The sequence below is a fragment of the Lampetra planeri genome, chromosome 45 (assembly GCF_965212315.1).
Source record: "Lampetra planeri chromosome 45, kcLamPlan1.2.h2, whole genome shotgun sequence".
NCBI classification, from domain to species: Eukaryota; Metazoa; Chordata; class Hyperoartia; order Petromyzontiformes; family Petromyzontidae; genus Lampetra; species Lampetra planeri.
Genome location: NC_136151.1, coordinates 5,113,209 through 5,185,297, shown reverse-complemented (window position 1 = coordinate 5,185,297; position 72,089 = coordinate 5,113,209). Strand labels below are relative to the sequence as shown.

At 48.2% G+C, this 72,089-nt stretch overlaps 2 protein-coding genes across 2 annotated transcripts; one reads left to right on the top strand and one right to left on the bottom strand.

The window, feature by feature from the left end:
* The first annotated feature begins 18,073 nt into the window (after positions 1-18,073).
* On the top strand, positions 18,074-19,541 carry LOC144733049 (E3 ubiquitin/ISG15 ligase TRIM25-like). The gene is made up of 2 exons (XM_078614785.1): positions 18,074-18,711; positions 18,855-19,541. The coding sequence occupies exons 1-2, from the start codon at positions 18,154-18,156 to the stop codon at positions 18,978-18,980; spliced, it is 684 nt and encodes a 227-aa protein (XP_078470911.1). The 5' UTR covers positions 18,074-18,153; the 3' UTR covers positions 18,981-19,541.
* Positions 19,542-42,028: 22,487 nt separating this feature from the next.
* LOC144733056 (E3 ubiquitin/ISG15 ligase TRIM25-like) lies at positions 42,029-64,189 on the bottom strand. Its single transcript, XM_078614794.1, has 6 exons — positions 63,347-64,189; positions 62,977-63,072; positions 50,303-50,536; positions 49,453-49,475; positions 48,123-48,226; positions 42,029-43,306 (listed from the first exon to the last, which is right to left on the bottom strand). Exons 1-6 carry the CDS (start codon positions 63,923-63,925, stop codon positions 42,759-42,761), a joined length of 1,584 nt encoding a protein of 527 aa, XP_078470920.1. The 5' UTR covers positions 63,926-64,189; the 3' UTR covers positions 42,029-42,758.
* Positions 64,190-72,089: the final 7,900 nt, after the last annotated feature.

The window sequence follows — 72,089 nt, the reverse complement described above, 5'->3', positions numbered from 1 at the left end:
GTTACATACCCTCACCATGTACTATAGCTGAGGTATATACAGTGCATAGTGTGCTGTATAGTGTGATGTGTAATGTTGTTACATACCCTCACCATGTACTATAGCTGAGTTATAGACAGTGCATAGTGTGCTGTATAGTGTGATGTGTAATGTTGTTACATACCCATACCTGTCAACCCATATGGGTTTACCCGTATTGTTTCTTGCCGTGGTTGTCCCACCTGATGACGGACGCTTGTGTTGCGCCCGAAACGTCGTGATTTAATTTATTTGATACCTACGTGACTTTACCGAAAGAACCAAAGAGTATTAAATTATTATTATTACTTGACGCTGACGCCAGTCGGTTCAGAGCACGGGGTCGGTAACCTGCAGTTCCGTAGCGGCGTGCGGCTCTTTGAGGGACGGCTGCTTCGTGAGACGTTTTTATTTATCACGGACTACCACCACCACGGTCTCTCGTACTCACACCACATTCTTATTTATCAACCACCACCATGTCTCGTACTCACACCACATTCTTATTTTTCAAGGACCACCACCACCGTCTTGTACCCACACCACGTTGCATTGCGGCTCTTGAAATAACGTGTTGGGTTTTTTTACTTACCGAATTGTAACAAAGAAAAAATGTCTCGTTATTTTGGTTTCTGAACCTCCTGGTTTAGGTGAATCGGTTTTTTAAACCCTGAATACGATCTGACAGCGGTGTAGTTTGCTGGGAAAAACGCACAGCCTCACCCTAGCCAGAATGTTTTGTTTACGTGACAAACCTTTCTCATTGATTTTGTCGGGCGGTGGCGGGTTTAACGACACGTTACATATTTACGCGATCTAACCCAAAAACACGTTTAATGAATAATATTGGTCGCGATTAGCCTACTTATATTTTTAAATCTGAAAAGACAGTACGAAGCGATAGAGGGACAGTACGGCTCCCCGGGACCATGGTTACTAATTGACGTGCTAATGATGATTGATGGGACGAGCGTTGACAGGATCACTTGAGGGGAAGCATGTGACCCAATGGCCGTGAAGTTTAACAAGGGCGGAGATTGAATAAGAGCCGGTGCGAACCGGACCTGGGAGCTGTTGTTGTGGGGAATCGCCGTCGTCTCCATCGTCTCTGAGTAGTCTTGAGGCTAGAATTACATTGTCTCAGAATAGAGTCGTCTAATTACCCAAGTGTATATCGTCACTCGTTACGTTGTCAGCAGACTTTATTCATAATAAATATACGTGAAGAATAAGACGGTGTCTCTGAGAGCTACATTACAAATGTAACGCCACGTCTACACAGGTGAGCACGGGCTGCCGCGGAGAACATTCCAGGGCGAGTCTAGTGGTGTTCATATTTTAACTGCAGGTGAAGTCAGATCGTTTCCTTGTTCGTCGTGGCTGCTCCATGCTTTTTACATATCGCTTCGGTGGCTAGGAGATGTTAACTACCTTGCCTGGTATACAGGAGGTCGTGGGTTCCATTCCAACCCTGACGCCTGCTGTATATTTGTAGTTTGCGTGTCCCTCTCGCCGTGGTCCCGTAGATTTTTTTCTGCTTCCTCTGGTTTCCCCTCGACATTTAGAATCAACATCACGCGTTTAAAGTTTTTGGCTGAAAAAATATCCACGCGAAAAGCCACTTTGTTGAGCTTTCAATCGTGGCCAGGTCGCTTAAAGAAAGAGCTACATAGCTCAGTGGATCTTACCTGGTAAAATATAAAGAAATATTTTAAATAGATATTCTTAGGTTTTTTCGGTAAAGTCACGCAGGTAAAACATCAAAATTAATAAAAATAAAATCAAATAAAGATCACGACGTTTCGGAGGCAACACAAGTCTCCGTCATCAGGTGGGACCGTCACAGCCAGATTAGCTGCATCAAGTGAGGCAATGATTCAAGATGTAATCCCTTAAAAGCGAGTTTAGGGGGGAGGAGAGGGGGGGGGAGCTCATCAGAATGTGGTAGCCAATGAATGGAACGTATCGGGAAGGAGGGGGGCGGGGCCAAAAGGGTGGGCGACGGCGTGGAAGCGATTGTGCGCAAGAGACAAACTGCTGCACACGCCAACGCATTGGACAGAGAGGGGGGCGGGGGAGGCCTGATACACATAATACAAAAGAACAGAAATGCCCATGTTTATACCAATGCTGGCTGAACAATGAAGAAATTACTGTTACCGAGTGTTTAACAGTAACCATTAATGTTGTACAACAACAACAGCAGCAGCAGCAGCTGCTGCTGTGCGTCAACGAGCAGCACCACCCGCACGCCGTTCGCCACAACGCGCTACAGACGCAGTCCATGGAGACACGGAGCCAAGGCGAAGTCGTCGCTGCACTCCGACAACAAAGAAAGCGGTGGATAAAGCAAAGCACTTTGTGGCAATCGCCCCGAATGTCAACAAGACGCAGGGAACTACTAACTTTTATATTTATATATATACTGTAGATGTACATAATGCAGGTTGTTTGGGTTAGATGGTTAACCCCCAATAAAACTGTGTAATGGTTATTGGTCGCGAAAGCTTTACGTGTTAAACTACTGTTAGGTGTTCTAGATTTGAAACTTTTGTGACTGCAAGGATTCATATTCTTAGGGTTTTTTTCGGTAAAGTCACGTAGGTAAAAAATTTTAATTAATAAAAGTAAAATAAAAAATAAAATAAAAATCACGACGTTTCAGAGGCAAGACGGAAGCTTGTGTTGCCTCCGAAACGTCGTGATTTTTATTTTATATTTTACTTTTATTAATTTTTACTTTTTAACCTACGTGACTTTACCGAAATAACCTAAGAATTAAAGTTATTAAGCGCCTGATGTATATCTAGAGTGAAGATTTACCTTACACTACAACACGACTAATATTGTCTCAACATGCATTAATAACACAGAGACACTGTGTGTTATTACAGGGATAGAGACAACGCAAACTCCAAATATACAGCAGCTTTCAGGGTCGTAATCCAACCCACGCCCTCCTGTATACCAGGCGAGGGAGTTAACATCTCCGAGCCACCGCAGCGCCCCTCCGTAACGTGAGACACCAATCTGGTGTGAATCCAACCTCGAGCCTCAGGCTGTTTAGCAACGCGTAGATGATTTGAGACACATTGATTATATCGTACCAGTTGTGTAATTATGTGAACGCTAATCGCATTGTGTTCTGGGCTGGGGGTGAGATTTCTACTTGCTTCATTGCTGGCATGATCTTGACTTCTTTTGTTTTTTTCATTTTTGTGACCCAGGTCACTCTTGTCAATGAGACTCATCCTTATCTCCTGAGTTCTCACCTCGTTAAATTTAAACTCAACTCGACTCGATCATCAGCATCAGCAGAAGTATCATCAGCAGAAAAAATAGTAACAGGAGCAACAGCATCAACAGCAGTATCTCCATCATTATCTTAATCAGCATCAGGAGTAGAACTAGCATCAATAATGATAGAATCATTATCAGCAGTAACAGAATCATCAACAGCAGCAGCATCATTATCATCACTCCGTGCAACCGAGACTCATCCTGGTTTCTTGAGTTCTCACATGGTTAAACAAATCGACTTTAACACGTAGGCTTTCGCGACAAATATTATCAATGATAATGGTTTATTGGGTTAGATCGCGTAAATTTACATAGACCTGATTGTGTTCTGGATTACCTGTGAATTGTAATCACATTGTATTGTGGGTCAAGGGTCAATGTGTTCTGGGTGAATAAAAAATAAAATCTGAAAATCTATTGTCAAGATTGTCATCCAGGCTGTGAATGTGACTCTCTCATAGCTGAGACTGATGTGTGTAAACATGTATTTTTTTGGGATGGTTACTGTTGTTTTGTTTAATGGATGTTATATTATCGGAGATTAAACCCGGGCACGGTTAGTAAATCTACAGCTTACTCATTCACAGTTAAGTGCTGTCTGTAGCCTTGGGCCACATTCCATAGCGCATCTCGTGTTATTTTTTGCAGCACTCTGTCAGTTTGCTTGTTCCTCGTCATCATGAGCTATGATGATGAATGGATCCTGACTAATGACCACCACCCACTCACCTGCACAAAACACTCTCCTACCCGACACCTGCCACTCCCTAACCTACTACCCCCTCAGCCGTCTACAGAGACCCTCCCTCCCACCTGCCCACACCTGTTCGGCCATACACCTGCCCATCCTGCCACCCTCCCACCTGTCCACCTCATGCTTATTCAAGCCGCCATTCCCGGCTGATTCCCCTCCCACCTGAACACCTGCAAACCCGTTTAATTACCAACCCGCCCAAAGACAAAGATCCCTCGTATAGCCTGAACAGACTGTTGGGCAAGTGCTGTTAGCGATCATCTATGAAATCCAGCACGGCACACGAGTGGGTGGGTGGCCAGCACCAAGCCCTGCCGCATTTGTCTCCCAAGTGGTGATAATTATACTCTACACCAAGTTCTCATTTGAGGCTGAATCGACCTAGGGGATGCCCATGACCGGTTCAGACAATCGTTAGTGGTGTTGGTGGCCGTGAGTGGGAGTCGAACTTGGGTGGGCAGGGACGTAGCACAGCGCACTAACCACTACAACACCAATCTCCACCAACACACACACAACTGCTCAACCACCCACACAATCACCCTCCTACCCTCCCACCTGATCACCCACTCATTTACACGTGAAGTTGGGAGATCATTTGTCAAATATATGCTTAGTTCTTTCGGTAAAGTCACGTAGGTAAAAAATGAAATTAAAATTAATGAAAAATAAAAACAATAAAATCACGACGTTTCAGAGGCAACACAAGCTTCCGTCTTCAGGTGAAACTGTCACAGCAAAATATCTGTATCAAGTGAAGAGAAGTCCCAAGAGGTACGACCTTATATACTGGTTAAGGGGGGAGGAGCCAGGAAGGGCAGCGGGAGAGGAGGAGTTGTGAGATGGTCAGTACTGCTGCTGGAACTGAGCCTTTGTAATGTAGATGGTATATGTAGATAAGCCAGCTAGGATTAAGCCGCCTTTTGTTATGCTGCTGGGTGGGTAAATTAATTAAATACGAAAAAGGAGAGTACTGTTAAACTCTGGGGATGTTAACACTCGGTAGAGTAAAAGTGTGCCTGTCAGATAAGATGGTCCAAAAATGTGTAGTTAAATCTTTTTTGCATGGTTGATAACATCTTTCCAATAATTACTCAGTTTGTACCCATCATCACGGTTGAAATTATGTCTGTGTTTGTAATACTGAATGGCTTCGTGTACAAACCTTTGATGGTAGCTAGAGGGTTTGCAGAGCACCTTAGTCTCGGAGAAAACAATATCATGAGAACCCACCGCGTTGTAGCAATGATCGGCAACGGCGGAAGACTCAATTTTTCCGTGTTTCAAATCTGACTTGTGCTCGCGGACACGATCATGAACATGACGTTTCGTTTCCCCAATGTAACAGTCACCACAGCTGCAACTCAGTTTATAGACTCCAGGGTATTGCAAGTCAGGGATGACATCCTTCACAGATGGATTTAGATCACGGATTTTATGTACTGTACTGCATCGGACTTGGATCTTATGTTTGTTTAGAATTTTGGAGATCTTTTTGGTCACGCCTGCTATGTATGGTAACGTGACAGTTTTGATCGGAGTTTCAAGTGGCTGTTTCTATATGGTGGGAGACACAGCTTGGCGGATGGTGCGTTCAGAGTATCCGTTCATCCTGAGGGCCCGATGTACGTGTCTTAATTCACTGGCCAGGTGGTGTTGGTCAAAAATGCCATTTCTGACAGAAAGAACTAAGAGTATGAATCCTTGCAGTCACGAAAGCTTCAAATCTACATTTGTCAAATAAAAAAAATATTAAGTTTAATATTTTTAAAAGACAATTTTTAACGATCATGCTCAAATAAATCCTGAACAAATAAATGGAAATGAGATGACATACTTGTTATAAAACCCTTTAATAAGATATTTTTACACGGTACGGTTTGGTGCAGAATCCCACAAAGCCTCACCATAGCCAACGACATCAATCCAAGGGACAAACCATCACCGTTTGCCTGGCCACTGTGGGTTTGTAAAAATCGCGAGCCGTAAACCCCAACACCGCGGTGTGAATGCAACGCTCCTGTCGACGCAGGTGAGAGTCGATTCGTGTCTTGGTTGGTCGCCGCCGTGTGCGCTCCAGGGACAGCGTCTCTCAGCCACAGCGAGCGGCTATCGGTGAGAAGCCACTGAGAGTCGTGGCGAGCGCAGCTCCCACTGAGAGCGTAGCGAGTGGACCTGGCTCCCGTCTGAAAGTGGTCAAAGCCGACCCTGTAACGTGTCTCATGGTGCGTCTAGACAGCTGCGTGCGATACGAAGCTCGTGTCTGTGACCTTGATTATCTGAAAACACATTTCCACGGAGTGTCTCGTGAGGTTTGTCACCTCGTGCTAAGTAATGTTGGCTTCCTTGTTCATCTCCGATGTTGTGAGCCCCCAGGATGTTGATGGTTAAAATATTATGATGGGAAAGTCGCTCGATTGAACTTCTCATTAGCAAGGGTGTCCAAGGTATCAAGTGATCATGCCTTTAAACTTCTATAAAACGATTTACTACGTGTGAATTTGCACGTAAAAATATTTGTGTGCATTTCGGTTTCTTCGCGTGTCTATGAGAGAGTAACTCACACCACTGAGTAGCTATGCCAGTGTGTTTATATTTACTACCCAAACCCAAGCGATGAGGTTGTCTCTAACATGACACATCACACTATCTACTGTGTAAAGCTCAGATATAGTACACGTGTGTGTAATGCTGTTACATACCCTCACCATGTACTATAGCTGAGTTATAGACAGTGCATAGTGTGCTGTATAGTGTGATGTGTAATGCTGTTACATACCCTCACCATGTACTATAGCTGAGTTACATACAGTGCATAGTGTGCTGTATAGTGTGATGTGTCATGTTGTTACATACCCTCACTATGTACTTTAGCTGAGTTATAGACAGTGCATAGTGTGCTGTATAGTGTGATGTGTAATGTTGTTACATACCCTCACCATGTACTATAGCTGAGTTACATACAGTGCATAGTGTGCTGTATAGTGTGATGTGTAATGTTGTTACATATGTAGTGGTGGTGTTGACGTGCGCCGACTGTGACAGTGATGGATCACGGGGCGGCGCGGGGTGCGGGGTTGGGCACGCGTTGTGGGCGTGGTGTGGACGCGCGCGCCGGGAGTGACAGATGACGGGGCGGCGCGGCGTGGGTGCTGAGGCACGCTGAGATGTGGGAAAACAGGATCGTAGCCAGCGCCCAGTGATTGGTCGAATAGGATGGGTGCTCGCAGCGACGTCCGCAGGTGGGGTATAAAGGGGGACGCGCGAGAGCACTCGGGGAGAGTTACCCAGTTGAAGACCAGAAGACGGAGCTGAAGACCTAGTGCCCCGAGACCCCTAGTCCCGCCGTCCTTGTGGGGACCGGGGCCCTGTGTGGCTCGGAGGCGAGACTGTGGGACCCGGGGTCCGACGCCCACGTGGGTCGGGCTGGGGACCCACAGTCAAGACGGACACCCCGGGCAGGGAGTGTCCCGAATAGCTCAGTGGGCGTTAGTCGCCAGGGTAGCTAAGAGGGCGTTAGTCGCCAGGGTAGCTAAGTGGGTGTTTGTCACCCGAATAGCTCAGTGGGCGTTAGTCGCCAGAATAGCTCAGTGGGCGTTAGTCGCCAGGGTAGCTAAGAGGGCGTTAGTCGCCAGGGTAGCTAAGAGGGTGTTTGTCACCCGAATAGCTCAGTGGGCGTTAGTCGCCAGAATAGCTCAGTGGGCGTTAGTCGCCAGGATAGCTCAGTGGGCGTTAGTCGCCAGGGTAGCTAAGAGGGCGTTAGTCGCCAGGGTAGCTAAGAGGGTGTTTGTCACCCGAATAGCTCAGTGGGCGTTAGTCGCCAGAATAGCTCAGTGGGCGTTAGTCGCCAGGGTAGCTAAGAGGGCGTTAGTCGCCAGGGTAGCTAAGAGGGTGTTAGTCACCCGAATAGCTCAGTGGGCGTTAGTCGCCAGGGTAGCTAAGAGGGCGTTAGTCGCCAGGGTAGCTAAGTGGGTGTTTGTCACCCGAGATACTAAGTGGGTGTTAGTCACCTGTGAACGAGTTTGGTAAAATAAAAGAGTGTGCTCCCCGTGAAGTCGTCTCCCGCCGAGTTACTACATTACAACTGGCGTCAGAAGTGAACCTGTCTTCAAGAAGAATGGACACGAGGAAGACTACCCATACCCACGAGCGAGGTCGGGAAGACGACGGCGTACCGGGGACACCAACCTCGGGAGGAGAGGACGAGGAGTTGCCGCCGATGCAGCACTTCGCGGTGATGGCCGACGCTCCGCTCGCCTCCGACACCAGCCTCCAAGACGCACACTCCAGGTTGGCGGAGTTGCTACTCGCCGCCGCCGCTGTCTTGGCGGACATCTCCGTTCCGGCGAGCGAAAAAACGGCTGCGGGGTTGGTGGAGAAAGCGAGGTTGGAGGGATCCCGCCAAAAGGCGCTTCGCGCCAAAAGTCTGGAAGTTGCCGCCGTTTTTGAGGGGCCGCCATCGATTGGCGGGAAGCACGGACACCACGTGGCCGGAGACCTCCGCTCAGCGCAGCCCACGTCATCAGCGCGCGCCGGAGCTCTCCATTTTGCGCCTGACAACCGAGCCGACATTTTACACAACTACAGCGGAGCGCGGGAAAATCTCTCCGACGTCGACGACGATCGGGTCCTCCAGCAAAGATTGCCCGCGCTGTCGGCGTTCAAGGCGGATGGGGGCGACTGGGGAGCCTTCCGCAGACTGACGGGATGGTTGGGCGTCTGAACAGGACGATTACGTCTATGCTGTGCCAACAGGTCTGCGACGATCAGGTTGATTGGGACTTACAGGTGCCGGGGGTACTCGCGGCCTATCGAATGGCCCCTCATGCGGCGACGGGGTTTTCCCCATTTTTTCTTATGTATGGGCGGGAGGCCGATCCGGCCATGGACGTCCAACTGGGGATTTCCCAGCCACGTGCAAAATCAAAATTGGCAGACCACATCAAATTTAATATCGCCAAATTGACTGAAGCGCGGGAGGCGGCGAGGTTGAATTCGCGGTCTCGGCAAATCGTGAACGAGAGATTGCATGGGCGGAGGGTGCATACGCATGATTGGAAACCAGGCGATAAGGCCTGGCTGCATTGTCCACATGCACCGTTGGCTACGTCCCCCAAATTGTTGAGACCTTGGAGGGGACCGGTGGAAATTGTGCGGGTTGCACGACCCCAGAGTATACAGATTAAATGGGAAAAACGCCGTTGGTACGTGCACCCCTCCCGACTGAAGCCCTATGCGGCACCGTGTGACCCCGTTCTGTGCCGTAACGACCGGGCGTGTGATGTGACCGTCGACTTGGGGAGGGAGGTGTCGCAGGCTGCTCCTCACGTGTCTCCACCTGACACACCCCCAGGTGCCTCGGGCTTGACGGCTGCTGACCGTCGGGAACCTGAACCCCGCGGCACGCACGGGTCCTCGATGCCTGGCCAATGTCTTCCTGAACTGCCGGCACCACCGGACGTTCAACCGCGTCTGGTGCCGTACGACGGACCGGCAAGGCGGACTCGGGCTAGGGCACAACAATTTTCATGAAGACATTTTTTTTCGACACCGAGCTCGCCCGGTGTTCCCCTCTGCCGGGGTAATGTCCCGTTGTAGGGACGCTCGGAAAGAATGGGACGCTGCACGAGTCGAGAGAGAAAAAAAAAAAAAAAAAATTTCAATTTATTTTTCTTTCTGCATACACATTGCTATTGTCACTCGCCGGATTGTATATATTGTTCTGTTGTCGCGGTGGCATTGGTTGATGGTTGCGGATGGTAGTGTTCGCGTTGTGTTGTGTTGTTACGTTAGTTGTTGTTCTTGTTGTTGTGTTGTGTTACGGGGCACACAGGGGGGTTTGTATATTTTTATAGCAGCCGGGTCGGCTGCGAGCTATGTGGTAGGGGGTGATGTAGTGGTGGTGTTGACGTGCGCCGACTGTGACAGTGATGGATCACGGGGCGGCGCGGGGTGCGGGGTTGGGCACGCGTTGTGGGCGTGGTGTGGACGCGCGCGCCGGGAGTGACAGATGACGGGGCGGCGCGGCGTGGGTGCTGAGGCACGCTGAGATGTGGGAAAACAGGATCGTAGCCAGCGCCCAGTGATTGGTCGAATAGGATGGGTGATCGCAGCGACGTCCGCAGGTGGGGTATAAAGGGGGACGCGCGAGAGCACTCGGGGAGAGTTACCCAGTTGAAGACCAGAAGACGGAGCTGAAGACCTAGTGCCCCGAGACCCCTAGTCCCGCCGTCCTTGTGGGGACCGGGGCCCTGTGTGGCTCGGAGGCGAGACTGTGGGACCCGGGGTCCGACGCCCACGTGGGTCGGGCTGGGGACCCACAGTCAAGACGGACACCCCGGGCAGGGAGTGTCCCGAATAGCTCAGTGGGCGTTAGTCGCCAGGGTAGCTAAGAGGGCGTTAGTCGCCAGGGTAGCTAAGTGGGTGTTTGTCACCCGAATAGCTCAGTGGGCGTTAGTCGCCAGAATAGCTCAGTGGGCGTTAGTCGCCAGGGTAGCTAAGAGGGCGTTAGTCGCCAGGGTAGCTAAGAGGGTGTTTGTCACCCGAATAGCTCAGTGGGCGTTAGTCGCCAGAATAGCTCAGTGGGCGTTAGTCGCCAGGATAGCTCAGTGGGCGTTAGTCGCCAGGGTAGCTAAGAGGGCGTTAGTCGCCAGGGTAGCTAAGAGGGTGTTTGTCACCCGAATAGCTCAGTGGGCGTTAGTCGCCAGAATAGCTCAGTGGGCGTTAGTCGCCAGGGTAGCTAAGAGGGCGTTAGTCGCCAGGGTAGCTAAGAGGGTGTTAGTCACCCGAATAGCTCAGTGGGCGTTAGTCGCCAGGGTAGCTAAGAGGGCGTTAGTCGCCAGGGTAGCTAAGTGGGTGTTTGTCACCCGAGATACTAAGTGGGTGTTAGTCACCTGTGAACGAGTTTGGTAAAATAAAAGAGTGTGCTCCCCGTGAAGTCGTCTCCCGCCGAGTTACTACATTACACATACCCTCACCATGTACTATAGCGGAGTTATAGACAGTGCATAGTGTGCTGTATAGTGTGATGTGTAATGTTGTTACATACCCTCACCATGTACTATAGCTGCGTTATCAAGGACCACCACCACCAGGTCACGTAATCACACCACATTCTTAGTTATCAACCACCACCATGTCTTCCTCACACCACATTCTTATTTTTCAAGGACCACCACCACCGTCTTGTACCCACACCACATTGAATTGCGGCTCTTGAAATAACGTGTTGGGTTTTTTTAACTTACCGAATTGTAACAAATAAGAAATGTCTCGATATTTTGGTTTCTGAACCCCCTGGTTTAGGGGAATCGGTTTTTTAAACCCTGAATACGATCTGACAGCGGTGTGGTTTGCTGGGAAAAACGCACAGCCTCACCCTAGCCAGTGTTTTGTTTACGTGACAAACCTTTCTCATTGATTTTGTCGGGTGGTGGCGGGTTTAACGACACGTTAAATATTTACGCGATCTAACCCAAAAACACGTTTAATGAATAATATTGGTCGCGATTAGCCTACTTATATTTTTAAATCTGAAAAGACAGTACGAAGCGATAGAGGGACAGTACGGCTCCCCGGGACCATGGTTACTAATTGAAGTGCTAATGATGATTGATGGGACGAGCGTTGACAGGATCACGTGAGGGGAAGCACGTGACCCAATGGCCGTGAAGTGTAACAAGGGTGTCGATTGAATAAGAGCCGGTGCGAACCGGACCTGGGAGCTGTTGTTGTGGGGAATCGCCGTCGTCTCCATCGTCTCTGAGTAGTCTTGAGGCTAGAATTACATTGTCTCAGAATAGAGTCGTCTAATTACCCAAGTGTATATCGTCACTCGTTACGTTGTCAGCAGACTTTATTCGTAATAAAAATATACGTGAAGAATAAGACGGTGTCTCTGAGAGCTACATTACAAATGTAACGCAACGTCTACACAGGTGAGCACGGGCTGCCGCGGGGAACATTCCAGGGCGAGTCTAGTGGTGTTCATAATTTAACTGCAGGTGAAGTCCGATCGTTTCCTTGTTCGTCGTGGCTGCTCCATGCTTTTTACATATCGCTTCGGTGGCTAGGAGATGTTAACTACCTTGCCTGGTATACAGGAGGTCGTGGGTTCCATTCCAACCCTGACGCCTGCTGTATATTTGTAGTTTGCGTGTCCCTCTCGTCGTGGTCCCGTGGATTTTTTTCTGCTTCCTCTGATTTCCCCTCGACATTTAGAATCAACGTCACGCGTTTAAAGTTTTTGGCTGAAAAAATATCCACGCGAAAAGCCACTTTGTTGAGCTTTCAATCGTGGCCAGGTCGCTTAAAGAAAGAGCTACATAGCTCAGTGGATCTTACCTGGTAAAATATAAAGAAATATTTTAAATAGAATTTGCCAAAATCAGCCAGAGTAAAGGATGTAAAATGTTGACATTGACAAGAATAGGTGATGAAGACTTCTTTTGTTTAGGTATTGACGATTTTAAACATTGAACAATATATTTTATATTCTTGGTTCTTTCGGTAAAATCACGTAGATTTTTTTTTACCGAAACAACCAAAGAGTATGGATTCTTGCATCCACAAAAGCTTCAAATCAAGAACGATGAGAAGCGTCTGCCGTCAAAGTAAAAAAGTCAAATCGGTGATAAATCGCGCGTAGTGAATTGAAAGAGACATTGATGAGGCGTCAACCATTAATGTTGTACAACAACAACAGCAGCAGCTGTTGTGCGTCAACGAGCTGCACCATCCGCACGCCGTTCGCCACAACGCGCTACAGACGCAGTCCATGGCGACACGGAGCCAAGGCGAAGTCGTCGCTGCACTCCGACAACAAAGAAAGCGGTGGATAAAGCAAAGCACTTTCTGGCAATCACCCGAATGTCAACAAGACGCAGGGAACTATTAACTTTTATATTTATATATATACTGTATATGTCCATAATGCAGGTTGATTGGGTTAGATGGTTAACCCCCGATAAAACTGTATAATGGCTTTTGGTCGCGAAAGCTTTACGTGTTAAACTACTGTTAGGTGTTCTAGATTTGAAGCTTTCGTGACTGCAAGGAATCATATTCTTAGGTTTTTTCGGTAAAGTCAAGTAGGTAAAAAATTAATAAAAGTAAGACGGATGCTTGTGTTGCCTCCGAAACGTCGTGATTTTTATTTTATTTTTACTTACTTTTATTAATTTTTATTTTTACTTTACCGAAATAACCTAAGAATACTGTTAGGTGTGTTATGGTGATGTGTTAACTTTCCTTGTACTTGCGCTACTATCATGTTTGTGTACTGTTTGTTGTAACGTTCTTACCCCGTGCTCCTACTGGACATCTGTTACAAAGAGCTTTTCAGGGCATCGGATTCCTCCTGCAGTATAAATATTCCGATTCTGGTGTACGTCAGTCCAAAGATACCAAATTAACGTCTGTGATAATAACAAATCGCGTTACCGGTATCTGCTTTGATCCACATTGCTCACCGTAGCTGTTGGGCTGTACGGAATGTACCACTCACTCAGCGGGTTGGGGGGGGATACAAACAATATCGCATTAACTTTTACTTTAAAACATAAAACAACAAAGCAAGACACAGCATGATAAAATACTGTAAGTGTTATTCTACAATCATTACGTAACAATTTGAATCGACGGAATAGGGTAAAGTTTTATTCGTGACTTTGTGAAATTATGGCATTCAATCACCCCTGTGGTTGGTAATGGTTTCTCTCTCCGTGGGTCATCGCGGACAAATTATTTTATTCAATTGTAATTCAACTTTAAAGTATGTTTTAAACATGTTGTTGTATTTAAACTTTAAAATACAGAAACACTTTTTTTTCGTGTAAATATCCCCGATTGTAAATGTTGTTTTGGCCAATCAACAGGCGGAAAATAACGAGCGTTAGCGTGACACACGCTGGTACTTGTTAAAGCCAAGGGCGCGAATCTACAGGTACATCTAGACAGGTTTGTATGTGTGTGTGATGCGGGGCTTGTTTTTACATTCCTTAAACATCTGAGCACATTCCATGGGGGTACCTCGTGAGGTTTGTAACCCCGTGTAAAGTAATTTTACATCCTTGTTTCTTGTCTGTTTGCGAGCCCTGATACAAATACTCACCACTCACCATCTACACACGACAAACCAGCCGATATCCACAAACATTACTCACCATCTCATATGCACACACACTACTCATCACTCACCATCCACACACATTACTCACCACTCAACATCCACACACTACTCACCACTGACCATCCACACACACTACTCACCACTCACCATCCACACACACTACTCACCACTCACCATCCAAACACACTACTCACCACTCACCATCCACACACATTACTCACCACTCACCATCCACACACACTATTCACCACTCACCATCCACACACCACTCACCATCCACACACCACTCACCATCTACTCACACTACTCACCATCTCATAAGCACACACACTACTCACCACTCAACATCCACACACTACTCACCATCCACACACACTACTCACCATCCACACACATTACTCACCACTCACCATACACACACATTACTCACCACTCACCATCCACACACACTACTCACCACTCACCATCCACACACTACTCACCATCCACACACACTACTCACCAGCCGCCATTAACCAGGGGGAACATCTCACCCAGGAATAAACCCGTTTAGCAGATATTCTGATGGAGATAATGAGACCAAGTAAGAACTGAAAAGTGTAAAAACAAATCCTTGCAGAAGAAAGAGGCAATGACACGAACGAGATAAAGGCAGCTCCAACCAACTCGCCTTCTCCTTAAATGGACTTGCTCCTCACTACATTCATGACCTCCTTCAGCCACGAATATTCCATCAAGATCGTCAAGATCCTCAGCTTGTGCATTGCTCACCGTCCCACGGTCTCCAGGCTACACAGGTGCCTTGGCAATTATGGCACCTACACTCTGGAACTCGTTGCCCTTCGAGGTCAAGGGGACTTCCGAGACACTGCTCATCTTCACATCTCCACTAAAGCCGTCTCTGTTTAAAATGTCTTTCTCCCTTTAGTGATGTTCAAATCTCCTTCTCACTTCTTTCCTTGGTTGATGTTCACTATTTTCTGCCTTACCATGCATAGCACCCCGAGAGCGATTGTTTAAGGGCGCTTTGTAAATGTTAATTATATTACCATTACTGAATGATTATGTAATCAGTAGAAATGCATTATTTAATTATTAAAATACTATTCTTTTATTATTAGCGTCAAAGTATAATAGTACGAGCATTTATTTATTATTTAATTATTATTTAGGTGTCATTATTTCACAGTTATTAAATTTTAATTAAGTTATAATACATACAAAATAGCTAAATCATTATTTTATTATTATCCATTTCCAATTAAGTAATAAATTCATTATAATAACATTATAATAATTACATTATTATTATTGGTTCAGGGCACGGGGTCGGCAACCTGCAGCTCCATAGCAACGTGCAGCTCTTTGAGGGACGCCTGCTTCGTGAGAAGTTTTTATTTATCACAGACCACCACCACCACCGTCTCACGTACTCACACCACGTTCTTATTTATCAAGGACCACCACCTCTATCTCTCGTACTCACACCACGTTGCATTGCGGCTCTTGAAATATTAACTTACCGAATTGTAAAAAATAAGAAAAAATCTCTCTCCTTGTTGTTTTGGTTTCTGAACCCCCTGGTTTCGGGGAATCTTTTTTTTGTTAAACCTTGAATACGAACTGACAGCCGTGTGGTTTGCTGGGCAAAACGCACAGCCTCACCCTAGCGGGAATGTTTTTATAATTATTACACGCTTTTATTGAACTCATTGTCTGTTGTTGTCGTATCCTCAAATTCTTTTAACTCAATTTTAACCCACTTCCCAATGTGGTATCGACTGCAAACTTGGTATACTTACGTCATACTGATAATACTATACTCTATATAAAAAGTATTTTTAAACTTTTTATGTTATGTTTTGGCTTGGGTCTAATTGTCCACGCTCAACTCTACGTTGGTTGTAAATCACCACGGCCCCTTACATTGTGGCAAGCTTCGGGGCCACTTCCTGGAGTCGTCGAGTTCTGCCATTACGAGAAGGGTACATTTCATTAAAGCGTGTTTAAAAAAAAATATTTTTCAATATTATTTTGTTTACGTGACAAACCTTACTCATTGGTTGTGTCGAGTGGTGGCGAGTTTTACGACACTTTTATATTTAAGCGATCTACCCCAAAAACACGTTTTATGGATAATTTTGGTCGCGATAGCCTACTTATAATTTTAAATCTTTAATAAAACTTTACACCGTGAGGTTTACAGTGGAAAAACACAGCCTCACCCAAGCCGGTGTAACCAGTCTATAGGACAAACCATCACTGTTTTCATGGTTACCGTGGGGTTTTTGTAAAAATATATCAATTGCGACTCTTTAACCTTGACACTGTGTGTGAATGTAACGCCACGTCTACACATGTGAGTAAGGGCTGCCGCGTGCAACATTCTAGGGCGCGTCTCGTGGTGTTTATAATTTAGCTGCAGGGGAAGTCAGCTCGTTTCCTTGTTCGTTGTTCTGCTGTGATTCTTTTTTACATCTCGCCGCGGTGGCTACGAGATGTTAACTACCTCGCACGGTATACAGGAGGTCGTCGGTTCGATCCAGACCCTGACACCTGTACATGTACTTGGAGTTCGCTTGTCTCTCTCCCTGTAGTCGCGTGAATTTGTCTCTTGGTACTCCAATTTTTCCCTCCACACTTAGAAACATGCACTTAGAGTGTTTGAATGCGAAAAATATCCACGTAATAAGCCACGTCGTTGAGCTATCAATTGTGGCCAGGTCGCTTCTGAAAAGAGCTATAAACCTCAGTGGGCCTTACCTGGTAAAATAAAAATAGGTTTAATAGAATCGTCCATACTCAGCGATTCCAGGATGTAAAATCTTAACATTAACAATAGGTGATGAATATATATTTTTTAGGTTATTAAGATTTAAATCCTCGATTTTTTAAAGCATAATAGGAAAATTTACGGTGAAAGTCATGTAGATAATGAGCTTAAATGAACCACGATGTTTGTTTAGCCAAGGGCTGTTCGCTGTGGAAATGCGTGAGGCCACCCACCCAGTGACCCAACCACTCAACCGCACGCCCTCCCAGCCACCCTTCCTCCAGCCCTCCCTCACCGCCTGCTCGCCCACCCCTCACGCCATCCTCCTGCCCATCTGTCTCCCCTCTCACCAAATAACCCCCCCACTTACTCACTCAACCACCACCACTCACTCGCACCTTCGATTAGCAGGAGTGGCTACGTACGCTGCGAAATAAGTTCAAGATACACTCACCCACCCACTCACATACCTCCGATTAGCACGGTTGACCGCGTATGGTGTGAAAGAAGTTCAACATACATACAACCACCATCCACCCAGAATAAAACGGTGTCGTAGGAATGAAAAACAAAAACATATTTGACACATGAACAGAGGACGCACAAAGCCAGTTGTTAAAATATTAGCTGATAACGATGTTAGACGATTACAGACTGCGAAGCTTAAACAAACACAGATGGGAAAAAAACAAGTTCACCTTTACATCAGAATGTTTGCACAAGGTGCGGTTCCATTGTGCAATACACACAGCCTGACCCTACCCGGTCAATCAGCCTGTGGGACAAACCATTATCGCTGTGTCCCGGGTTGCTGCTGCTGCATTTTGTTTGTACAAATATATCACTTGAGACCGGTCAAAGCTATGTATGTTGAACTTCTTCCACACCGTACGTAGCCAACAGTGCTAATTCGAAGTGCAGGGGAAGGACAACAAACTAAACACAAAAGTCAGTTTTAGCTATTACACAGTGCGTGACTGTAACGCCACGTCTACACAGGTGAGCCCAGCCGCCGTGTGGAACATTCCAAGGCGTGTCTCGAGGTATTAATAAGTTAACTGCAGGTGAAGTCAGTTAATTTCCTTGTTCGTCTCCGCGGTGTGAGCTGCTGCTGCTGCTGCTGCGATAGCTCCTCCGTGAGCCGCGGCGAGCGACTGAGTCCGTGTGAAGCCATGGGCCATGGCGAGCGCGTCTCCCAGTGATTGTGTCGACCGTGAGCTGAACTGCCCCATCTGCCTGCGCACGTTTGACTGCCCCTCCACGCTGAGCTGCGGCCACTCGTTCTGCCTCCGGTGTCTGGACGGTGTCTGGGAGAGAGCGAGCAGCTTCAGCTGCCCGCAGTGCCGAGCGGCCTTCCCTGAGCGACCCCAGCTGAAGAGGAACGTGGCGCTCGCCAACCTGGTGGAGCAGCTCAGAGTTCGGGAGAGGATGGCCGGATTTGTCTTCTGTGACGGCTGTGATGATGGGGAGACTCCTGCAGTGAAGACCTGCCTGAGGTGTGAGATGTCCCTGTGTGAATCCCACCTGAAGCCTCACCTTAAAAACCCCAAGTTTAAAGACCACGTCCTAGTGGCTCCCATTGTTAATGTGGTGGAACGGAGATGCAAGAAGCATGAAGATCCTTACCGGTTCTACTGCAAGCAGGACGGCGGCCTGGTCTGCACGGTATGCTCCATTACTTGTGCACACAAACGACATGATGTCATCGCACTGGAAGATGAGCAGAAGACACGGAAGGTGAGGTCCTTTATATGTGCATGGAATTATATTTTTCTAATGAGCATTTCAGGGCCACCACTGTGGAGGGCTCAGTGTGGCGTGGGGCAGAGTGGCAGCCGCTCAGGGATTGGAGTCTCCTCTGGTGACTTTGTCTCTTACAGAGTGGAGCCGGAGGGGAGACGCGAGCGGTGCAGGAGAAGAGGAAGAAGGCGGAGGCGTCTGTGGGACGGATGAAGGCCGCTTGCAAGGCTGTACAGGTACCACGCGTGGGCTTTGTTACCTTGTGACCTTTACCCTGTGTGGAGTCTGTGACTCTCTCCCTGTGAGGACAACTCTGTAGATTAAAGTGAACTTTGTTAGTATTGAGTCAGTGTTTAATAACTGTGCAGGATATGCATTATTATGGCTATGGGTGCTTGAAATATAAATTACAAAAAACATTCAACGTTCTCCCTTCTAGCGGGCCATACAGACTCAGGGCTATGCTCTCTCGGGTCCTCCGCTACGGGACCTAGGGGAGGCTAAGCTGACCCGACCTAGCCAAGGTACGGGTCTCACCACTGGTCCACAACAACCCGGCTCTTACAAGAGCCTCGGTTGAGGGTCCCAGGGTGCTGGCCTAGTCTTCAAGTCTTCAGACGTCTTCGGGTCTTGAGTGGACGAACACTGCCGGTCCCGTTGAGAGGACCGGCTTTTATACACCGGTTGGGGATACACCGCCCCTCGCGTCTCCTTCCCTCGAACCTTCCAGAGGGTTCTGGAAGGGTCGGGAATGGACCGTTGGACCCCAACCCCCAGCCCCCATCCCCATGGGGGTCTAGGATCTCTACCTCCGGTCACGGGGCACCCAGTGGGGGGGGGGGGGGTCGGGGGTTACCTTAGGTTAACCGCTACACCTCCCGCTCACTCTCTCGGCTGCCCCCTATCGGCCTGTGATAGTGGTGACAAGTAAGAAGACATACAGCGCCTTGGTATGGCACAACATATGTAAACAAAAAAAAGTTCATATCTCGTGAGACTGCACAGCACTTCGCAGGTTAACTCGAATGACTTGCAATGAGTGAGATAAATTAACGCAGTATGGAGCAACGACTACATTGAAAAAGAAACTAGAAATTAAACGAGTGAAGATGAAATTACAGGAAATCGGCTGTTAAATGCTAGAATAAACACAAGAGACACTACTTCAAGAGAGTACAGGGAATGCGGGAAAACAAGTTTGCTCTAAATACACGCACCCAACGCTCAATCAGATGTAAAACGAGGGTTCACCGACGGTCGCCGATCGGTGGGATAGGCTCCGCCGCTTCAGCCATCAGCTAATTAGATGGATGTGCCAAGTTCAAGGGCGGAGCTCAAGGGTTCTTGTGGGTAACCATCTAGAAGGTTCGTAAGGGGGCGTGGCTATAGGTGGGGCTTGGTGACGTATGTGAAGGGTTATAAGGGGAATCAGGAAGGAGCTCTGGGTCAGTGTGTGGAGTCTAGAGGTGAGACCACGTCTCGCACCTCCGACACGCCAGCGGCCACGTGGCGAGCCAGAGGCTGTCTCCTTGCGCGCCGTTTGCCAGCGGCGCGCAGAAGCAAGTGGGAGCATGAGAGCGCTGTGCGCAGAGCGACAACATCTAACGCGCCGAATGAGAGTGGAACGGTGTCAGTGTGAAGAGAATGCGGAGCTGTCCGGCCGACGAGAAATAAATAATAAAGAAGACATGAACTACAGATCGTCGGTGAAGTACTTTATTACACAGACATAAAATAGTCTAACAATTACAAACAGTTTAAATTGGATTTGCACGAATAATGATGTTAAAGTGATTAAATATTAGTGCTGAACATTTTATTGGATAGGATAATTACGTAACTGTCTACTTTTGATATGTCTTCAACGATATTGCTATGAGCCTGTTTGTGTTTTCGCATGCAAAAGTATCCATTGTAATGCAGGGCATCGGGTTAGCTGCTGATATTTATAATTTACAAAAAAAACGTGGATAATCTTAGTAACAAACAGATAAGCCGTCTCCATATATCTGTATAAAAATCATGAGAAAAAATGTACACATCCCATCAGCTCCACGACGTGGGAGTGCATCGTTTCAAAGTATTCGGTAAAAGCAAACTCTGGACTGACTTCCACACCCAGTGTTCGGTATCAGTCAAGCTTGCTTGAGCTAATGCTAATGTACTGCCCTTAGTTTATAGGAAAGGATCCTTTCGTAATGATATTGGTCCTAGTTAGATGCAAAATTTTATAATACAACACAAACAATCATTAGACTCGTTGTGGAGAATATAACTATAAAAATAAAATAAAAAGACAATTTCTTTACACATCTGTCTCTCCAACGAATACATAAATTCATAAACCTTACAAAAGCTCCACAGTCTTCTGGGAGTGCATCATTTTAGCAGTATTGATTCCATCGAGGAAACACTGGACTGGTTTATGCATCAAATATTTTTTTGTCTAAGATCCATATCAGAGGGTCCTTGTCTATAACACCTAGCAGTTCACCTGCGTTAATTCAAGCGAGCCTGGCTGCTCATGATACACTGCATGCCAAAACCGGTCCAGAGTTTGCTTGAACTGAATGAATACAGTTATGCTAGAATTATACAATCCCAAAAGGCCACCAGGCCAATATATTGCGTTCAAAATACCTTTATTGTTGATGTCGAGAGACAGATCTATGTGGATGGCGACTTTTGTGCTTATCTATTTTGTAAGTAATCTACAGATACTCACCAATACACTTCTGGACGAAGACTTCCCCACATTGTGTTGATCATTGAGGCTAGTTGGCCATACTTAGATGTGCGGGTCAGTGCGGGTTGCTGAAGGTAAAATCTAGAACTGGTTCACATCACAGTCATCACGCAGCTCTCTAATAAATTTGGAGGGTGGGGAGGAAGCCCAGCCGAGGCTGAGAGGCAAGGACATTCCAGTAACGTGAGTAGGAGCAGCCTGGAAGGACGTGTCACCAAACCTAGTTTTAATAATAGATTTTATTTTTAAGAATAGAGATATACTTTTGAAGCTGCGACTAGGAATTTGCGGAGTTAGGAGGTGCTTACATATGTAATGACTCCAGTGATCTTTCGATTTAAAGCTTTCGTGACTGCAGGGATTCATCTTCTTGGTTCTTTCGGTAAAGTCCCGTAGAAGGGAAGTAATAAAATAATAAAAATAAAACATAATAAAATCATTCTCACGACGTTTCGGCCACAACACAAGCAGCCGTCCTCAGGTGAAGAGGCGACGCTGTCGCCTCGACAGACCTGTTCTTCACCTGAGGACGGCTGCTTGTGTTGTGGCTGAAACGTCGTGAGAATTATTTTATTATGTTTTATTTTTATTATTTTATTACTTCTCTTCCAGTGATCTTGTGATTATCTTTATTAAAGACACGTTCACTTGACAGGCGAAGACCCCGACTCCAACAGCAGCCTCGAGCCTCCCCTCTCGACCCCTTTAATGCCCAGCATGGCCATCCCTTGACCCTTGGCCACGACCCTTCTCTAGAACCTTCTGAATTGCTCTCGGCCCCTGATTCGCACCTGCTCCCTTCTATCACTTGGCCACAGCCCCAATTCTTGTCGTAGACCCAGATCCTTCCCCTGCCCGTCACTGTACCTGTCATTATCCCCTGTGGTCCCTAGTCTCTTCCCATGCTAATTCCCCTGCCATTACCCCCTGTGACCGCTAGTCCCCTGTACTGTCTTTACTTCTTTAACATGTTTAACATGTTTAATCTCTCTCACTAGACTTTCACCATCTGACACTGTTTTAGCCCGATGTATGAGCGTCTTGATAAGAGAGGATTTCTGAGCTGGGTGATGATGTGAATCTGCATTCAGATAAGCATCAGTGTGCGTTTGCTTTCTGTAAACGCTGTGTGTTATTTTACCATTTAGGCCATGCCCAAGTAAAATATCCAGGAACGGGAGTGTGTTATTCACCTCCATTTCCATGGTGAACTGAATGGCCGGGTTTTGTGCATTGAGATCTACAACTCGCATCGTAACAATAGCCTGATTACTAATCTAGTATATAATTACAATCACTCCCCCCCTTGAATCTTTGCACCTGATGAGTTAATGAGTTAATGATGACGTCACCCTGCTGTTGCTCTATATAAGAACGGGAGACAGCAGAGCCTCACCATTCTGGCGAATTGCCCGATGATGCTGGATGCAATTACCAGCGAAACGTCGTACTCAAATTGTAAGTGTTGTGGCTTCAACACACCGGTGGGCTAAAGCAGTGAACTATTTGTCTTTTGTCAACGTGACACATTTTTTACTGATTGGCCATGTCGGGTGGTGGAGGGTTACGACACATTTATAAATAACGCGATCTAAACCCAAAAATCATAGATTATGAATAACATTGGTCGCGAAAGCCTACGTGTTAAAGATTTTCTCTGTTCTTCCTTGAGTCTGTATGTGGGGAGCGATACGACCTCTGTCCATGCGGGTTGCAGCCGAGACTTTCTCCGCGGTGAGGTGAGCGGCGGCGCTTGGTTGTACTTGGTAGCTGACGGCGCGCTCGTTCGGAAGACTTTGACTCTCTTTCTCCACGGCGGGATGACGAGTCGGTTTTGGTTGATGCTGGTCGATCTGGGTGTGTATTAGACACACGGCGTATTCAACAGCGCTGTCCTCCTCCTCACAGCCGTTTGATCAGGCTTTCTCCACTGCTTCGCGCTCTCTGCTTTGCTCGCTTGGCGATCTCCGCCTTTGCTGCGGGTTGTTCGCTGGTCGTCACTGACGAGGAGCGATGCTTCGTTCGTGGCCGAGTGGACGTTGGCGTCTTTGTTGGCTTCACTCGCAGCTCGGCGACTCAGGGTAGCGATTCTTCTCAGGTGGTGCAGACCTCGGCTTGTAGCGGCACGTTGCTACTCCGCGAACCTCGTCATTCTGGATGACGAAAACTTCTTCGTTGTCGGCGTTGAGATGAGATGGGGCCGACGCCCCGTGACGATCTCTGGTGGGGCCCGTGGCCCGGACGATTTGTGGTGGAGTCGAAGCCCTGGCGACGAGATGGGGCTCAGAGCCCTGGCGATCTGCTTTGGATGGATTTTCCTTCGACTTATATGGGAAAATTCCACTCAGTTTCCCGAGTTGTTCAAAGTCTGTCATAAAATTTTCCTGTGGGTGTGAACCATCTGCGTCCGTGTGTGTGTCGTGTGCGTGTCCGTCCGTGTGTTTCGCGTGCGTGTTTGTCCGTGTGTTTATTAGCTTTGAAGACACAGCTGTTTGTCGTTCTGAAAGGGGGGAGGTGGGGGCCTCGTGACGGCGCCACCGAAGTTATCCATTAGCTAGACGGATGATTCGCGTCGAGTTATATATATATATAAAAAAAATTCGAATCCATGTTTTGTTACTGAATAATATTTGTCGCGAAAACCTACGCGTTAAGCGAGCTTAATTATTCCCTCCCTTGCTCAGGGATCATATCTTTTGTCTCACACAGCTTAAGTTGTTTTGGTTTGGAAGTTGAAATGCGACTTATTTGCTGTCGGCAGTAGCAGAACATGCATGCCAACAGGGACACTCAATTGATTTTGACAACGTGGAAGTGTTGTGTAAAACTAGTTACTACTGGCAAAGACTAATTAGAGAATCGATTGAAATTGAGAGAAACTGAAATAACTTTAATCGCTCAGACAGCTACAGGCTTAGTGCGGCCTGGAAGCGTATTATTAAATAAGATACATTACAATTCCTTATAAGGGAAACAACCACTAACTGATTACTAATGTAGCATAATCACAATAAAACACATTCCAAATGATTACTAATCTACAACTCGCATCGTAACAATAGCCTGATTACTAATCTAGTATATAATTACAATCACTCCCCCCCTTGAATCTTTGCACCTGATGAGTTAATGAGTTAATGATGACGTCACCCTGCTGTTGCTCTATATAAGAACGGGAGACAGCAGAGCCTCACCATTCTGGCGAATTGCCCGATGATGCTGGATGCAATTACCAGCGAAACGTCGTACTCAAATTGTAAATGTTGTGGCTTCAACACACCGGTGGGCTAAAGCAGTGAACTATTTGTCTTTTGTCAACGTGACACATTTTTTACTGATTGGCCGTGTCGGGTGGTGGAGGGTTACGACACATTTATAAATAACGCGATCTAAACCCAAAAATCGTTGATTATAAAGAGAAAATCTTGTCAAACCAGTTTCCTTTGTCATAGAGTCTCGCCAAAGAATTAATTAAAACAGAGCCAAATTCGCTCTCCCATACACACGCCTCACCCACCATTGACTCAAACATTCCGTTAAAAGGATTTTACACTTGCCGATGAATCTATTGACATATACTTTCGCCTCCTGGGATACAATAAGTGCTTTTTATTACCGCAAAATGAAGTGTGTCATGCTTGTTTTCAAACTCGGCCAGTCGCCAATTGTGATCGATACAAAAACGAACTAATGAGATGCCTGGTGGGAAGGTAGAGGTTACGATTGTTAGGAGGGTTTTTAGTCATTCAGTTTGTTAAATGCACAATATCGCAAATGCATAAGAGTTTTGAGTTATTCAATTTAGTAAATGCATAGTCTCGCAAATGCATAAGTGTTTATTCATTCATTTTAGTCAAATGCATAATATCGTAATTGCATAAGAATTTTAGTTATTCATATTAGTCGAATGCATAATATCGCAAATGCATAAGAGTTTGGTTATTCAATTTAGTTAAATGCATAGTCTCGCAAATGCATAAGTGTTTATTCATTCATTTTAGTCAAATGCATAATCTCGTAATTGCATAAGAATTTTAGTTATTCATATTAGTTGAATGCATAATATCGCAAATGCATAAGAGTTTGGTTATTCAATTTAGTTAAATGCATAGTCTCGCGAATAAAGAAGTATTTTTAGTTATCCATTTTCGTTAATTGCATAGTCTCACAAATGAATTATTGACGCATGTTTGACCTGCATGATAGAATGTCACGTGTTTGTTTAGAATAAAATTGTTATCACAGAAGCATAACGAGTGTTCCTTCCAAGTCCATGCAAAACTGTCTTATTCTTGAGTACTGTATCCTGTGATGAGATCTGAAACTGGAGACCTAAAATATCATAAACACACTAAGATAATCGATAAACGTTTAATTGATGATAATCGTGTTATCCTGATTGAGATAACACTGGATAAACGAAGCTGAGCTTAATTATCACAACTGCACACATTAACATAGTCGCAAGCATCCGCATAAATTACTACGATTATCTCCGTGATTATCATAATTTATGCATATAATTACACGCATTATCATAATTTATGCATATCAATACACACATTAACATAATAAATGCGATTTGCGCATTTTTCGGAAAATTTTTAATTTTTATTATTTTCATCAAAAATTCATAACCCAACACATACAACAGTGCACCACTACAGGTGAGTGTACGTGACCCATACAATACTGCTACGCAGGTAAGTACACCTGTTGCGAGTAACAATGGCACTACACATTCACTCAAACAACGATCATCAGGGTAAAAACCGAAACACGCACGCACTCATTCAGAATCGCAGTCCTGCTTTAACTCTCAATTATGTCCTATGAATAGGTCCGTTGCCTGAAACGTCGTTTAATATATGTTACCTTTAAGGTCCATGCAGTGTTATTTGACAGACGCGTTGAGTTATTTTGTGACAGCGAGAGAACGTCCCACATGAACCGGCATTGTGCACTGCGCATTCGTGCATTTGACTGCCCTCTGATGCTCGTGGGTGCGATGCATTGCCTCTGTTCATGGCTCTGTATCAATGTGTTTCACGTTGTATATAAACGTAAGCCGTGTAAGATGTAGATTTTAACCTTTTTATTTGGAGTGATTAGATGTTAACTCCCTCGCCTGGTCTGCAGGAGGTCGTGGATTCGATCCCGACCCCGACGCCTGCTGCATATTAGGAGTTTGCGTGTCTCTCTTTCTCACCATGGTCGTTTTATCCCTCCACATTTAGAATCAACATCACGCGTTTAGAGTATTAAGCTACTACTATACATTTCCACATGATGATAAGCCACTTTGTTGAGCTGTGATGGCCACATAGCTTCTGAAAAAGAGCTACATTGCTCAGTGTGCCTTACCTGGTAAAATATAACAAAATATAGTCCATAGTAAATCGTTTATTGATGTTTTTACGCATGTGTAGTAAGGTTCCCGGAGACTTGACAACGTAGTTGGAGGCACACGCTTGTTTATTAACACCAGCGAGTAACAGGCAACTTACAGTATTTGAAGGGGTTTCGGCCCCTTCACCCGTCTACGCTACGGAACACAACAGCCTGACTCACAGCTAGCTTACAGCTAGGTTACGGCACCCGGAATACCCAGTCCGGCTCTTAGAAGAGCGTCGGTCCTGGGCTCTTAGGGCCACACCGCTGGCTTGCCTGGTCGGCCCTGAAAAGGGCAGCGATCCCAGGGAGTTCCAGGGCCTGTCCAGCTAGTCTTCTTTCTTCACTGGTTACAGCTTAAATTTCGATTTAAAGCTTTCGTGACTGCAGGGATTCATCTTCTTGGTTCTTTCGGTAAAGTCACGTAGAAGGGAAGTAATAAAATAATAAAAATAAAACATAATAAAACAATTCTCACGACGTTTCGGCCACAACGCAAGCCGAAACGTCGTGAGAATTGTTTTATTATGTTTTATTTTTATTATTTTATTACTTCCCTTCTACGTGACTTTACCGAAAGAACCAAGAAGATGGTTACAGCTTAACACTAGACCCCGAGCCGTCCGGCTCGCCACCTTAAATAGCCATCCCCCCTTGAGGGGTGGGGCTGTGGGGGATCCCAGCTCCGCAATAGCCCCCCAGGATAACAACGCGGACGTCGCAGTAAACACCGTCTTCGCGTCCCGATGTAGCCACGCCCATTGTGTTTGTTTGCCATCCGCGGCAAGTCTAAATCCGGCCGTCTACAACGGCTACAACGGCTCTACACATGTGTAACGTGACACCTTGGACACCCTTGCGAATGAGAAGTTCAATCGAGCGACTTTCAAGGTAAAATGTTTTAACCATCAACATCCTGGGGACTCACAACATCGGAGATGAACAAGGAAGCCAACATTTCTTAGCACGAGGTTACAAACCTCTTTTTTGTGTTGCAGTCGGCTCGATCGCATCTAAAGGGAGCAGCACTGAATTAATATTTGACGCGTGCAGATGGCATGTAGTCATGGTCGGATTTCGTGTAGCGCGTCAAACGAACTTGAATTGGCACATTGAGCCTTCCCAAGCGTTGGGAGCGGATGAAGGCCTAAATGCTGGTAAAGCAGGAAATCGGGATGGACTACTTCAATGAAAAGGTGAGACTATGCAAGCAACTACATTTTGGAGTTCCAAGATTTTTAAAAAAGCAACTGGCGATTGGTCTGTGGTGCAACTAGCTCCCATGAGAGCGGTGTGTAAACTACAATGCTGATGACCGGTTCAATGACTCCCTCTCCCCCTTTCAGTTTTTTTGTTTTGTTATTTATTTGTTGCGGTTGCACCTGATTTAAGAGCCGAATGGCTTACAGGGCTATACCAAACAAACTGAAACTGAAAGTTTTAAGAGCTCTTCAAAAGGTCGTGCCGATTGTATTATCAAAGGTGAACTGGGACACCGGAAGTAAGCAAAAAGAAGAGGCACTGTCCAAGGACGAGAAAGTCAGACCCAAAGAAAGGAGCACGAGCACTGCAGCAGCAGCTGGGCACCGCCGGCACAAGACCTGGCTGTATCATCAGCGGGGCGCCGGTGTTGTAGTTGCAACCATCTTGGGCACATCTCTGCCGACTGCCCATTACCACGTAAGCCCTCGCGTCTGTGGCATCTGTAAGCGGGAGGTACGTTAGTTCCTCAGCCTGCTCCGAATGGACACACCAGAGTGGACATTACGAATGTTACATTGCAAGTCAACACCGTGAGTGAACCGGCACTAAAGCTAATAATAATTTGGAAGCGACGATTGACCCAGAAAGCGGGGCATGTACGATCCGGGCGACTGCCACCTTACGCTGCAGGCAAGGATTGAAGATACAGATGCATTAGTATTCGGCTTCAGCAATACAGAGTCAGCTGCAACCACCGTACTTGGAAAGGTTGAATTGGAAATCGATGATGTAAAGTGAACAAAGGTAACCGTCCTTGTCGTGCCAGTCATGGAGAAACCAGTGGTTCTGTTGGTTGGACGTACATGTGTAGTGACTGGGATTGTCACTGAATGGTGCCGGGCCTGTAAGGCCACGGCGTGTGATGCATCGTCATTGTGTACACCAAAGAGAGGGGGTGTAGTACCAGCCCTAGTGGAGGCTGGCGGAGCGCTGTTAGCGCAATGGCACCACGCGCAGCGTGCGGTGCGGGCTTCCACCACAGGGAGTGAGAGGGTGTCAGCCAGCCAGGGTTACTTTGGGTAATGGCACTCTGGCTGACCCCGTGGACACGTGACCAGAGGTAACAGGAGGAGGCCCCCGGGTGGAGGGGGCTAACGGATGGTCACGTGGTCCGGGTAGAGCTCTGAAGAGCCTTGGAGTAAGTGCAAGAGAGATATCGAATGTGGGCGGGGCTAGAGGCGGAGCCGGCCCCAGCCCGGACAGATATAAGGCGGCTCCCGGGAAGGGATCGGGGTTCTTCTTCGTGATGCAGTGCTGGAAGATTCCCGTCAAGTACTGAAAAGGCTGCACCATGTGGTCCGGGACCCAGCTCGTGGTCCGGACAGGGATAGTATAGAGCTTAGGTGTTAATGTGTTACTGGAGTTAGTCGGGTAGTCATCACCCTAGACATACGTTGTGTTGGTGTTAATAAATGTGTTGCTCCAAAGAGAACATCTGCGACTCAGTTGGACTCACTACAACTGGTGTCAGAAGTGGCCAACTCGCTATTTTTACATAGCTAGCCATAGACAAGTATGTCGACACGTCGCAGAATTCGTACCAGGGCATCGGAAGATGAAGACGAAGAGGAGCTGATTCCGCCCACAGCTCCCGAGGAGGGAGCGGGGGCGCTGCCAGGCAAACGGGGATGGTTTGTCCCTTGGACTGATTTAGTCGGCTATGGTGAGGCTCTGTGGGTTTCTGCACCAAACAGTACTTTGTAAAATATTATTATTATTGAAGGTTTAAAAAAGAAAGTATATCGTCTCTATCATTGCCATTTATTTGTTCAGGATTTATTTTAGGATGATAGTTTAAATGGTCTTAAAAAATATTAAACTTAATATTGTTAATTATTTGACAAATGATCTCCCAACTTCACGTGTAAATGAGTGGGAGATCAGGTGGGAGGATAGGAGGGTGATCATGTGGGTGGTTGAGCAGGTGCGTGTGTGGGTGGAGATCGGTATTGTAGTGGTTAGTGCGCTGTTCTACGAACCTGCAGACCCAAGTTCGATTCCCACTCACGGCCACCAACATCAGTGACCATTGTCCAAACCGGTCATGGCCTCTCATAGGTCGACTCAGCCTCAAATTAGTACCTGGTGTGGAGTATAAATATCACCACTTGGGAGACAAAGGCGGCCGGGCTTGGTGCTGGCCAACCACCCACTAGTGTGCCGTGCCGGCTGTCGTAGGTGCTCGCTAACAGCACTTGTCCAACAGAAAGTTCAGGCTATAGGGGGGATCTTTGTCTTTGTGTGGGTAGATGAGTGAGCGGGTTTGCAGGTGATCAGGTGGGCGGGAGATCAGCCGGGAATGGTTTCTTGAATATGCATGAGGTGGACAGGTAAATGGGTGGGCAAGTGGGAGGGTCTCAGTAGATGGCTGGGTGGGTCGTGGGTTAGGAGTGGCAGGTGTCGGGTAGGAGAGTGTTGGGGGCAGGTGAGTGGGTGGTGGTCATCATTACCAAGTGTAGTCATTATTATTATCATCATCATCATTCTCTTCATCATCATCCATCAGTCAGGATCCAATTATCATAGCTCATGGTGACAAGGAACAAGCAAACCAATTAAGAGTGCAGCTATAAATACCACGAGACTCACCATGGAATGTGACCCAAGGCTACAGACAGCACTTACCTGTGTAGGCGTAAGCTGTAGATTTACAAACCGTGCCGGGTTTAGTCTTGGTTAATATAACACAAGGCAGTCAGGCTCAGCTCTGAGAGACACATTCACCGCCTGGATGACAATCTTGAATTTTTTTTTAGATTGTATGTTTTTATTCACCCAGAATACATTGACCCTTGACCCACAATACAATGTGATTCCAATTCACGGGTAACCCAGACCACAATCATGTCCATGTATATTTACACGATCTAACCCAAGAAACTTTTATTATTGATAATATTTTTCGCGAAAGCCTACGTGTTAAAGGCGATTTGTTTAACCTGTTAAGAACTCAAGATACCAGGAGTCTCGGTTGCAAGAGTGACGATAATGATGGTGCTTCTGCTGTTGCTACTGATGATGATGATTCCGTTGCTACTGATAATGCTTCTATTATTATTATTGATACTGTTGGTACTACTCATGATGCTGATTATGATGATGGAGATACTGGTGCTGTTGCTCCTGCTGTTGTTACTAATTCTGCTGCTAATGAAACTTCTGCTGATGCTGATGATTGAGTCTAGTTGAATTTGAATCTAACGAGGTGAGAACTCCGGAGATTATGATGAGTCTCATTGACAAGAGTGACCTGGGTCACAAAAATGAAAAAAAAACAAGTCAAACCCATGCTAGCAATGAAGCAAATATAAATATCACCCCCAGTCCAGAGCACAATGCGATTAGCATTCACATAATTACACAACTGGTACGATATAATAAATGCATCTGAAATCATCTACGCATTGCTAAACAGCCTGAGACTCGAGGTTGGGTTCACACCATATTGGTGTATTACTTTAAGGAGGGGCGCCGTGGTGGCTAGGAGATGTTAACTCCCTCGCCTAGTATGCAGGAGGTCGTGTGTTGGATTCGGACCCTGACGGCTGCTATTTTTTGGGGTTTGTGTTATCTCTATCCTTGTAATAACACACAGTGTCTTTGTGTTATTAATGCGTGTTGAGACAATATTAGTCGTGTTGTAGTGTAAGGTAGATCCTCACTCTAGATATATATCAGGCGCTTAATAACTTTAACCCACTTCAAAGTCAAAACACAGTTCCCATTGTTGTCAGCAGAAGCGTTATCCCATGATTCGAAGATTGTGGCTTCAGGTCCAAGTCTGAGAGCAGATCATTAAAATATTAATCAAAACAAACCTTTACGAAAAATATTGGTGGCGAAAGACCTCCTACTACTACTAGGTATTAAAATGGCTTATATCTCTCTCTATGCCCTGTAAAATAAAACTAGTTTGGGTGGGGGGGGGGTCACTCGACCCCAGGTTATAACAAATGTTTTAGCCCAGCGACGCTCAACATACACCAAGAGTAGTCCCCCCCTAGTGATGCCATCCCATTCCCACCCCGGGTTTATCGCCCAACGAGCGAGTGACCACGAGGGGGACGGCGCGCGTCACCCCGCAGCGTCACGTGACGCGTGTTCCCAGCACGCCCGCGGTGGAGCTCCGCCCTCTCGGCGTTGAGCGCCACGCGGCGCGCGGTGCGAGGGACAATGACGTCAGAGAGAACCTTGGCTCCCCCCGCCCTCCCCCACCAGTGCGCTAATCACTGCACCACCGCTCCACCCCACACTACGCACATGGCTATCTATACGCTAAAGACAAAGATACCCCGTGTAGCCTTAACAGACTGTCGGGGCAAGTGCTGTTTGTAGCGAGTAGCACCGATGAAGGCCGGCACTGTGACACAAAAGGGAGTGGGTAGGCAGCACCACGCCCAGAAATACACAAAGACAAAGACACGCACAGACACAGTAACAAAGACACAAACACAGTAACAAAGACACACAAAGGCACACACAGACACAGTAACAAAGACACAAACACAATAACAAAGACACGCAAAGACAAAGACACGCACATTAACAAAGACACAAAAACAATAACAAAGACACACAAAGGCATACACACCAACCCCATATAGCTTTAAAATACTGTTGAGTTAAGTGCTGTTAGTGAGTTTCACCTATGAAGGCCAGCCTGGGAGAGACCCGCCTTTGTATCCCCAGGGGTAATGTTTACTCATCGCACCAGGTAGTCATTTGAGGCTGAGTCGATCTTGGGGAGACCCAAGACCGATTCATATGATCGCTATCAATATTGTTTGTAAACCGGTCATGGGCCTCCCCTAGGTCGTCTCAGCCTCAAATAAGTACCTGGTACAATGTGTAAATATTGCCACTTGGGAAACAAAGGCGGCCAGGCGTGATGGTGGCTACCCACACCCTCGTGTGAAGTGCCGGCCTTTATAGGTGCTCACTAACAGCACTTGCCCGTACAGTCTGTTAAGGCTATATCGGGGATATTTGTCTTTGTATCTGTGTATGTATCTGTTTGTGAGTGTATTTGTGAGTATATGTGTGTGTATGTACATGTGTCTATCTGTCTGTGTGTTTGTATGTGTGTGAGTGTGTGTGTCTATCTGTGTGTGTCCATGGAGCCTTAACAGACTGTTGGGGAAAGGGCTGTTCGTAGCAAGTAGCGGAGCCTGTGAAGGCTGTCACTCTTGCACACGAGGGGGTGGGTGGCCAACACCAAAACAAAAATACACACAGACACACACACACAGACACAGTAACAAAGACACACACACAGACACAGTAACAAAGACACACACACAGTAACAAAGACACACACACACAGTAACAAAGACACACACACACAGACACAGTAACAAAGACACACACAGACACAAAGGCATACAGACCAACCCACTAACCAAAAGAAAATTATCCCCCGTGTAGCCTTAACAGACTGTTGGGGCAAATGCTGTTTGCTAGTAGCACCTATGAAGGCCGGCACTGTGGCACACGAGGGGGTCGGTGACCAGCACCACGCCCGACCCGCCTTTGTCTCCCCAGTAGCGATGTTTGCACATCGCAGCAGGTACTCATTTGAGGCTCAGTCGACCTAGGGGAGAGCCTGGACCGATTCCGAAAATCGTCACTGGTGTTGGTGAACCGGTCATGGGCCTCCCCTAGGTCGACTCAGCCTGAAAAAATTGTTCCTGGTACGGTGTGTAAACGTCACCACTGGGGAGACAAAGGCGGCCGGGCGTGGTGTTGGCCACCCACCCCCTAATGTGCTGTGCCGGCCTTCATAGGGGCCGTCCATAAATGACGTCACGCGATTTTTGATCCCCCCCCCCTTCGTCACACGGCGTCACAAAAAGTCAGACCCCCCTCAAATATGACGTCACCAAGCTCTGCCCCCCCCCCCAAAAAAATGCTTAAAATCGCTTCAAGCTATTGTCATTGTAGTGCATATTTAATGTGGCGCTGCACTTTGATGTTGTAGCAGAAAACATGTATTAAAAAGTCTATATAATTAAGTAGAACGTGTTGTCTATATTTATTTAAAGTTATTCATTTTGACGTGACGTCACATTTATCAACCCCTCCCCCCATCGTCACAAATATTTGCCCCCCCCCCCAGGTGCGTGACGTCATTTATGGACGGCCCCATAGGTGCTCGCTGACAGCACTTGCCCCAATAGCCTGTGAAGGCTACACGGGGGATCTGTGTTTTTGTGTGCGTGAGTCTGTGCGTTGTGCCCATTTCTCTGCGCTGCTCACACTCCGTGCTCTCAGAACGCACGACTCAGATCCAGAATCCTCACTGAGCTACCAACAACACCACCCACACGCAGTGTGGGGTAGAGCGGTTGACTAAACGAGTGGTGGACGGAGTGCAGCAGCTCTATGGAGTCGGCGCGGTAAAACGACAGCAGCCCCGCCTCCCAGTGTAGGTGACACCCGACTCTCCGGGGAGGATTCCTCACCGGCACTGAGGTCCAGACACCACCATGAATCACTGAGCAGCTGTTGTTATTTTTACGTAAAACCCAGGATGAGTCGTTCCTTCCCAGGCTGCACTCGTCACCACTCCCTTTCCGTGCGATCGTCCCGTACGCGACTCCAACCTCACAGTACCCCGTCACACCCCCCACGTCCACCTCCCAGTAGTGCTGACCCGATGAGAAGCTCTCGGAGCACAGGGCTTGTGACCACCAATCAAAGCGGTGTGGGTGATCGGGGCGACCCTGGGAGACAGCGGTCCGCGTCACCGTCCTGAGGTCCGAAGAAATCTGGAGGTTGTTGTGGGCCGAGTTTGGGTCCACAGTCGGTGAGCGTCCGTCTGCAGTAACGATAATCACAGTAGCCGTGTTAACAACAGCACCACTATAACAACAGCACTCGTGCACTAACACGCACGTACACTGCAATAGAGCAATTCATAATGAGCATTGTTATACAACGTTGTAATGATTATCTATCGGTGTGAGGACATGTAACGGGCACTTTGTCAATCCACTGCTGGATGAGGGCCTCCCTACACCGTGCGGGTCGCGGGGGATATTTGACCATACTTCACCACGCCGGTCACCGCGCGTTGGCGAAGTCAGGCGGCGCAGCTGGCGAGAGCACAGAAGTACAGTACAGCGGTGCGTTTGTCTGCCCCGCCATCTACATTTTTAAAAGTCGAGCTTCAGTTCAATATTCACTGTGTAATAGATGTAAAACATGTGATGATACCATCAAAATGTGAACTGCTCTATATATCTTAATGCAAGGCTGAAAACTTCAAATATATTAATTGCTTCCAACATTTATTTGTAAAAAATTTTAAATAGAACGATCAAACAAAGAGCAATTGTTAAGTTTTTTCGGTAAAGTCACGTAGGCAAAATAATTATAATAATATAAAATAATAATGACAATTTATTTTGGTGAAAATTTTTTTCCATAACTTTACACTTTTTAGGAAATTATTTTTTTAATTTAATTACCAATTGCTTAATGGTGGCAGGGAATCATCTGACCCATAGGTGGCAGCCATCTCAAGCCAGAGGACGAGAGGACTCTAGCCGCCACACATATAAAGGATTTATAGTGAAAAACTTTGTTTTTACGGGTTAATTTTTTCACCTCTTCCTGGCTCCGCCCCTCGTCGCACTAAGTCTCCACCAATCGTCACCTCTCACCCTCACCTGGCCTAACCGTCACACCTGACGCTCACCCACTCGCTCACCCACCCAATCACCCACCCACTCAACTACTCACCCACCCACTCACCTACTCAGGCACCCACCCGCTCTTTTCACCTCTTCCTGGCTCCGCCCCTCGTCGCACTAAGTCTCCACCATCTTATTGGTTCTTTGGGTAAAGTCACGTAGAAGGGAAATAATAAATAATAAATAAAAATAATAATAAAATTATTACGACGTTTCGGCCACAGTACAAGCAGCCGTCCTCAGGTGAAGACAGAGCTGTCTGAAATACAGTGTCGTAATGAACACTGCTAAGCTTGGCAGCGTATTTTAAGCTGGGCCCACTGTCTTTCAGACAGCTCTGTCTTCACCTGAGGACGGCTGCTTATGTTGTGGCCGAAACGTCTTGAGAATTTTATTGTTTTATTTGTATTATTTTATTCTTTCCCTTCTACGTGACTTTACCGAAAGAACCAAGAAGATGAATCCCTGCAGTCACGAAAGCTTTAAATCGAAATATTTACGTATTAATTTCAGTGTTCTTTGGTTATTTCGGTAAGGTCACGTAGATAGAAAAAAACAAATGCATTCATTTTACTTTATCAGCTTTCCGTGTAAAATACTGGAGAAAGAAATCCAATGTTACGTTAAACCGAGACGTGGTCTATCGAATGCCGTGTACGCACACCGAGTCTCTCCGGAGGATCGCCACCGTGTCGTGGTGGAGGAGTGTGCGTTGTTCCATTGATCCCGATAGCGAAGCCACCATTTCTGCTCACCTCCGCTTAGCACGGACAGCTACGTACAATTTTACGAATAAAACGTTACCATATTCCATCGATTCAAATTGTAATTTGCTGATCGTTGTACAATAACAGTTGCAGTGATTTTGTAATTCTGTGACTTGCTTTCTTTTATGTTTTAAAGTAAAATGCCATGCGAAATTGTTGATATTCCCCCCCCCACCCGCTGAGTGAGTGGCACATTCCGAACAGCCCAATAGCTACGGTGAGCAATGTGGATCAAAGCAGATGCCGTTAACGCGATTTGTTATTATCACAGATGTTAATTTGGCATATTTGTACTGACGCACATCATAATCGGAATATTTATACTGCAGCAGAAATCAGATGACCTGTAAAGCTCTTTTTAACAGATGTCCAGTAGGGACACGGGGTACGAACGTTACAACAACAAACAGTACACAAACATGATAGTAGCACACGTACATGGAAAGTTAACACATCACCATAATACATCTACAGTAGTTTAACACGTAAAGCCTTCGCGACCAATATCCATTATACAGTTTTATTGGGGGTTAACCATCTAACCTAAGCAACCTGCATTATAGACATCTGCAGTATATATAAATATAAAAGTTGGTAGTTCCCTGCGTATTGTTGACATTCGGGTGATTGCCACAAAGTGCTTTGCTTTATCCACCACTTTCTTTGTCGGAGTGCAGCGACGAATTCGCCTTGGCTCCGTGTCGCCATGGACTGCGTCTGTAGCGCGTTGTGGCGAACGCCGTTCGAGTGGTGCAGCTCGTTGATGCACAGCAGCTGCTGCTGCTGTTGTACTACAACATTAATGGTTGACGCCTCCATCGATGTCTCTTTCAATTCACTACGCACGATTTTATCACCGATGTGACTTTTTACTTTGACGACAGACACTCATCATCGTTCTTGATTTAAAGCTTTCGTGACTGCAGGAATCCATACTCTTTGGTTGTTTCGGTAAAAAAAAATATCTTCTTGACTTTACCGAAAGAACCAAGGAGTTTAATTCTCATCATTTTCTCGCAATAACCTCGCCGTTGACTGTTTACAGCTCAGATCTAGCACATGGTTTGGGTATGCAGAGCTGCCAACCCCTTATCAATGCCCTACTTTATTGCGGACAAGAAAGCGATCATTACTTAGCACGAGGTTACAAACCCACGAGACACTACGTGGAAATGTGCTCAGGTGGTCAAGGTCAGACACGAGCTTCGAATCGCACGCAGCTGTCTAGACACAACGTGAGACGCGTTACACGGTCGGCTGTGACCACTTCCAGGCGGGAGCCAGGTCCACTCGCTATGCTCTCAGTGGGAGCTGCGCTCGCCACGACTCTCAGTGGCTTCTCACAGATAGCCGCTCGCTGTGGCTGAGAGATGCTGTCCCTGGAGCGCACATGGCGGTGACGAACCAAGACACGAATCGACTCTCACCTTCGTAGACAGGAGCATTGCATTCACACTGGCGGTGTTGGGTTTCATGGGTCGCGATTTTTACAAAACCCAGAGTGGCCATGCAAACGGTGATGGTTTGTCCCTTGGACTGATTTCGTCGGCTATGGTGAGGTTCTGTGGGTTTCTGCACCAAACCGTACATTCTTATTATCATTGCCATTATTTTAGCATGACAGTTTAAAATTGTATAAAAAAAAATCAACTTAATATTGTGCATTTTTTTGACAAATGATCTCCTTTCTTCACGTGTAAATGAGTGGGGGATCATATGGGAGGGGAGGAGGGTGATCGTGTGGGTGGTTGAGGTGTGTGTGGGTGGAGATTGATGTTGTAGTGGTTAGTGCGCTCTGCTATGAACCTACCGATCCAAGTTCAATTCCCACTCATGGCCACCAACACCAGTGACCATTGTCTGAACCGGTCATGGGCCTCCCTTAGGTTCATTCAGCCTGAAATGAGTACCTTGGTGTGGAGTATACATATCACCACTTGGGAGACAAAGGCGGCAGGGATTGGTGCTGGCCACGCACCCATTCGTGTGCTGTGTGGGCCTTCATAGATGCACTTGCACAACAGTCTGTTCAGGCTATACGGGGGATCTTTGTCTTTGTGCGGGTGGGTGAGTGAGCAGGTTTGCAGGTGATCAGGTGGGATGGAGATCAGCCGGGAATGAGTGCTTGAATATGCATGAGGTGGGCAGGTGGGAGTGTGGCGGCATGGGCAAGTGTATGGCTGAGCAGGTGTAAGTGGTGGCAGGTGGGAGGGAGAGGCCCTTTAGATGGCTGGGGGGGTAGTAGGTTAGGGAGTGGCAGGTGTCGGGTAGGAGAGTGTTGTGTGCAGGTGAGTGGGTGGTAGTCATCATTACCAATCGTAGTCATTATCATCATCATTGTCCTCTGCATCATCATCCATCTGTCAGGGTTTATTCATCATTAGGGCTAATGATGACGAGGAACAAGCAAACTGACTGAGAGTGCAGCTATAAATACCACGAGACACGCCATGGAATGTGGCACAAGGCTACAGACAGCACTTACCTGTGAAGATGTAGAGGTGATCGCTATTCACCATTCAGTAACCTATAGTACCACTTAGAGTCAACGGCGTGCAGCAGCGTTACCTCCCTGGGGGAAATGCCCGGGGTCAAGCGGAGGTGAGAGCGGATCAGAACGCCAATTCCTGCTTGGGGAAATTCCCGGGGTCATATGAGTTGAAACGGATCAGAACGACTATTTGGGAAGGACCAATCAGAAGGCACCAAGCCGATTGGGAAGGACCAATCAGAAGGTTACACGAAGGAGCATGGCTTGGACGGAGCCAGCCGTGAACCGGTATAAAAGGGAGAGCGCTGAGGGATCGGGGCAGTTCTCTCCACACGAAGACCGAAGCCCAGGCTGAAGATAGATAGGACCCTGGACCAAGCCTTGCAGCCCTTCTAAGGACTGAGGTTCAGCGTAACCAGTGGTCGGGGACCCACCGAGCCAGCGGTCGGGTCAGTCAGCCTCTCCTAGGTCCCAGCTGGAGGACGTTAGGTTAGCTGGTAACTCGTGAGGAAGTACTGCCGAGTCTGGAGGCCATACCTCCCTAGGTATCGGGTACGGGGACCTTGTGTGTTAGGGACCTTGTCGAAAAAAGACAATTAACAGTGTGTGCCTCATAGAGAAGTTTATTCGTCTGTAATTACAACACGACAAAGGCATAAGCTGCATATTTACAAACCGTGCCCAGGTATAATCTCCGATAATATAACATCCAAACAAAACAAAACAATTGGAACCATCCAAACAAATACATGTTTACACAAGTCAGTCTCAGCTATGAGAGAGTCACATTCACAGCCTGGATGACAATCTTAAATAGATTTTAAGATTATTTTTTTTATTCACCCAGAACACATTGACCCTTAACCCACAATAGAATGCGATTCCAATTCACAGGTAACCCAGAACACAATCAAGTATATTTATATTTACGCGAACTACCCCAATAAACCTTTATCATTGATAATATTGGTCGCGAAAGCCGACGTGTTAAAGTCGATTTGTTGAACCAGGTGGGAACTCAAGAGACCAGGATGAGTCTCGGTTGCGAGAGTGATGATAATGATGATGCTTCCGCTGCTGATGATATTTCTGTTACTGCTGATAATGATTCTATTATTATTGATGCTGCTGGTTCTACTCCTGATGCTGATAATGATGGAGCTACTGCTGTTGATGGTGTTGCTCCTGTTACTAATTCTGCTGCTGATGATACTTCTGCTGATGCTGATGATCGAGTCGAGTTGAATTTAAATTTAACGAGGCCAGAACTCAGGAGATCAGGATGAGTCTCATTGACAAGAGTGACCTGGGTCACAAAAATGAAAAAAACCAAAACAAGTCAATCCCATGCCAGCAATGAAGTAAATATAATCTCAGGTTTTTTCGGTAAAGTCACGTAGGTAAAAACATTAAAATTAATGAAAGTAAAATAAAACAAAACAAAAATAAAATTCACGACGTTTCGGAGGCAACACAAGTCTCCTTCATCAGGTGGTTTAACAGTAATCTCTTCATTGTTCTTTGATCACCGCTCGCCACGTTTCCATTCATTGTGTTGAGCACTACGTGATGTCTTTGATCACCGCTCGCCCTCCGTCCCGGCGCATCTCTATTCATTGTGTTGAGCACTGCGTCCAGTCTTTGATCGCCGCTCGCCCTTTGTCCCGACACGTCTCCATTCATTGTGTTGAGCACTGCGTGCAGTCTTTGATCACCGCTCCTCCTCCCTCCCGATACGTTTCCATTCATTGGCTACCACAGCCTGATAAGCTCTCCCCCCCTCCACCTCCCTTCAACTTGCTTATAAGGGATTACATCTTGAATCATTGCTTCACTTGATGCAGCTAATTCGGCTGTGACGGTCCCACCTGATGAAGGAGACTTGTGTTGCCTCCGAAACGTCGTGAATTTTATTTTTGTTTTGTTTTATTTTACTTTCATTAATTTTAATGTTTTTACCTACGTGACTTTACCGAAAAAACCTGAGAATATGAATCATTGCAGTCACGAAAGCTTCAAATCTAGAAGTAAATATAAATCTCACCCACAGCCCAGAGCACAATGCGATTCGCGTTCACACAAGTACACAACTGGTACGATATAATAAATGTGTCTCAAATCATCTACGCATTGCTAAACAGCCTGAGACTCGAGGTTGGGTTTCCACCGGATTGGTGTATCACGTCAAGGAGGGGACCGTGGTGGCTAGGAAATGTTGAGTCCCTCGCCTGGTATGGAGGAGGTCGTGGGTTGGTTTCCGACCATGACAGCTGCTGTATATTTGGAGTTGGCAGTGTCTCTCTCCCTGTAATAACACACAGTGTTTGTGTGGTACTAATGCATGTTGAGACAATATTAGTCGTGTTGAAGTGAAAGGTATATCTTCACTCGAGATATATATCAGACTTAATTAAATAACAGATTTCAATGTCAAAGACAGTTCCAATTTTTGTCAGCAGAGGGAGGAGTTATCACATGAATCGAAGGTTGTGGCTGGAGGTCCAAAGATAATTAAAACATTAAACAAAACAAACCTTTATTACGGATAATATTGGTGGCGAAAGCCCTCCTAATAGGTCATAAAATGGCTTCTCTCTCTCGATGCCCTTTAAAATAAAACTACTTTGGGTGTGTGGAGGAGTCACTTGACCCCTGGTTATGACAAAAATGTTTTAGCCCAGCGATGCTCGGCACACACCACTTGCAGTCCCCCCTAGTGATGCCATCCCATTCCCACCCCGGGTTTATCACCCAACGAGCGAGTGACCGCGAGGGGATAGTGCGCCACCCCGTAGCGTCACGTGACGCGTGTTCACAGCACGCCCGCGGTGGAGCTCCGCCCTCTTGGCGTTGAGCTCCACGCGGCGCGCGGTACGAGGGACGATGGCGAAAGAGAGATCCTTGGCTCCCCCCGCCCTCCCTCCCAGTGCGCTAACCACTGCACCACCGCTCCACCCCACACTACGCACATGCCCCTCTATTCACTAAAAACAAACAACCCCCATGTAGCCTTAACAGACTGTTGGGGCAAGTGCTGTTATTAGCGAGTAGCAACTATGAAGACTGGCACTGTGACACACGAGAGGCTGGGTGGCCAGCGCCATTCCCGGACACACAAAGACACGCACAGACACAAAGACACAGACACAATAACAAGACACACACAGAGAAAGGCAAACACACCAACCCACTCACCCAAAGACAAAGATCCCCATATATCCTTAAAATACTGTTGGGGCAAGTGATGTCAACCACCACCTATGAAGGCAGTCATAGCACAAGACGGGATTAGTGGCCAGCACCACGCCTGACCCGCCTTTGTCTCCCCAGTGGCGATGTTTACACACCGCAGCAGGTTCTCATTTGAGGCTGAGCCGACCTAGGCGAGACACAATACCGATTCAAATAATCGCTATCAATGGTGTTTGTAAACCGGTCATGGGCCTCCCCTAGGTCGACTCAGCCTCACATGAGTCACTGGTGCGGTGTGTAAACGTCAACACTGGGAAGACAAAGGCGGCTGGGCATGGTGTTGGCCACCCACCCTCTTGTGAGCCGTGCTGGCCTTCATAGGTGCTCTGTACCAGCCCTTACCCCTGCAGCCTGTTAAGGCTTCACGGGGGATCTGTGTCTTTGTGTGCGTGAGTCTGTGCGTTGTGCCCGTTTCTCTGCGCTGCTCACACTCCGTGCTCTCAGGACTCACGACTCAGATCCAGAATCCTCACTGAGTCACCATCACCACCCACCCACAGTGCGGGGTATAAAGGTTGACTAAATGAGTGGTGGAGGGAGTGCAGCAGCTCCATTGAGTCGGCGCAGTAAAACGACAGCAGCCCCGCCTCCCAGTGCAGGTGACACCTGACTCTCCGTGGAGGATCCCTCACCGGCACTGAGGTCTCTACACCACCATGACACACGTAGCAGCTGTTGTTATCTTTATATAAAACCCAGGATGAGTCGTTCTGTCCCAGGCTGCACTCTTTACCACTCCCTTTCCGTGCGATCGTTCTGTATGCGACTCCAACCACACAGCCCCCCGCCGCACCCCCCACGTCCACCTCCCAGTAGTGCTGACCCGACGAGAAGCTCTCGGAGCACAGGGCTTGGTACCAGCCATCAAAGCGGTGTGGGTGATCGAAGCGACCCTGGGAGACAGCGGTCGCCATCACCGTCCTGAGATCCGAGGAAATCTGGAGGAGGTTGTGTGCCGAGTTTGGGTCCAGAGTCGGTGAGCGTCCATCTGCAGCAACGATAATTACAGTATTAACATTGAACCCGTAAACACATTCCTGCGGAGGGAGCTGGTAGGAACATTGGGTTGTTCGGTCACTGGCCAGGGTCAATTGCAGCGTAGTGTATTCCGCAAATATGGCCGACTGTGAGGGCGGGCACAAGCCGGCGTGAGTAGGTTAAACGTTGAGTTTTATAAGGGCACCACGGGGTGACCAGCTCCTCCCCACCCAGCCCCACCCCTCCCACCCCCCACCCAGCCCCATCCACCCCACCCAGGCCTCCTCCCCACCCCTCCCACCCCTCACCCAGCCCCACCCTCCCCACCCAGCCTCTCCCCACCCTCCCTTCTCCACCCAGCCCGACCCCTCCCATTTTTGGATGCACGACGGACGGACACAATACTCCCCTGTGGGCTGGTGGAACCAGGTGGTTCCTACCAGTATAATCCGTACTGTGCCTTAGCAGGGATATAGCAGCTTCAAGCATTTCGAATGACAATTATGTGGCTGCCTTAGTCTGGTTATGAGCCCACAGCATTAACAATGAACCTTTTGCATCACAACAGTGATGTAGTCTGGCTCGAGTCTAATGATGCCATCCATCACAGAGAAGACTTATAGTCATAGATTTATCTGCTACAATGGTTACTTTGGCCAACAGCATTCTCGCTGGATAATACACACATGTAATATCAATGGAGCTTATGTAATAGTGAAGTACCCTAATGTGTCTGCTATATATTATCGTCTAATGAATACATTATAGTCATAATGTTTATGTGTGCACGTACAGTGAGTGATATAAAGGTTGACCATGGTTATGCCTTAGTCTGGCTCTGTGAACATCAGCCATTAACTGGGGAACCTAAGAATTCTAAAAGTGCATTCGTTTGACTCTGTGCATCAAACTGTTAGCCTAAGACTCCTAAATGTTTCTTAGTCTGGACGTATGCTCCTTGGGTATTTACAATCAACCATACAATTCCTAAACGTACTTTGATCTCGTTCTAAAAGCCATAGTCTTCATCATTGAACTGTACAAATCCTACAGGCAGCCTTTGTGTCTGTAGTTGTGATCTTTACAAGACGTTCTACGTACTCATTAAGGCTGAGTAGACCTAGGAGAGCTGCAAAATTGGTTCTGAATCCACTCACCACTGATGTTAGCCAAGACCGTGAATAGCCTGGTGGTGGCCATGTTTGTATCTCAGTGCACAAACCATCCCATCTTCACTGGACATTCGCGCTCACTCTTGCTCATCCATATGTAATAAACGACTGGACCACGATGTCTGGCTCAGTGTCCTTTATTCGGTTCGTGCTGTACACCCACACGGCTGTCTTTACTCTGTAGCTTCTCCACGGTGCTGACTCCAATGTCGGCCCGATCCACAACAGCAGCTCCGCTGCTGTTTCTCTTACACAGCCCCCCTTGGCTGTACTCGCTGCAACTCCTCTCCCTCCGCAGCTCTGACAGCCTCTTGCTGTCTCTCTCTCTCTCTCCGCAGCTCCTCCTGGCAGCCACACCGCTGCCTCTAACACGCAGCCGTTCTGGCTGTCTCTTCTGCAGCTGCACACCACTCCGCAGCTTCCTCTTGTCTTCGGGGTTGGCTCCCGATGGCCGTCGGAGCCCCCCCTCTCCACACTCGCCCGCGTGGCCTCACTCTTTTCCGCTCACACCCCGACTCCCTTCCCCTTCCGGTTTACCCGCTTAAGGACCCGAACCTTCCACCCATGTCACATGACTCCACCCCCCGTGACGTCACATCCGGAAGGTCGCTTACGCCCGCATTACACCACCCTCCCCCGTAGAAAAATCCCAGCCGACCTCGGCTGACCAATAGCAAATCGTAATGCGGCGAACCGAGCTTCCCCCCCTAAAGGACACTAAGCATACAATGTAACAGCAAGAACAACAACAACAACGCAATTAACATCAACGAACGTACAAAAAGCATGCAATAAATAGAACTGTAAGAAAAAAAATAACAAGACAGCAACAATCAACGAAACGTAAGCGATTTGGAACGTGTGCGGGTCGCCGGCCCGTCCCGGACGGTCGGCGGCCCACTCGCAGAACGGGAACGCGATGAAAGTCGAGGAATGACAGGGGGCAATCCCCCTGTCGCAGCTGGAAGTCCACCGCCGTCCCGTGTCCCTAAAGAGTTAGTCTTGGGCTTGTCCTGTGACCGTGCCCGCAGCTGGGTCGGAAGGGCTGCAGGGCTCGAAGGTCCCGCAGACCTGGCAGGCGTCCTCCGAGCAGGGCCCCTCGTCCCCCGCAATGTCACGGCCGGCCTGTCTGGAACAGGTACGACAGGCGCTCTAGCAAGATCAATGGACGCAGGCAGGGGAGAGTCAGCAGCAACAGACCCCGGTACAGTGGACGAGCCCGTAGCGGCCGCGACGACTCTCCGTGCCAACTTGCGCCACTGCGTGACCGAGCGACAAGGCCCCGTCGAAGGGCATGCTTTAACCACAACGTTAGGATGGCGCAACGACGGTGATGGGTGAGGTGTAAAGCCTTGCCGAGTGTCTGGTGCGTGCCGACATGCCTGTTTCGGAGGATCTTTAGCCGACTTGACCGGTGCCGAGGCCTCCTGCTGCGGCGGAGCCGGGAAGCGGGCCCAGCAGTCTCTGGCGTAGTGGCCCCTACGCCCGCAGCGGAAACATTCGGCCTCGTTGCGCCGAAGCGCAGGCCTCGCCTCCTGACGGCCCCGTTCTGGTAGCGCCGCGCGCGGTCTCGGCCCGCCGCGTCCCGTCCATGGAGCGGAGGCGGCCGTCAGTTGTTGAGGGCCCCGGTCATCCGGAACATAGACAGCCTGCGCAGGGTTCCACCCCAGCGCATCCCCTTCTTTGACGGGCCCCCCCGTCCACGCCGTCACTTGTTTCCAGCGACGGAGGTTGAATTGCGCATCGAGACACTTAGCAGCCGTCCGGGAAGTTAGCTTCTCATGCCCACACACAGGCATGGGGATCCCTAGATCCCGAGACAGCTCCAACATTTTCCCTAATATGAGAGGCTCGAGCAGGTCCTGTGGCGTCTCAGGATAAGCTGCCATGGCCAGCTCCAGCACCGCACCCCTGAACGCCACGGGCGACTCCTCTGGTGCTCGTTGTCGTTGAGCGAATCGCCGATGCGCATCATCTGGTGGCTCATAAGCATCGGCCATTTCTTGAAAAACACCACGTAAAGTTGCCTTCTTATCGGTCGTTATGGAACGGAAGAATCGGACAGATTCGTCGTCCAGGAGAGTCGGCAACACCTCCAAAGCCTCCGCATCGGTCCATCTTGCTGTGCGTACCGCCGCCAAGAAGCGGCAGGCGAACGCGCTCCAGTCCCCACCGACGGAAAATTCTTTAACCGTTGTAAGGTGGCGACTCCGACTCCTCTTCCCGCCGTCTTCCAATGGTGGTGGTTGTGATGGCAAATTCAAAATGGCGTCGGCCCGCGGCGTGGCCAAGATGGCGGTTTGGCGCCACGGAGCGCGCAAAATGGCGGCCTCTTGCCGCGTGGGCAATGGCGGCGGCAGGACAGGCAACGTGGCGGCCCGCGGAGCACCAATTGCATCATCCATCGTCCCTGGCGCGACGAGATGGCATAGATGCGCCAGGACGTCCTTAAGTGCCTCCAGTTGTACCGCCATCGCTTGCCATCGTTGATCCGCGTCTGATGATGTCGACGGACCCGCCACCGCGCCAACATCCTCCACTCCCGTTCCCGTGGTCGCCTCAGCCGGGCTCTCCTCCACCACCCCAACAGGATCCGAGGTTGGAGGGAGTTCGTCGTCGTCGGACGAAGAAGCCGATGCAGGCGCCGGATTAACTTTCTTCCTCACTTGTTTCGACATGCCGTTGCACTTCCGACACCAGTGTAATAAACGACTGGACCACGATGTCTGGCTCAGTGTCCTTTATTCGGTTCGTGCTGTACACCCACACGGCTGTCTTTACTCTGTAGCTTCTCCACGGTGCTGACTCCAATGTCGGCCCGATCCACAACAGCAGCTCCGCTGCTGTTTCTCTCACACAGCCCCCCTTGGCTGTACTCGCTGCAACTCCTCTCCCTCCGCAGCTCTGACAGCCTCTTGCTGTCTCTCTCTCTCTCTCTCTCTCCGCAGCTCCTCCTGGCAGCCACACCGCTGCCTCTAACACGCAGCCCTTCTGGCTGTCTCCTCTGCAGCTGCACACCACTCCGCAGCTTCCTCTTGTCTTCGGGGTTGGCTCCCGATGGCCGTCGGAGCCCCCCCTCTCCACACTCGCCCGCGTGGCCTCACTCTTTTCCGCTCACACCCCGACTCCCTTCCCCTTCCGGTTTACCCGCTTAAGGACCCGAACCTTCCACCCATGTCACATGACTCCACCCCCCGTGACGTCACATCCGGAAGGTCGCTTACGCCCGCATTACACATACACCCATACACCTCCGATTAGCATGGTTGGTGTCAAAAAATTTCAATAAACGTCGATACACTTTTAAAAAGACAAAGATACCGCCGCATATCCTCAAAAGACATTTGGGGCAAGTGCTGTTAGTAAGCACCTATGAAGGCCCACACGGCACAATGAGTGGCCTTTGTCTCCCTAGTGGTGATGTATAGACACCACACCAGAAACTCATTTGAGGCTGAGTCGACCTACGGGAGGTCCAGGACCGGTTCAGATAAACCATCAGTGGTGTTGGCCTTGAGCGGGATTCACACTCGGGACACCAGGTTCGTAGCGCAGCACACTAACCACGACACTACCGCTCCGCAACATACATGTACAAGCTAAAGTACACGCACAATAACAGACGCACACGTGGCAAGAGTCCGTTGAACTCACACATGAATGCCAGCAGGTTGACCACAGCTCCCTGCAGGGTGCTGATTGAGGCGATATCTTCTTCACTGGGAAATGAGGGTGGAGATCCCTGCTGAGCGTCTCTCCTGTGAGACCAGAACCAGCAGTGACTCACACAGCCCGTGTCTTACACAGCACCATCACACACCATCATCACACAGCATCATCACACAGCATCATCACAGCATCATCACTCACAGCAACATCAGACAGGCCATGTCTTACCCAGCATCATCTTTTGAAAAATAAGAATAGGTTTTGCCCTTTCTGGAAATAAACTAGGTGCTCTGATGTTCAAACACCAAATTGATATATTTTGTAAGGAATAAAATCTGCATTAACCACACGTACTTATCGTGAACATGCAAACAAACATTCTCTGATAATTATATATTATGCAATGTCTTTCAAACTGATTGGCCTAGAACAAAAACAGCCTTCTTTATGGCCTAGTCTCACCAGTGTCAGACCAGAGAACGGCAAATGCGAACAGTGAGCATATTTGTTTGCAGGTTCATTACAAGAAAGTGTGGTTTAATGTAGCCTTGATTCCTTGCCAAAGGTATATATTGCTGTTTGAACATCTTAACACCTGTTTATTGTCAGAAAGGGTAAAACCTATTCTTATATTTCATACTATTGTAGTGACATGGAATCGGTCACATAGCATAGCGCTGGCTGCTGGCAGGGAAGGGGATCTGCAGCTTACAGCAGCCCTGACAGACAGCAGGTCACGTGATAGACCAGAGATGGATGTAGAGGAAGGGTCACGAAAGGGACACATAAAGAACCTACTAGTCGGTTCCAGAAGGGGGGCGTGGCCGGGGCAGAGCTAGGCTACGCTGACAGTATAAGAGGGGCCCTGGGAGGGGACCTCGGGGCTGTCGTTTGGATTGGGAACCTGTCGTGCTCCTGCTGCTGGAGTCTTCGTCTTCGTCTCCGTCTTCACCATCTCGGCGTCGCCAGTCAGGCAGTCTACCAGCCAGCCAGTCTACCAGCTGTCCTGACTGCGAATCATAGTTACCAAGTGTGAACTGTTAGGGCCGTTTAATAAACAGTGTGCCTCCAACTCTGAGTGTCTCTGAGTCAGTCATTGGCAAAAAGGTCCCATACTATTGTATCGTTTCACACAGCATCATACCACACATCATCATCATCATGCACAATATCATCACAGCATCAACATGCACCATCACTCACAGGATCATACCACACATCATCATCATTACACACATTATCATCATCACGCAGCCCATGCCCCACACACGGCGTCACCCCATGTGTTAATTTGTGTGACTTCATGAGTCCATACCGGTTTGTTTCCTTTATGTGAATCTGCAGGTGTCAGACACAGGGGGCGCAAGTCAGTTCACCTCCAGACATGTTAACCACACGGTGATTGGTGGATGCGATGAGATGGGCTGTGCTCAGCCTTTCGCATATCCCAGTGTTGTTGGTTGTAAACAAGACAAAGCCGTGGAGTCGTTTGGACTCGATGGTTCTCATCAGCAAGGTGTGGCCTCTCAAACCGTTGCCACTCGGTACCTGATGTCACAGAAAGAGGCGTCCATGGCACTTGATATCGATTCGCAGTGATTGTGAACCAACATTCAAAATAAGTATGCACTGTGCGTGTGAATTACACCCAGAGCGTCGAGTTAACAGAGTCTATAGTTTAACAGTGTGAACATTTGTTGAAGCAGGCAATCTCCGCATTGGACTTATCAGCAGTCAGTGCTGAAAAACAAAGCCCCATGGATTTCCTGAAGTTAAAGCACTTCTATTTTTAGGATGACTGATGGTTGGTCTACCTTTGGTACATGAATAATTAAATTGTAATGTCAAGTAGCCTCAATCTGTTGTACATTACAGGACCATGTGGTTACAGTTTTTAACATCTGGATACATTACCAACCAACTAACTCGAGAGATTTGTGTGTTAATAATTTATTTATGAATTGGAATTTCAAAAGTAATTAATTAAAATATACAACTCAATGTTGATGGACTTGATTTTACATTAAGTTTAATAACGCATGGGCTTTACATTGTATTGACAATGTTAAGCCCATGCGTTGAGTTGCATCGCATGTGCCGCATTAAAAAAAATGCAACGAATATACGCGAACTGGGCAATCACCCTGGCTCCGTGATATTTCTACCTGCAGGAACGTGAGCGAGTCCCTCTCCTCCTGCAGAGCGCGCAGGCGCGTGGCTGCTTTCTGGAGGTTGCTGATCTCACGGTCGTAATGAGCGATGTTCTCCTCGATCTGGGACAGCAGCTCACGCCCCTTCACCTCCACGCACTCCAGAGCTGCCTTCTCGTCCTCATCCAGCCTCGCCCTCATGAGGGTGAATTCGCCTGAGATGCGAGCCTTGGTCTGGACCATGGAATCCTGCAAAGGGCATGCGATATATTCTATCAATTCATATACCATGCTGTGAAGACCAAAGTCACTGGATACTTCAAACATAGATTTCCCTGCCTCGACATTGTCGTTGGAACAGGACAATATTTGTAAGTATCTAGGTGTTATTTTGTCCTTCACATTGATCATCTGGCCAGTAATGATATAGTCCAAGCCACCATCCTCCCCATCTTTGACTCCTGTGTAACCATCGACCGCCTAGCCTCTTGTTCCATTATACCACCTGGCTGCCCACTTGACCTTGATGCCTCCATATCAATGCATGATTGCAACATCTGTATCACCTCTAATTCGTAGCCCCTGGATACCTTCATCCTGAACGTAATTTTGAATAAAACTACCAAATATGTGTAAAGACAGTACAGGGGACTATCGGTCACATGGGGCAATAACAGGGGAATTAGCAAAGAAAGAGATGAGGGGCCACAAGGGGTAATGACAGGTTAATTGACATAGTGGGCAAAGGGGGTAATGACAGGGGAATTAGCATGGGAAGAGACTAGGGGCCACATGGGATAATGACAGGTTAAGGGTCAGACAGAGGAAGGATCTGGGGCCTACGAGAAGGATCAAGAACAGGGGCTGTGGCCGAGTGATAGAAGAGAGCAGGTGCTGGTCATGGGCTGAGAGCCATCCAGAAGGTTCTAGAGAAGGGTCGTGGTCAAAGGTCAAGGAATGGCCACACCGGGGATAAAAGCGGTCGAGAGGAGAGGCTTAAGGATGCTGATGGAGTCAGGGTCTTCTCCTGTCAAGTCAACGTGTCTTCAATAAAGATAATCACAAGAGCAGTGTCTCCTGGTGTCGTTACAACTGCTGTCCGAAGTGGGGTGGTATCATCGTGTCACGGGATAACTGGAGGAAAAATCCACCTGAGACGAGGGAGAGGACGAGACCCCCCTTCAGACAGCCCCAGGAGGCGGGTTCCCGGTTAACAACCCCGCAGGTGAAGAAGCTGCGGCGGCAACGAGGGAGGGGGCCGAACCATAGCAGCCAAAAATCATGGAGGGGTGAAGCGAGATGGCGGGACGGCTGGACCAACTATTCGTGGCAGTCGCACAGCTCACCTTGCAGTTGCGGGTGACTGCAGCGAGAGGGGGAGCCATGGACAGCCGCAGTCATTTCCACGGTGGAGACTGCACAATCGACGGCCACCATCGCTCCCACCATGGAAACCGCGCAATCGACGGCTGCCATTCAGCTGCAGCTCCGGCGGTACAAAAAAGAGTAGCGGACCATCCAAGACGGATGACTCCCATCAAGGAGTTTGTGGTAGCGGGAGGTAACTGGTCCACTTTCACCCGGAGGTTTGAGGCAGCATATCAAGCAATAGGTTGGACGGAGGAGGGAGCACTGAGGGTTTTGCCGACCGCCCTTGACGACAATGCCCTCGTTGCAATCCAAGCTGTGCCTGAGGGATGAAGGGCCACTCTTCAACAGGCATCCAACACATGGAGGAAGTTCCTGCTGCGGAGACGGGGGGAGGCCGAGATGCCGCTCACTTACCATAGCATGTTGATGGCACTCTGGCAGGCAGCATACCCGCGAATGGACAAGACAGTGCTGGACTCACTATTCTTGGAGAAGATGCTGGTGTTGGCACAGGAGATGGGGGTCGTGCTGCCCATCGTGGAGAAGGAGGTGCAGACCTTTCTGTGGATGGCCAGCTGCCTGCAGGCTCATGAAAGCATGATCCCGCAACCTCGAGTGATTCCATGGGCAGGTGAGCCCGTGTTGGGCGAAGCCACGACAGCCCAGTCAGCGGGAAGCACAGGGGCGCTGACAAAGGAGGATCTGGAGCTGAGGAATTTGGTGGCGGTGGTGGTGCAAGGCTGGGCTCGGCGGCAAGAAGAGACCTCGTGACGGCCTCGAGGTTGGAGACCGAGGGCAGAGGCGACCCCTCCACAGCGGGGTCCCACCATCGCCTGCTTCCAGTGGGGACAGCCAGGACACATTGCGTGGAGATGCCAGAGCAATGTTCTCCATGACGGAGAGGTTTCACACCATCGTTGCTTAGTGGTCCCCACTTCCCTGCGGGGTAAGCTGATGCGAGCTATGTTTTAAACTAAGCTGCTGCACCTTGGGCATCGGAAAACGCTGTTGACCTTGCAATGGGACTTCAACTGGCCTGGAATGTCGACCGATGTTCATCACCTGGTCGCATGTTCCATGTAGTGCATGCGCCGAAAGCTCCCATTGCAAAGATATCAGCCCCCGTTGCAGTCCATCACAGTGTCCCGCATAAATGAATTGGTTGCCCTAGACATCATGAGCCTATTTCCATTTCACAAAAGAGGAACAGGTTTCTCCTGGTGGGGGTGGAGTATTTTACTCGGTGGCCAATTACTTGGCCATTGCCGGACCAAACAGCTGCATCCATTGCAGATGCATTCCCGCATGGCCACGTCTTAAATAACGGTGCCCCAGAGCAGTTTCTCACTGACCAGGATAAAAATTTTCACTTCTAAACTGCTGCACAAAGTGTGTGATGCATTCAGTACAAAGAAAATTAGAACATCGCCATACTATCCTCAAACGGATGGGATGGTAGAATTCTTGAACAGGACATAACATCTATGCTCTGTCAACTGGTTAATGAGGCACAGACGGACTGGGACTTGCATGTCCCGGGCATCCTGGCAGCATAAAGAATAGCCCGACACGCCTCTATGGGATTCTCCCCTTTGTATTCCAATGTATAGGACAGGAAAATGAACCCCCATAGAGGCTCAACTGGGATAAAGCAGTCGTCCGTACCCATGCCACTGAAGGATACACTTGGGCATGTGTCAGAAGCGCGCGTGGCAGCAAAAGAAAATACTGCCATGGCACAAGCCACTAACAAAAGGAACACGGAGTGGCGTGAGCACGTGCTTCCATGGGCAATCGGGGACAGGGCGTGGTTACATTGTCCGCAGGTGCCGCTGCGTATGTCTCCCAAGTTACACCGGCAATGGCATGGAAGGGGGGAGATTATAGAGTTGAAACGGTCGCAGTGTGGATCAGGGGTCGAGAGCCATCTAGAAGATTCAAGAGAAGGGGCATGGCCAAGGGTCAAGGGATGGCCACGCTGGGGATGAAAGGGGTCGAGAGGAGGGGCTCGAGGCTGCTATTGGAGTCGGGGTCTTCGCCTGTCAAGTGAATGTGCCTTCAATAAAAATCATCACAAGAGCAGTGTCTCCTGGAGTCGTTACATATGTGTAGTGGATTCAACTGAGTCGCAGACGTACTTCTTGGAGGTAACACATATTTGTTAATACCAACACTAACAAAGGGGTTACTGCCCCTTCAACAGATAACCTAGGGTGGTGGACCACCAGGCTAACTACGTTAGTTACTGGGAGTAGCTACAACGGACAGGACCCTAGCTGGAGTCCTCGTCCACGTGTTGATGACTTCTTCTTGGACGTAGAACGTAGATCGTAGATCTTCAGATGACGGCAGCAACGCGGAAGCCCGGACCCTGTGCGAACCCAATTTATATGCTGCTGGGTCGTGGCTGGCCCCGCCTTGGCCACAACCACCTTCGAGAAACCTCAGGTCGTCTCTCGACCCCTCCCGTAGGATCTACCCTGACACGTGACCACCCCCAAGCCCCCACCCTGGGGCCACTGTGTAGATCCTACTGGTTACGTGCCATCCAGGGTCAACCAGAGTGCTATGACCTAGGGCAGGGGTCGGCAACCAAAATAACAAGAAGAGCCATTTCTTTCCAATTCGGTACAAAATTCAGTATTTCAAGAGCCGCAATGCATCTGAGTACATACTGTACATACGTACATATTGTCAAGAAACAGCCCGTAAAGAGCCGCATGCGGCTCCGGAGCCGTAGGTTGCCGACCCCTGACCTAGGGTAACCTCATCTCATGGCCGACACTATCACACTCCCTCCTGTAGGAGTCAGCACTACACGCCACGCGTGGTGCCACTGCGCTATCCCAGCGCTCACCGAGCCCCCCCTAGGGTTGGTACTACACCCACCTACGGGGTGTTCGCGATGACAATGCATCACACGCCGTGGCTCACTAGAGCCGGCATTACACCGTGATATACACGATGTCGCTACATACATAATGTCCGCGATGTGAGTACATAGCACAACATGCCCCTCCCGGGCCGGCACCACACAGTGACATCCGCGATGTCACTACATATGTAAGGACCTCCTAGCTCAGCAAATTCCCAGTCGCAGCTTCAAAATAATCTCCCTATTCATAAAAATATATATATATTATTAAAACTTGGTTTTGTGATGCGTCCTTCCATGCCGCTGCTACTACCTCACGTTACTGGAATGTCCGTGCCTCTCAGCCTAGGCTGGGCTTCCTCCCCACTCTCCAAAATGATTAGAAACCTGCGTGATGAGTGATATATGAACAAGTTCTGGATTTTACCTTCAGCAACCCATACTCACCCGCACAACTAAGTATGGCCAACTAGCTTCAATGATCAACACGATGTGGGGAAGCCTTCGTCTAAAAGTGTTTTGGTGAGGATCTGTAAATTATTTGCAAAATCGATAAGCACACAAGTCGCCTTCCTCATAGATCTGTCTCTCCACATCAACAATAAAAGTATTTTGTACGCAATCTATTGGCCTAGTGGCCTTTTGTGATTTTATAATTCTAGCATAACTGTATTCATTCAGTGCATAAAAACTCTGGACCGGTGTTGGCATGCAGTGTCTTATCAGAAGAGTCAGTCTCGCTTGAATTAACTCAGGTCAACTGATAGGTGTTATAGACAAGGACCCTCTATGATATAGATCTTAGTCAGACGAAAAACGTATTTGATATATAAACAAGTCCAGTATTTCCTCTACAGAATCAATGCTGCTAAAATTATGCACTCCCAGAATACTGTGGAGCCGATGGAATGTTTATGAATTTATGTGTAGCATTGTAAATGGGACTGTGTATACGGATGGGTCGCGCTACTTACCTAAAAGTAGCAGATGGGATCCACCAGGTGCAATACCTCGGGCCGGCATAGGGCCCGCTAGATTCCCCAGCCCCGAGTAAAAGGGGGGCTGCGGGTTGTGCTGGGATCCCCCGGGAATCCCCCTTGGAACTCTCTAGAAGGGAGGCGTGTCCGGGGGTGGGCACATCTCCAGAGCTGTATAAAAGCCGGACCTCTGGACGTGTTCAAAAGGCAGTTTAAGACTGAAGACCTGCTAGCCAGGACCCTGGGACTCCCCTGACCCGCCGTCCTTATAAGGGCCGGGTCAGAGTGGGCCAGTGGTGCGACCCTGGGAACCCTCGGGGCCCGACGTCCTTGTCAGGGTCGGGATGGAGTGGCCAGTGGTCGGTACCTGTACCTTGGCTGGGTCAGGTCAGAAGAGCCTCCCCTAGGTCACCCTTAACCGGAGGACCCAGAGACCATAGCCCCAGTAGTAGGGCACACCAGTCCGGAGGCATACCTCCTCAGGCGATGGGTGAAGGGGCCATTACCCCTTCGAGTGTTAGGGCTGTACATGCTGTGTTATAGCATTTGTTAATAAATGTGTTGCCTCTACCGGTCCATCTCTGCTTTCATAAAAACCCACTACATATGTATTACGTGGAGAGACAGATGTGTAAGGACATCATAACGTCTGTTAATGTTTTTATAGTGATGTTCTCCGCAACGAGTCTAATTATTATGTTTATGTTGTGTATTATATAATTTGGCATCTAACTAGGACCCATATAATTACGAAAGGGTCTTTGCCTATAAACATAGGGCAGTTCATCAGCCTTACCACAAGTAAGCCTGCCTCTGATACCGAGACACTGGGTGTGGAAATCAGTCCAGAGTTTGCTTTTACCCATTCAATACTTTTGAAAAATGCACTCCCACGTCGTGGGGCTGATGGAATGTATATATTTTTCTTATCATTTTTATACAAAGGCAGATATATGATGGAGGCGTTTAATGTGCTTATCTTGTTTTTGTTACTAATATTCTCCACGTTTTTTTGTAAATTATTAATATCACCAGCTGACCCGATGCCCTGCATTACAATGGTTACTTCTTTATGCGCAAAAATAAACAATGATCGGCAGATCACATCCTTGGCGGTCGCCGAAAACATTGAGGCGCACCTCTCCCTCCGCCAATGGCCTCAGATGGCGGCGTGTGCGGGGGTCCCGGCGCCGGATGGAGGGGCCACCTCTCAGGGGGTGGACACCCTCGCAGCCCTGGCGATGCCTGATCATCGAGGAAGGGGGGCGGGTGGTCGCCGTTCGGAGCAGCGGGGGCGGCCGGGACCTTCCTGTCCGCAGGAGGCGGACATGGTGGCCTGTTTCCGCTGTGGTCAGCGGGGCCACATTGAGCGGGGCTGCCGGAATGCCCCGGGGGCCTTTTGAAAAGGGACTCCACCTTCTCCCAGACCCTCGTTGGCATCGGGTCCGGGGCCCCAGGCGAGTCGTGACGCATCATCTGTGCGGCCGCTCTCTTCACCTCATGCATCTAGCGGGGCTAGGGTCCATCGTCATGGGGTTGTCCTCGAAGGGTCGGGTGCACCATCGTCATCACCCCCTCAATGGCCCAGACAGACCCGCCACTGGGATGCGCTTGTGCATAGGATGGTGGCGGCAGCTGCCGGCTCCTCAGCGGTGGCAGGATATGTGCAAGGGGTGCACGTTCGCCTCCTGGTGGATACGGGGGCGTCGGCCACCATTATTTCTGAGGCCATTTTTGGGCTGCTACCCCGCAGCGTGGGTCCGTTAAGGCCGGTTCGCGGGGCTTGTGTCGCCGCGAACGGCGGCAGTTTGGGCATCTTGGGCCACGTTGTAGCGTCGGTTCGGGTTGACGAGATTGAGTTGGCCGGGCCTATTTTGGTCTCCAGGACCTTGGCAGTGCCATGCCTCTTGGGGACCGACTTTTTGTCTAGGATGCCCATCCGAATTCTCGTTGACCAGGGCTGTGTGGAAATGCCGTCAGGGAGGCGGCTGCAATTTCTACAATTGCCTACCATCCTGTCTCCCTTGGTCGCCGGTGTACGGGCCTTGAATAAAGCACCGGTGACCGTACCACCGGCGTCACAAATCCTGATACCCCTTAGGTTGCGCAAACCGCTCGAAATGGGCTCCACGGAGACGAGTATCCTCCTGTCCCCGTCAAGCTACTTTTCAAGGACGAAGGGGTTGGTGGGCGCCTTGACAGCCGTGTCGGGGGGCCAGGACCTTTTTGCAGGTCCTCAATTCGGGACCCTTGCTGGTCGTAGTCCCGGCCGGCGCCGTCCTGGAACACGCGACCCCGGCTCCTCCACCCGAGAGCGCTGCCCCGGATGGAGGGGTCGTGGCGGGCGTGATGTGCATGGGGGACCCCGACGCATCATGGATCGCCACGTTGTGCGACGAGAATGCCTCGTTGTCCTCCGGGGAACGTCGGCAACTCCGCGACCTCATTGAGCGGTTCACCGATGTGTTCAGCCAAAGTAAGTTTGATCTGGGTCGCACTACTCTTTTGGACCACCACATAGACACGGGCGACGCGGCCCCTATTCGACTTAATTCCCACCACTTTAGCCCAGCGGAAAAAGATCATGTCCGCTCGGCTGTCGACGAAATGTTGGCGACGGACATCATCTCCCCATCTACTAGCCCTTGGGGTTCCCCCATTGTGCTAGTCAAGAAATGGGACGGGAGTCTCTGGTTCTGCGTCGATTTCCGTAGATTGAACAAGATCTCGGTGGCTGATGCATATCCATTGCCTCGCATGGATGATTCCCTGGACGCCCTCTCGGGCGCGCGGTTCTTTTCGACTTTAGATTTGCTCTCCGGCTTCTGGCAATTGCCACTGGATGAGGCCTCTAGACCCAAGACAGCGTTCCGCACGCCCCAGGGGTTGTTCGAGTTCAATCGGCTTCCTATGGGTCTCCATTCGGCCCCGGCCACCTTCCAGCGTCTCATGGAGATGGTCTTGACGGGGCTGCAGTGGGAGTCTTGTCTAATCTACTTGGATGACGTTATTGTTTTTGGCCGTACGTTTGGCGAGCACTTGCAACGCCTTGAGGCGGTGTTCGTCAAAGTGCGTGCTGCTGGCTTAAAATTCAAACCCCAGAAATGCCACTTGCTACAACCATCGGTGAAGTATTTGGGACACATTGTTAGCACGTCAGGTGTCGCCACGGACCCGGATAAAACGGCTTGTGTCCGGACGTGGCAGACTCCCACATCTGTCGCGGAGGTGCGTAGCTTTGTTGGCTTCGCATCGTACTATCGCCGGTTTGTCCGCAATTTTGCGACAATTGCGAAGCCACTGCACGCCCTTTCCGCCAAAGGCCAAAGGTTTCACTGGGGCGCGGAGGAGGAGGCAGCTTTTGCGGCACTTCGCACATCCTTGGCGGATACGCCGCCCTTGGGGTACCCGGATTTTTCGAAACCCTTCCTGCTCGATACCGATGCCAGCGACACGGGAATTGGGGCTGTCCTGGCCCAGGTGGTCGACGGGGTTGAGAGGGTGGTAGCCTATGGCAGTCGCATTCTGTCCCCGACGGAACAGCGATATTGTGTGACCCGGAGGGAGCTTTTGGCCATGGTTTATTTTGTTCAGTTGTATAGACCATATTTGTATGGTAGGCTGTTTACGGTCCGAACCAACCACTGCAATATTCACTGAAGATTAGTCAACCCTCGGGTCAGCTGTCTCACTGGCTCAAAGTGCTCCTAGGATTACCCCTTTGATGTAATCCACAGGAAGGGGACACAGCATGGAAATGCGGACGGTTTATCCCGATTGCCGGCAGGCGGCGGGTGTGCTTGCGCCCTAGGCTCTAGCCGTTGCAAGGCCCCAGGGGACGCCGCTGCCCAGTTGGTCACATCGGCCGAGGCGGCCACCCCTCCAGGTGCGGCGGCGCCCGCAGATTTCGGCCTTGGACTTCCCCGGGAGGTATGGTCCAGCTTGCAGATGGAGGATTCCTCTCTGCTGAAGCTACGGCGCCGTGTCGGACATAAGGCCCGGAGCTCAGCTTCGTCGGCTGCCCCGGCGATCGCCGTGCATGATGGACTCCTCATGCGTTGGGATGCCCAATTGGAACGCTATTGTGTGGTTGTGCCCACTAGCCTGCATGGTAAATTAACCCGAGCCATTCACGAGAAGCTTATGCACCTTGGCTACCACAAGACCTTATTACCCTTAAGCGGGACTATTACTGGCCGGGTGTTGAGGGTGACGTGGCACTGATTTTGAAGGGTTGCCACGACTGCGCACGGAGGAAGGCCCCAGTTGTCCGGGACCGGGCCCCGCTGCAGTCCATCCGAATTTCTCGCGTTAATGAGCTCGTGGCGCTCGACATTTTGGGGCCATTCCCTGCATCCCAACGGGGCCACAAATACCTCTTGGTGGGCGTTGAGTACCTCACACGTTGGCCCATGGCATGGCCTTTGGTCGATCAGTCGGCCTCTTCTATCACCGAGGCCTTCGACAAGGGGTACGTGTTTGACAAGGGCGCGCCAGAACAATTGTTGACTGACCAGGGGCGGAATTTATCGTCTAGGTTGCTCAAGGAGGTGTGTGACCTCCTTGGCACCAAGAAAATCCGCACCTCGCCCTACCACCCCCAGTCAGACGGGATGGTAGAGCGCTTGAACCGCACCCTTTTGTCCATGCTGTGCCACCAGGTGAACACGTCCCTGTCAGACTGGGACCTGTTCGTCCCGGGGGTCTTGGCGGCGTATCGGTTGGTCCCTCATGCCTCCACGGGATTTTCGCCTTTTTATTTGATGTATGGTAGGGAACCAGAGCCCCCGGTGCACGTCCAGATGGACGTTGGCTCCTCCAAGAAGGGGTCGGTGGTGCCGGCCCCTTTGAAGGTCGCGCTTGACCGGCTGCGCGAGGTGCGACAGGCCGCTGCCGAGAATTCCGCAAGCTGGCAGGCGGCTAATGAGCGGCTGCCCAAACACCAGGCAGCTGGCCTCCCGTGGGTATCGGGTCAAAAAGCGTGGCTGCATTGTCCCCAGGTCCCCGTTGGCACATCGGCCAAATTGCATTGCCCTTGGCAGGGAACCGTGGAGGTTGTGGAGGTCTGCCGGCCGCAATGCGTCCGGATTCTGTTCGGTCGCCGGCAGTGGATAGTGCACCCGTCCCGGCTCAAACGTTATGTTCCATCTACCTTGGGGGATCTACCCCCAATTCCGGAGCGGCCAGCTGATGATGTATCCGGCGTGCCTGACCGGCCGGGTCTCGTTGACGGAGGTGACGTCCGACCTGTGTGTGTGCCCCCAGGCCCCTCCCGAGTGAGGCCGACAGAGACCCCCCGGTCACCGGAGGCCACGGCGGTGGGCCTGTTGCCTGCTAACGGGCCACCTGCACGGGTGGCGGACACCGCACGGGGGAGCGGGCCAGCAGCGCATACCCGCTCGAGGGGGATGCGGCTCCGGTGACGGCCCTGATGGCCGTTCAGCGGGCCCAGCCCCTGGCACCCGTTCGGCGCTATCCGGCGGATGAGGCCTTCGGGCTCTATTTGTTTTGTTTTTTTGCTGTTGTGGCTGTTGTTGCTGTTCTGCTTGAGGGGCCGTGCTGCCCTAAGGTTGAGTTTTCTAGCAGCCGGTTTTACCTTCAGGCACAGGAACTCGTGATTATTCGGTCTTTGGTCAGGTGTGGGGGCCCGCTTGCGGGGTGATTGCAGCTGGGTCGGCTGTTTTTTTCACGGGGGGGGGGGGGGTGATGTAGAGGAGTAGAGGAGAGTGGTGTGCGCTGTCCGGTGCGATGACATCACGGGACGTGGGGTCGCACGCGCTGGGCAGCGCACGTGACGTGACGCCTCCTAGGGTATTTAAGGGATACCCCGTGATGTAAGCGGGGTCACTGTAGGAACGGGGATAGTAAACAGGGTGAAGAGGGAACCAGGGATAGTGAGAGGGATCGAATAGGGAGTCTGGGGAGAAGCCGGTGGTAGCCGTAGAGGTGCTTTTTCTCCGGTCGGTGGAGTCGGTAGACTCCACGATCCGACACGAGAGAGAGAGACCGGAGCTAGCCGGCTGGGACCCGGACTCAGAGTAGGACCCCTAGCCCCTGGGAGTTGTGTACCCTGTGTAGTATTGATAAGTGTCAATAAACCCTGGCGGAAGCCCCTAACTCACCTCCGTCTCCGAGTACGTCCGTCGGAACTACTCAACATAAGCGCTATAATAATATTCTAGATTTGAGGCTTTCGTGACTGCAAGGATTCATATTCTTAGGTTTTTTCGGTAAATTTACGTAGGTACAAAATTTAAATTAATAAAAGTAAAATAAAAATAAGATACAAATCACGACGTTTCGGAGGCAACACAAGCTTCTATCTTCAGGTGGAACCGTCACAGCACGATTGCTGTATCAAGTAAGAGCAATTCCAAGTAAACAGTCCTTGTATAGATACTGGTTGAGGGTGGGAGGAGCCAAGGCAGACACCTGGATATTATTATTGTGAGATTCGGTGCGGCTGAAGCACGCTGCTAGGAATGAGCCTTTGTTGTCTAGAACTGGGAGGTTCCAAGAGTTGTTAAGGTGCAGCTAATGTAAATGTGCGGCTGCTGTGAATGGGATTGAGCCTTTGTTATGTAGATGAAACAGCACTTTGCTACGTTGCTGGGATTAATTCTAGATTTGCCAAATATGTGTGGTTAAACTTAAAGCAGGAAAACCAGTGTGTGAAAAAAGAAGAAGAAACTATATGGTAACTGAAGAATAGTGCCTGTCAAATAATAATATTATGTAGGGGCTCTTCAGTAGTTTCAGGACGCATTGGGGTGGGTTGGGCAGAAGAGGACATCACGCTGTGAAGAATTTACGTGTATTGTGTGTTTTTTCTGGATGTTTAACGCGAATGAAAATTTGTGCCGATTGTGTGAGCATTGCTAGGGGCAACCCATGTCAGTAGTGAAAGTGTAATTTGATAAATGCTTATAATACTAATGTGTGCAACTTACCTTGGGCGATGGTGCGTGTGGATTGCTAGGGGGTAACCCAGTGGACGTTGTGCACAAGTGCAGCTTGCTGCGTTGTCACTTCCCGTACGGTGAAGAGAAATAAAGAAATGATCGCACAACTACATATTTAAAATAAGAAAAATCGCGAAAACCGCCTATTTTAACTCTTTTAAAGGTGAGTAACGGGAAAACGGAATAGCGCTTGCCAACCGCGAGGCTTACGGCGTGGTACCTGGCTCTGTTTTTCGGAAACCCCACCGTTTGAGAGCCAAATCCCTCACAAGCGCGCGAACACACACAAACCCACATACAATCCCACAAACAATTTTTGACTTTTATATATATCGATATTTTAAGCCCCCATAACTATAATAATGCAATATCCTGCACAGTTATTACACAATAACTCAAAGCTAACAAAGTTCACTTGAATCTACGGAGTTGTCCTCACAGGGAGAGAGTCACAGACTTCACTCAGGGTGGAGGTCACAGGGTAACAAAGCCCACGCGTGGTACCTGCACGGCCTTGCGAGTGGCCTTCATCCATCCAACGGACGCCTCCGCCTCCGTCATCTTCTCCTCCACTGCTCGCGTCTCCTCTCCGACTTCTCTCTGTAAGAGACAAAGTCACCAGAGGAGTCTCCACTCCCTGAGCGGCTCCTTCTCAGCCCCACTCCACACGGAGCCCTCCACGGTGATCGTTCTATAACTGCCCACCAGAAAAGAGTCCAAGGAAGTCAGCTTGATAGAATAAACAGCATGGAGAGAGAATCATCCCACCATGATGGTTTTGATTTAATTAAATGTTGTTGTAGCACTCTTATGGGCTCAAGTCAGGGTACTGTTCGCTCCTGAGTGGCTCCAATTCAACGCACGCAGGCCTTACCTTCCGTGTCTGATGCTCATCCTCCAGTGTGATGAACTTATGACCCGTGTGGTCTCCTGCGATGGTGCAGTCCCTGCACACGAGGCTGAGGTCTTGCTTGCAGTAGAACTTGAGCTCCTCTTTGTGCCTCTTGCACTTGCGTTCTTCAGGGTTCACATCTGGTGAAACCAGTACGTGGTCCTTCAACTTCGCTCTCTCCAGGTGAGGCGCGAGATGCTCCGTGCAGAAGGACATCTCACACTTGAGGCAGGTCTTCACTGCAGGCGTTTTTTCTTCTGGGCAGTGGTCACAGAAAACAGCACTAACAACAGCAGCAGCAGCAGCAGCCATGGTCTCAGCCACTCGCAGCTGCTCTATGAGATTGGCGATCGTCACGTTCCTGGTCAGCTGGGGTCGTCGAGGGAAGGTCTTGCGGCACTGTGGGCAGGAGTAGGAGTCTGTCTCCTTCCAGGCATCCTCCAGGCACTGGAGGCAGAACGAGTGGCCGCAGCTCAGCGTGGAGGGGCAGTCAAACGTATCCAGGCAGATGGAGCAGATCAACTCACGGTCCACGTTCTCAGCGGGAGCTGTGCTCGCCATGACCCAAGGATGCACCAAAAGTTAGTCACTCCCTGTCGCTCGGAAAAATATATATTTTAACAAAAATTATTTTTACTTTTATAATCTCTTGAGATGTTGAATATCATTGACGAGTTGTTCTGTGCGAAGCTCACACAGCGGAGACGTACAAGGAAATCAACTGACTTCACCTGTAGTTTAGTTATAAATACCTTGAGACACGCCCTGGAATGTTCCACACGGCGGCCATGCTGACCTGTGTAGGCGTGGCGTTACAGTCACGCACTGTGTAACTAAAACTGCTTTTTGTGTTTAGTTTGTTGTCCTCCCCCTGCACTTCCGATTAGCATGGTTGGCTACGTACGGTGTGTAAAAAGTTCACCAAACATACATAGCATTGACTTGTCTCAAGTGATATAATATTTGTACAAACAAAACCGAGCAGCAGCAGCCAGGGACACAGCGATAATGGTTTGTCCCACATGTCTCATTCTCTCCTGAAATCTGTGAAACGCGTTTATTCCTGGGGGAGATGTTCTCCCTTGTGGATGGCAGCTGGTTAGTAGTGTGTGTGGATGGTGAGTAATGTGTGTAGATGGTGGAATGTAATCAGATGTTTAAGGAATGTAAAAACAAGCCCCGCATTCACATATCTGTCTAGATGTACCTGTAGATTCGCGCCGTTGGCTTTAACCAGTGCCAACAATGGACTTTGTAAGAACATGATCACAATCGTAAAAATAACACATCCTGAGATGCGGGCTTTTGATTCCAAGCAGTCGCCTGTGATTAAACGTGGTTCTCCAGTGAAACGAGTTGATGACTTAAGCCCCATTATCAATGCCAGGAATGAACACAAACGCATACAGAGTTGGTTCTGCGATTCATTTGTCTAAAGTCCAGTTCTGAGCATTGTAAAGTAGTAGTTTGACTGCCGTGCGTCGAACATAGGGTCAGGCTGTGTGCGTTGCCACAGTGGAACCGCACCTTGTACAGACTTATTTCGCAGCGTACGTAGCCATTCGTGCTAATCGAAGGTGCGAGTGAGTGGGTGGTGGTGGATGTTTAGTGAGTAAGTGGGGGGGTTATTTGGTGAGAGGGGAGACAGATGGGCAGGAAGATGGCGTGAAGGGTGGGCGAGCAGGTGGTGAGAGAGGGCGGGAGGAAGATTGGCTGGGAGGGTGTGCGGTTGAGTGATTGGTTCCCTGGGGGGGTGGCCTCACGCATTAACACAGCGAACAACCCCTGGCTAAACAAACATCGTCGTTCATTTAAGCTAATTATCTACGTGACTTTCACTGTCAATTTTCCTATTATGTGTAAAAGAAAATCGAGGATTTAAATCTTAATAAACTAAAACATATATATTCATCACTTATTCATCTTCTTGGTTCTTTCGGTAAAGTCACGTAGAAGGGAAATATAAAAAATAATAAAAAATAAAACATAATAAAATAAAATTCTCACGACGTTTCGGCCACAATGAAAGCAGCCGTACTCAGATGAAGAACAGGGCTATTGGAATGACAGCGTCCCAATGAACACCGCCAAGCTTGGCAGCATATATTTAAGCTGGGTTAAAGGAGGAGAGCGCCTTGACAATGGAGTTTACATATCAACAGAGGAATTTAGCATGTTGTTGGCAAATGCAGATATGGGTTTAGTCACTACTTGTGGAATGTGTAGGTGGTGGGGGGGTCTCAAAGTCATATTATGCTAGTGTATTATGTAGGATTAGCAGTAATAAAGGGGGGGAAGTAGGAATAGCAATAATAAAGGGAGGGAAATGTTAATAGTAAGGAGCTGCAGCAGCCAAACCACCACGTATCAAGCTCGTGCATTGTGGACAACAAAAAATGAGTTTCTAAAGAACTGCAAATACCCTACTACCATATAATACACCGATGTGAAAAAACTAAATATAACCTACATCAATATATTTCGATTTAAAGATTTCTTGACTGCAGGGATTCATCTTCTGTCGAGAAGACAGAGTCTGAAAGTCATTCAGACTCTGTATTCTCGACAGACCTGTTCTCCACCTGAGGACGGCTGCTTGCGTTGTGGCCGAAACGTCGTGAGAATTATTTTTTATCATGTTTTATTTTGATTTATTAATATGTTTTATTTTTATTATTTTGTTATTTCCATTCTACGTGACTTTACCGAAATAACCAAGAAGATACATCAATATAATCAATACTCAATATACACTCCAATAAGCGGAGCTATTAACATTAAGTAACTGGGTATATACTACACTATATAATGACTACCATATAGTGAACCGATAAAATACTAAAATATAAACTACATCAATATCATCAATATACTCAATATACTCCCCAATAAGCTGAGCTACTAAAAGTAAGTCATAAATTACACTTCTATGTCGCAAAAAGTATAATATGTCTCCAGCTAAACATTTTTCTTACATCACACGGATATACCCCTTACTATACACTGCCATAGACAAACCCAACATTCAATTATACACTGCGTTACTATACACCACCTTAGACTATACATTGTAATATTACACTATGTATTGTTAATGTTAAGATTTTACATCCTGGACTCGCTGAGTTTGGTCGATTCTATATATATTTTAAAAAAATTACCAGGTAAGGCCCACTGAGGTTTATTGCTCTTTTCAGAAGCGACCTGGCCACAATTGGTAGCTCACAGACGTGGCTTATTACGTGGACATTTCTAGCAGCCATACGATCTAAACGCACTTTTCTAAGTGTGAAGGGAATTACCGGAGGATCGGGATAAAAATGCACGCGACCACAGGCAGAGAGAATGCAAACTCCAAGTACACGTACAGGTGTCAGTTTTGGGATCGACCCACTACCTCCTGCATACGGGCGAGGTAGTAAACATCTCTGAGTCACCGCGGCGCGATGTAAAACATTATCACAGAGCAGCGACAACGAACAAGGAAACGAACTGACTTCACCTGCAGCTAAATCATAAACATGAGACGCGCCCTGAAATGTTGCACGCGACAGCCCGTACTCACATGTGTTGACGTGGCGTTACATTCACACACACAGTGTCAGGGTTAAAGAGTCGCAATTGATATATTTTTACAAAAACCCCACGGTAACCATGAACACGGTGATGGTTTGTCCTCTAGACTGGTTACACCCACTTGGCTGAGGCTGTGTTTTTCCACTGTAAACCCTACCGTGTAAATTTGTATTAAAGAATAAAAATTCTAAGTAGGCTTTCGCGACCAATATTATCTATACAACATGTTTTAAGGTTAGATCGCGTAAATATAAAAGTGTCGTTAAACCCGCCACCACCCGACACAACCAATGATTAAGCTTTGTTACTTAAACAAAAAACATTCCGGCAAGGCTGAGGCTGTGCGTTTTGCCCAGCAAACCACACAACTGTCAGTTTGTATTGAAGGATTACAAAAAAAACAATTCCCCTAAACCAGGGGGTTCAAAAACCAAAATAACAAGGAGAGACATTTTTTCTTTGTTTTTTACAAACTCGTAAGTAAAAAAAGACCAAACAACTGAATATTTCAAGAGCCGCAATGCGACGTGGTGTGAGTAGGAGAAACGGTGGTGGTGGTGGTGGTGGTCTTCGATAAATAAATACGTTTCACGAAGCAGCCGTCCCTCAAAGAGCCGCACGCTGCTACGAGCTGCAGGTTGCAGACCCCATGCCCTGAACCAACTAGCGTGAGCATCAAGTAATAATAATAATTTAATTATTATAATTTTATTGGAAATGTATAATAATAAATGAGTTAGTTATTTTTTTTTACATTTTAAACTATTACTTACTTAATTATTAATAAGTTTCCTACCGACACTTAAATAATAATTTAATAATAATAAAACAATTATCTTGTAGTACTTCGATGATAATAATGCAATAATATTTTAATAATAAAATAAGATTGTTTTACTGATTAAATTATAATTCAGTAATGGTAATTTAATAATAATAATAATATAATAATTCTAATTTACATTTACTAAGCGCCCTTAAACAATTGCTCTCGGGGTTCTATGTATGGTAAGGCAGAAAATAGTGAGCATCACCCAAGGAAAGAAGTGAGAAGAACATTTGAACATAACTGAAGAGAGAAATCCATTTTAAACAAAGACGGCTTTAGTGAAGATGTGAAGATGAGCAGTGTCTCGGAAGTCCCCTTGACCTCGAAGGGCAACGAGTTGCAGAGTTTAGGTGCCGCGATTGCCAAGGCACCGTCACCCCCCACGTGTGTAGCCTAGAGCCCGGGGAACGGTGAGGAATGTACAAGCTGAGGATCTTGACGATCTTGATGGAATATTCGTGGCTGAAGGAGATCATGGATGTAGGGAGGAGCAAGTCCATTTAAGACGACGCGAGTCGGTTGACGCTGCCTTTTTCTCGTTTCTGTCATTGCCTCTTCTTTCTGCAACTCTTTGCAGTTATTTCTTGGACTCATTATCTCCATCAGAATATCTGCGAAACGGGTTTATTCCTGGGGGAGATGTTCTCCCTGGTTAATGGTGGCTTTTGAGTAGTGTGTGTGTGGTGAGTAGTTTGTGTGGATGGTGAGTGGTGAGTAGTGTGTGCATATGAGATGGTTGGTAGTGTGTTTGGATATCGGGTGGTGAATAGTGTGTATATGATGAGTAGTGAATGTTTTTTTTTATCAAGACTCACAGACAAGAAACAAGGATTTTAGATTACTTTACACGGGGTTACAAACCTCACGAGGCACCCCATGGAATGTGCTCAGATGTTTAAGGAATGTAAAAACAAGCCCCGCATCACACATTCCTGTTTAGATATACCTGTAGATTCGCGCCGTTGACTACAACCAGTGCCAACAATGGACTTTGTAAGAACATGATCACAATCGTAAAAATAGCACATCCTGAGATGCGTTCTTTCGATTCCAAACAATCGCCTGTGATTAAACGCGGTTCTCCGGTGAAACGAGTTGATGGTTTATGCCCCATTATCAATGCCAGGTATGAACACAAACGCATTCAGAGTTTGGTTCTGCGATTTATTTGTCCAAAGTCCAGCTCTGAGCATTGTAGATTCGTGGTTTGACCGTCGTGCGTCGAACGTCGACAACGCAACTGGGAGGGTTGGTAATTGCTGCCTCCTGGTCGAGATGAGAACATTATTTGGCGATGCATCGTTGGGGGTGTTGCGCAGGTACAACTAACATAACACATTTATAATAACCGTGTTACGAATCTTCGATAAGCACGGATGGCTACGTATGGTGCGAAAGAAGTTCAATATACATGCAACTATACAGCACTAATATACACTACACGACGACACTACATTACACACCACACACGATACACTACTATACACTACACTAAACTACGATACACAACACCACTATACTACATTAAATACATTGAAAACATACACACGTTCCGTAAAAAAACCCAATAGTCGGCCTGAATCAGGTGGAGAGACGTTATCTGCCTCGCTTCGTATGCATGAGGTCATCGGTTCGAACCCGACCTTGACACCTGTATATTTGGAGTTTGCACGTTCTCCCCGTAGTCGCATGGATTTTTCTACGGATCCTCCGGTTTTTTCCTCCATATTTAGAAACATGCGTTTAGAGTATTTGGCTGCTATACATTTCCACATGATAAGCAACGTTTTTGAGATATCATTTGTGGCCAGGTAGTGTCAGATATAGAGCTATATTGCTCAATGGGCCTTACTTGGTAATATAAATATAGTAGATTAAGAGTTTACTTCTACGATTGTCACTCTTTGGTACCAGCTTAGAGGCAGTATCCTTTCTGTAACAATACATTTCGAGTGGCAATATTTTATCTCGCTTAGTATTTTTTAAGTCTCGCAGGAATACAAAGCTGTACTGAACACGCATGTTCTTAATATGTTCAGTTTGGTATCATAGCTGATTTGCTTGCTTCTCCAGATATCATTGCATCCTGCCATTCCTCCTTTTGCCTTTGTGATCCTCGCTCTTATTGCGCCTTCCGTGCAGTCGTTGTCCCATGTCAGTAGACTGCCCAATCATACAAATTAATTTACATTCGCAATCTTTGGTTCTTTCAGTAAAATCACGTAGATAGAAAATAAAAAATAATAAAATTAAAATAATAGATCACGATGTTTCGATCACAAAAACAAGCGATCGTCTTCAGGTGAAAGAAACAGACTGCTGTGGACAAGACATTACATAGACCGAGAGGGGGTGGGGGGTGCACCGGGCAAGAGGGTGGGGGCTCGAGATTGTGAGAGATTAGCATGTAGGGCATGTTAGAATGAGAGTGCAATCCGAAGGGCATGTGAGAGTGAGAGTGCAATAAAATGAGACTAAACGAGTGTGCAATGAAATTAGGGCGTGTGAGACAGAGAGTGCAATCCCACGAGGGCTTAGGTGAGAGAGAGAAAAAAGCTAAGACATCAAACTTAGCAAAACTTAATAATGCAATGCAACTCAGAAAGTTGGCCAACACAACAGTTAAAAGTTTACCTGATTGATCAAGTCCTTCCAATGATTGCTAAATTTGTATCTTTTTTCTCAGTTGAAGTTATGTCTATGTTTATATATCTGGATGGCTTCATGAACACAACTTTGATGGTAGCCAGAAGGTTTGCAGAGCACCTCGGTCTTGGAAAAAACAATTTCGTGTGTGCCCACCGCGTTAAAACAGTGATCCGCCACAGCAGAGGTATTGGTTCTGCCGTGTTTTAAGATCTGCCTTGTGTTCGCGAACATGGTCCGAGACATGTCGTTTCGTTTCCCCAATGTAACTGCTGCCGCAGACACAACTTAGTTTGTAGACACCAGAGTATTGCATGTCAGGAATCACATCCTTCACAGATGGGATCAAGTCATGGATTTTGTGTACTGTGTTGAATCAAACCTAGATCTTGTGTTTATTGAAAATCTTGGAAAAATGGTTTTGATTAGGTCCTCAGATGGTTCTCTCCCCATGGTTGGGGATACAGTTTTACGGATGGTGAGGTCTGAATATCCATTCATCTTGAGAGCTTGGAGTGCACAAGCTCACTGGCTAGGTGGTGCTGGTCGGAGATGCAACGCCCATTTCTCAAGCTTACTGGCTAGGTGGTGCTGGTCGGAGATGCAATAGGCCTGCATTTAGCAGTTTTCCTGCTGTATTTGTCCTACCTGATGACGTTTGCTTGTGTTGCGATCGAAACGTCATGATCTATTATTTTCTACCTACGTGACTTTAACGAAAGAAACACGAGTATGGATTCCTGCAGTCACGAAAGCTTCAAATCAAGGTGAATCAAGTATAAGCAGGTGACTTGTTACAACGTGTCGGTGTGAGTAAATAAAAAGAACACTACACAAGCATTGCAGATTGCCAATGTGCAATGACCGGAAGACTTAGGGGAAGTTTATGTTGAATTTACTGCAGTTTAAAACTCTTAAATACTATTTAAGATAACCTGGAGTCTATCAAAACACAAAAAGATCACATGTTTACGCGAAATTATGGGAAATGTATATCATAATAATTGCTCATATGTTTAAATCTAAAAATAGGAAGGTGATCAATTATAACGCAGTAAAACCACAACGGTATGATTCAAACACCCTGGTCATTCAACTGATTGCATGTCCCTTCCCTCCCTGGCCTCCTGCACCAAGCTCTGTACTTCGTGCCATCTAAAAAATGAGTAACCCTGACACTGCGCACATAACAATGGTCCATGGATTTCAATCATTAGCACACTCGTGTACGACAATAATTGAGCTGCTACATCGAGAAATACATTTGGTTGTTTAATTTCAGCCCAACTGAACGTAACCCAGCTACTTGATGTCAACTGCTGGCAGTGACTTGCTATTGATATCTGAACCAGTCGTGCCTATACACAAACAAGCACACGTATTGGAACATCTGCTCATAAAGACGTTGAACGCGTTATCCCGAACTAACTGTATACTTTGTAACATCTTACAAATGAGTAACCTGTAACAGTGTGGACAAATGCTTTCGCGCTGGGGTGAGCAGAGGTGACCAATGTTACATGAGGTAAGGGTAGGTGAGTGGTTATGGGGGAGAAATCCACCAAAACACCCATCTCCGGATGCCAAGGTGCCATGGAGTCTGGCTTTGACAGGGGGCGGAGCACGAGTTGGCCAGTCAGGGAAAGCCAGTTGGCGTGGGGGGAGGGTTAGTCG

What these genes read in the sequence shown, in the direction of transcription:
- LOC144733049 (XM_078614785.1), top strand. Translation starts at nt 18,154, where the DNA reads ATGGCGAGCGCGTCTCCCAGTGATTGTGTCGACCGTGAGCTGAACTGC. An exon ending in ATGAGCAGAAGACACGGAAG is followed by an intron (nt 18,712 to 18,854) that starts GTGAGGTCCTTT and finishes TGTCTCTTACAG; the next exon opens with AGTGGAGCCGGAGGGGAGAC.
- LOC144733056 (XM_078614794.1), bottom strand. Translation starts at nt 63,925, where the DNA reads ATGGCGAGCACAGCTCCCGCTGAGAACGTGGACCGTGAGTTGATCTGC. An exon ending in ATGAGCATCAGACACGGAAG is followed by an intron (nt 63,073 to 63,346) that starts GTAAGGCCTGCG and finishes TGTCTCTTACAG; the next exon opens with AGAGAAGTCGGAGAGGAGAC. An exon ending in CCACTCGCAAGGCCGTGCAG is followed by an intron (nt 50,537 to 62,976) that starts GTACCACGCGTG and finishes TGCCCTTTGCAG; the next exon opens with GATTCCATGGTCCAGACCAA.